Source organism: Eupeodes corollae, chromosome 3 (assembly GCF_945859685.1).
Source record: "Eupeodes corollae chromosome 3, idEupCoro1.1, whole genome shotgun sequence".
In the NCBI taxonomy this organism is placed as follows: domain Eukaryota; kingdom Metazoa; phylum Arthropoda; class Insecta; order Diptera; family Syrphidae; genus Eupeodes; species Eupeodes corollae.
The window spans coordinates 63,443,774-63,515,862 of record NC_079149.1 but is presented as its reverse complement, the minus strand read 5'-3'; the positions used below and the strand labels follow the sequence as shown (position 1 = coordinate 63,515,862).

At 34.1% G+C, this 72,089-nt stretch overlaps 2 protein-coding genes across 8 annotated transcripts in view; both read left to right on the top strand.

The window, feature by feature from the left end:
* The window catches only part of LOC129949759 (zinc finger protein 135), a 22,866-nt gene extending 4,695 nt beyond the window's left edge, over positions 1 to 18,171 (top strand). Inside the window, exons 2-13 of one of the 4 annotated variants that reach the window (XM_056061398.1) lie at positions 3,641 to 3,771; positions 3,837 to 3,919; positions 8,856 to 9,092; positions 9,159 to 9,304; positions 9,370 to 9,481; positions 9,913 to 10,237; positions 10,326 to 10,490; positions 10,561 to 10,753; positions 15,489 to 15,796; positions 15,885 to 16,030; positions 16,103 to 16,485; positions 16,558 to 18,171. In XM_056061398.1, coding sequence (XP_055917373.1) covers positions 3,641 to 3,771; positions 3,837 to 3,919; positions 8,856 to 9,092; positions 9,159 to 9,304; positions 9,370 to 9,481; positions 9,913 to 10,237; positions 10,326 to 10,490; positions 10,561 to 10,753; positions 15,489 to 15,796; positions 15,885 to 16,030; positions 16,103 to 16,485; positions 16,558 to 16,770 — 2,442 coding nt within the window. In that variant the 3' untranslated portion in view covers positions 16,771 to 18,171. The remainder of the gene's footprint in view (positions 1 to 3,640; positions 3,772 to 3,836; positions 3,920 to 8,855; positions 9,093 to 9,158; positions 9,305 to 9,369; positions 9,482 to 9,912; positions 10,238 to 10,325; positions 10,491 to 10,560; positions 10,754 to 15,488; positions 15,797 to 15,884; positions 16,031 to 16,102; positions 16,486 to 16,557) is intronic. The other 3 variants (XM_056061401.1, XM_056061399.1, XM_056061400.1) reach the window with 3 other exon arrangements.
* Positions 18,172 to 28,850: 10,679 nt separating this feature from the next.
* LOC129950223 (zinc finger protein ztf-16) lies at positions 28,851 to 52,763 on the top strand. Of its 4 annotated transcripts, none has more exons than XM_056062078.1 (7): positions 28,851 to 29,181; positions 41,760 to 42,188; positions 42,257 to 42,475; positions 42,557 to 42,794; positions 42,869 to 43,108; positions 43,172 to 43,303; positions 50,602 to 52,763. In XM_056062078.1, exons 1-7 carry the CDS (start codon positions 29,075 to 29,077, stop codon positions 50,983 to 50,985), a joined length of 1,749 nt encoding a protein of 582 aa, XP_055918053.1. In that variant the 5' UTR covers positions 28,851 to 29,074; the 3' UTR covers positions 50,986 to 52,763. The 4 variants fall into 4 exon arrangements, with proteins under 4 accessions (XP_055918053.1, XP_055918054.1, XP_055918056.1 ...); XM_056062079.1 differs by lacking the exon at positions 28,851 to 29,181 and adding an exon at positions 30,866 to 31,026; XM_056062081.1 differs by lacking the exon at positions 28,851 to 29,181 and adding an exon at positions 31,316 to 31,754.
* Positions 52,764 to 72,089: the final 19,326 nt, after the last annotated feature.

Below are 72,089 nucleotides of genomic sequence, written 5' to 3'. Positions count from 1 at the left end.
CCTGAATCTTACTTAATAACTAAAGGTGGCGCCACAGTCCGGGTGGACCTGGGCCTCAACCAACATGCGTCTCCAGCCAGCTTGGCCCCTAGCTAGCTGTCTCCAGTTTCGCACGCCAAGTTGGTTGAGGTCTTCATTGGACATTAATTCTGTTAACTAGGTCAGTGTCGTTGTACAGCCCGTACAGTTCGTCGTTATATCTTTTCCTCCATTCTCCATCTATGCGTACGGGACCAAAAATCACCCGAAGAATTTTTTTCTCGAAGCATCCTAAGACGTTCTCATCTTTCTTTGACAGGGTCCAAGCCTCAGCACCATAAATGAGAACCGGGATGATGAGTGTTTTAAAGATAGTGAATTTAGATGGTTGAGAGAAGATTTTACTTCTCAATTGCCTTCTAAGTCTAAAGAAGCACCGATTTGCAAGAGTTATTCTGCGTTTGATTTCAGCGCTGGTTTCGTTGTCTGTATGAATAGCGATGCCTAGGTGGACATAGTCCTTAGTCCAATTATGTCAATATCATCTGCGTATCCGAGTAATTGGATGGACCTTAGGAAGATTGTGCCTCTAGTGTTGACGCTTGAGTTTTGCACAATTCTTTCCAGAACGATGTTGAAGAAGTCGCATGAAAGTGCATCGCCTCGTCTAAAACCTTTTTTGAAGTTAAAAGCATCGGTGAGATCTTTTCCGACCTTGACTGGCAGCGTGCATTCTCCATCGTCCTTCTGCACAAACGGATAAGTTTGACAGGGGTTCCAAAACTAGACATTGCTCTGTACAGCTCTTCCCTATGGATGCTATCGTACGTGGCTTTAAAATCTGCCCATCAAGCATTTTAACTTACAATATTACATGCCTCAGTTTCATCTACACAATTCTGTTGATAGTAATGCTCACATGTCTTGTATTTTTATAGGGTTTTTATTATTATTCATTTTGAAATAAAATAAGGGACTTCATTTGCAGACAACTGCTTTCTTTATAAGAATAAGACCAAGGCAGCTATACTTGATTTTCCGAAGTCAATCATTTCAAACTAGGACCTTTACTTGACTATCTCTGACTTGCCCAACGAACCAACAACATTGGGCAGGTTCAGACAAAGTAAGGAAAATTTCTAGGATTTGATAGCCGAAAAATTGCTTTACAATTAATGCAACAGCAGGTAAATGCTCGCAAGTCAATCCTAAAGATCTACGACCCTTAAGTCTATCATAATTTCTTCTTAAGGCCTTGAAAAGATTGATTGATATCCATTTAAGGGCAAGTATTGATGCAAGACTTCTGTCTTCGTCTCAACATGTTTACTGTAAAGGTAAATCGGTGGAAACAGCGTTACACACCTTAGTACGCACCGTCGAATATTCCCTCCATCATAAAGAGTTTACTATAGTTGCTTTGCTTGACATCGAAGGTGCCTTTAACAACGTGGACACATCTGCAATCACATCTGCACTGACATCTCTAAATGTAGAGAGTTCGCTTCGGGAGTTAATTCATTTAATGCTTACTAGCAGAATAATTAACTCAAAACTGGGCAACTCTTCTGGCAGACGATTCGTTAGTGGATGGACACCGCCAGGTGGTGTTTTTAATCCTCTCCTCTGGAACCTTATGGTGAATGAAATCCTAACTAGTCTGGATGCGGAGAGCTTCAGAGTGATAGCCTATGCGGACGACGTTGCTATAGCAGTTTCAGGAAAGCATCTTAACATCCTAAAAGAACTCTTACAAAATGCCTTGGACAGACTAATACTTTGGGCTGATCGGTGTGGACTGGGTGTTAACCCACACAAAACCGAATTGGTCTTATTTTTGAGGAGATACAAAATTCCATTTGTCAACCCTCCCTATATTAAAGGAATCCAAATAAAATTCTCAGACGAGGCTAAATACCTGGGTCTTGTTTTAGATAAAAAACTAAATTGGAAACGCCACGTACAAGAAAAAAGCTACTATAACTCTCTTTTCTTGCAAAAAAGCTATTGGTAATAAATAGGGCTTACAACGCAGAATGGCTATACACTTGGGTAATCATACCGGTTTTAATGTACGGTGTGGCAGTATGTTGGACTGCTATAGAGAAAGGTATAAACAGGGATAAGCTAAATAAAGTCCAACGTTCAGCTTGCCTATGTATAAGCTGATCTCTTCGCACGACCCCATCTGCGGCACTGGACACCTTACTGTACCTACCACCTCTTGACATATTTAGTAAACAAATAGCTGCAAGCTCTGCTATTCGCCTCAAAGCTTCGTCGCAGTGGACTAACAACAACATTCTTAGGTATTTAGAATCAACTCCAAAGCACACAGACTACACCATCCCCCAACTGCAATTCGACAGAAATTTCCAGATTTCTATACCTCCCAGATCTTTCTGGGAGGAACATTCCTAGAAGATGGGTTAATCACCACGTGTCAGGTCACGAAAAACATCTGGACAACACTAAGTTTAAAACGTTCAAGGTGCTTGCTATCTCTAAGCAGATCGCATATGACTCGATAAATAGGTGTCATAACCGGACACTGTCTAATAGATAAGCATGCCACGTGACCAGGTGTATTCTCAAATGAATTATGCAGAAGCTGTATGGACGAGGATACATGCCCTGCTCTGGCTCAAATACGCAAGAATTATCTACCTAGGAGAATTCTTCTTTAACGATCTAAACGATCTAGATCATATCAGCATAATCAGCCTCTCACGTTTCGTAAGGGACTTAAACTGGTTCCATTTAGCTTAGGAGGAAGCCTCAAGATTCATGTGGTATCAAAATGGGCCATTAAACTGGCCTAAGTGTGTCCGTTTCCATCTTGGATAGCCGCTTTAACCTTACCCTAACCTAAGACAACTTAGCTTGATCATGTTTTTTTTCATTCAACTGAAAGCTGAGCTTTATTACAGTATGATTTATTTATTTTCTACACAACTTCATTTAATGCTCTCTGCAAAAAGGTTCAAATGAAGTCCCTTATTTTGTCTGAACCTACCCAACGATGTTTTTAAATTAAAGTTCCAAGTTTAAAATGAATGACAAAAAATTAATTAGCTACCTTGGTTGAATTTTGCGTCCAAGTATTGCAGTTGACTGCAAACGAAGGCATTATATTGCCTCAACCTGCCCATTATTATTTAGAAAACAAACTCCTTTAAAAAAGTTACAAATCCATCAAAAGTTGTGTTTTGTATTTTAAAGAAAAGGTCCATATGACGAGGAACCTTTTAATACAAAACTTTAAATAAAATTGTGCACTAAATATGTAAATAAATCTCAGAGTTATGAAGTTTAGGTTTCAGTTGTTAGTAAGTAGACTTGACTTGACAGTATGGGAGATTTTTCTGGGCGTACTTTCCAATAAACTTTTGGCAGCAATCTAATACTAGAAACATGCCTTATCTTCAAGTCCCTTAACCTGTGGATAACACTTAAAATCATGTTAACCCATATCAATGTTCAGCAATTAAATTAAAAGAATAGTCTAAATGTTTTGATTGTAAAAATCAACCATCTACAAAAATCCATAGTTTCATCAAAATTACGAAAATCAGTTATATTTATTCTTCAACTCAGTTTAAACTTGAATACTAACTTATTTATTATTTAAATATCTAAAAATATGTTAATCTATTCACAGATGCCATATCTTTTTACTGATGGCTCATTAACGCTTCAAAAAGATATCAAAGGAACTTTAACAACAAACAAAGGAAGTGTTGTCCGCAGAATGTTTGTTGTCAATGAGCCATTCACTGGTGGAACTCAAAGGTAAAATATTTGTTAAAATATAAATATATTTTTTTCTACTTCTAACTACTTTAATTATATTTCAGAGTAATAACAACAGGCGGTGGTTCGACTGTTGTCAAAAAGCAAGAACAGCAACAAGTGTTAAGCATCAATTGTGATAAGAATTGTAAGTTATTTTTTGTTATTAAATTTAATCAAATCAAAACAAATTAATTGGGCTTAAAAAAAGAAATGTTTACATCAATTCATTTTACAAAGCAATATCATCATATAAAATAAATGTATGTAATTATGTGTGCATGTTCTCAGACAGGAGTGAAAAGTTTCTACAAAATAATGCTTCAAACGATAGATTACACTTAAATTACTCTAAAAGGGTAGAGAGGAGATATGGACTTCTTACTTGCTTACTTAATGTGGCGCTACAGTCCTGTGTGAACTAGGGCCTCACCCAACAAACTTCTCCATCTAGCTCGGTCCTTAGCTAGATGTCCCCAGTTTTGCGCTCCAAGTTGGGTGAAGTCACTTTCCACTTGTGCGCGCCACCTGATCGGCGGTCTTCCTCTGCTGCGCTGTCCTGTAGGTGTGGATTCGAAGACTCCAGGCCGAAGCATTGGTTTCCATGCGCTCTACGTGTCCCAGCCATCTTAGTCGTTGGACTTTTACCCTTCTGGCTAAGTCTACGTCGGTGTACAGCCTGTCATTTCATCTTCACTCCCAACTCCCTTCGATGCATACGGGACCGTAGATCATACGAAGAACTTTTCTCTTGAAACGACCCAAGGTACTTTCATCCGCTTTTGTCGTAGTCCTCTGCCTCTGCACCGTATAGCAGGACGGGGATGATAAGAGTCTTATATAGCGACACCTTGGTCCTTTGAGAGAGAATTTTGCCACTCAATTGCTTTCTTTGCCCAAAGAAACAGCGGTTAGCAAGAGTTATTCTGCGTTTGATCTCAGCGCTGGTGTTGTTTTCTGCGTTTACAGCGGAGCCTAGGTAGACGAAGTCCTTAACTACCTCAAAGTTATGTCTATCGATTGTGACGTTTTGACCAAGACGACGGTGCTGTATGTCTTTTCTTGACGACAGCATGTACTTTGTTTTGCCCTCATTAACCGTTAAACCCATTTTTGCCGCCTCTGCCTCAATACTCACAAAAGCCCCATTGACATCACGCTAAGTTCTTCCCATTATGTCAATGTCATAGGCATATGCTAGTAATTGGACATACATTTGAAAGATAGAGTCTTTAGTGTTGACGTGTGAGCTCTGCACTATTCTTTCAAGTACGATGTTAAAAAAATCGCATAACAGCGCATCACCTTGTCTAAAACCTGAAGACATCGAAAGGTTCTGTTAAGTTTTTATCCAACCTTTATGGAGCAGCGTGAATTTTCCATGGTCATTCTGCACAAACGGACGAGTTTGTCAGGGATGCCAAAACTAGACACGGCTCTATACAGCTGGTCCCTGTAGATGCTGTCATACGCGGGCCTTGAAATCGATGAAAAGATGGTGGGTGTCGATTTGGTGTTCTTTGGTTTTTTCCAGGATCTGCCGTAATGTGAATATCTGACTATCAACTTTCCTAGTCTAAAACCACACTGATAAGGACCTATCAGGTTGTTGACGATGGGATTTAGACGTTCACATATTACGGCACAGAAGATTTTGTAAGCGATGTTAAGTAGACCGATTCCTCTATAGTTTATGCAGTTTAGAGAGTGTCCTTTTTCAGGTTTGGGCATACAATACTGAGGTTTCATTCATTGGGCATGCTTTCTTCCGACCATATCCTTCAGATATGTTGGTGCATGCTCCTAAATAACTTATCTCCAGCTGATTTGAAGAGCTTGATATGGACTTCCAGTAGATTCATATTTCCATAAAAACACCGCTTAGAAGTAAATCCACCCATTAAGTTTTTTTTTTTGAAAAATAAAAGGTAATTTTAAAGCGATTCCTCTTGTCTCTAGGTTCTTTTTTTTAAGAAAATCAGGACATTTATTATTATAGAGTTTGAAAAAATTAATAAAAATATGGAGTTCCAAAAGTTTCTCCACATTTCCGCTGAACATGCAAAGAGACATCACCTCGAAGTTGGCTTCTAATGGGTGTTTTTTTAGACGTGTGGTTTACTTTTTCGGAATTTGTTTTTTTTTTTTTACAGTTGCCACTTGAATTACGCTCAGTTCGGTTTGCCATTTAATAATAAATATACTTACTCCTCAAAACAACGCTTTCAAATTGTCTAAATTGGCTAAGTTCAATCTCGTGATTGATAGGGTATCTTGGATAACTGGATTTGTAGATACCTTGTTGAACGAGTTGGACAGCTCTATTGAGATGCTGTCAAAAAATAAAAACAACTTTCAGCTGTTCACAAAAAGCAGAGAAACATTTAAGCTTCGAAGTCAAAATTGTTGTAAGATAAAGCATTCAATGGATAATCCAACTGATTTCGGACGATGATGAAGTGATTGGTGCGTAAGAATTTAATAGATAAGAGATAACCTTAAGCTGTAATCTATGTTAAATTTTCTCTTAGCTCAATTGGAATTCTATAAGATTAATAATTTACTTGCGAAATCTCTGGTTTTAAACGATTTACGTTTAAAAGAAAACTATCCTAACAGGCACTAGGACTTTTATGAAGTGACAATACCTAGGTATAGTTTGAAAGACTTTCGATCTCATTTCCGAATGAACAGAAGTTGCTTTGCGGTAAGATTTTGAGTTGGTTTGTTCACAATAGATAAAGTTTTAGCTTAATGGCGGGACCAACGCAAGACCTTTTGTTGCATTATATATTCGTTTAGTTAACCAACGCTTCTTTAAAAACCATTCAAGGTGCATCATCAACTAGAATAGCCAATAAAATGTGAACAAACTAGTCTTGATGTCTATAATGAATTGCTTATTAACGATTTTAAATTCTTAGGATCTCTTGCACAAAGTGCAGCAAAATAAAAGAACTTTTAACTTGGAGAAAAAACGGTTGTCTTTTGATTGGATCTTGTATGGCCAATTCATTCGCCCTCGACCAGTCGACGTTTTCTTGTTATTGTCTATGATAATGTTGTAGCGCCTTTTTAAATTTTTTAATTTTATTTCTTATTTCCTTCTCATCAAAAAATGGACCCGTATTCTTCAAGGACTTTTGCATTTTCTTGAAAAATGTTCTTAGCGGGGTTTTCGGGTCTAGGAGCTGCTCCTTTCTCTTTGTGCATTCCTCTAAGAAGAGCAGAATTGATTTATGTTCCCAACGTTAAAAAAAGGAATAGGGTGGTTCTTCTTTGAAGTTTGAGATCATCTGAAAGAATAACTTACCTTTAATTTCAGCGACCTTATTTGCTTGTAGCTCCACAAACTGCCTCTGTCAGCTTTTATACATAAATACAAAAAAGTTAGATTTATTTATTTCCACAAGATTAATATATATTTACCTGTATTTTGTTCTACCTCTGCAACAGATGAGGTTCTTCAACTTCTCAATGCTAGACACTAGACTGGAGGTAAGACCTAGTCATCTACAAAACGAGAACAAAATAAGTCAATTTTAAAGTTTAAAAAAAAATCATAATTACCTTCTAAAATTCGGAGGCAAATACCTTCTTCATGGTCTATTATGTACAGAACATCCTCAAATACAACTTCAACTAACATTTTGCATCTTTTTATTTACCAACAAATACAAAAGCTGAAATCAATTTTCAAGTTTCTTGAAATTCAATCATGTGTTGAATCAGCTGTGCTGACTGATACCTAAATACCCCAGAAATTCTTGGATACCTTTGGATTGATTTTTTGACATCTTAGCAGTTTTTGATCAGCTGTTATTTTACGCGTAAAACACTAAAAAAAAAGGTATCCGGATACCCTACCTGTTTGAGATTGAACGCAGCCATTTAATACCAAAATATTGATTGGGTGAGCACGACGCGACGCAACGAAACAATCAATTTATTAAAGAAAACTTAGCTGATTTAATATAATACCACTTGAGTATCTTGTGTCCGGTTTTTTAAAGTATTGGTCTGCGCAGATAAGCCCGAGACGAATCACGCCTTGGCAGAGAATATTCCGAGAGGTATATTGGGAATTTATTCGAACCAGGGGGGTTATTATGAAAAACGATAATCCTTTTAATACAGAGTATTTGTGAAATTGCGATTACGAAAAACGATTGCAGAAGCGCGTATTTGCAAAATTGCGATTACGAGAAACGAGAATTCATAAAAAACGATACTCGTATTTTTATTTACGCGTGCCTTCAAGCACTCGTTCAGCTTTTGTTTTGGCGGGTTACTGTCAAGTGTGTTTTAATGTGCGTACCATCTACACATCCGATAATGCCAGGAAAACTTTCTCATAAAAATGTTGTTTACTTGCAGTTTTTTCGTCTTCCGTCATTGCAAATGATATAAATTTTGGGCTGAGTGACCGATAAAGTTGGTTGTGCCATACTTACAAGGAAATCCTGTCCGGTTCCTCTTTGATATCCACCTACTGCCAGAAACCGAAGTGTTGCAGCTAATTTCAATACATTTGGTATATACATATGTATAATTAAAACTTGGAAGGTGTGGATCAATCTCATCCAATATATATTTAAACGCTTCCTTGTTTAGACGAAAAAGTTGCATGAACCTTGAAAATATTTTAGGAATTTATTTAAATACAGCATGAAAAAAGGATTTTTATTTACTTACGTGGAACTTGAAAGGCTCATTGGGTCGGATGAATCTGTTAAGAGTGCCCTTGTTACACGCATTTCTCTTTCGGATGGCTGGCAACATTTTCTTGATTCCATTTTCGTTTCTCTCAATTAATATTTGTACATTCGTTACTGAACATTACAATTTTTTTGCGAATGCAAGAGTATGTATATCTGGCAGCACAGCTTTTAAAACCATTGAAATGCAATAGTTATAGTGGATGCAGTGCATATTTAATTATTTTCCTGAAGGCTTAGAACCTCTCTAGAAAGAAGCACTCTATATGAAATAAATTGTAACCACACTTTTTTATCTTGGTCCGCAGAAATCGTCATGCCTAAAAAAATCTTACAATGTACAGTTTTCAGTTTGAAGAATTTTAGATGTTTTACTTCCAGATCTCCTTGTAGACCAGTCTGATCAAAATCATTCCATTGGAAATGGAATTGTTGATACAAAAACCCAAACTATTTTGACAACAACAACAGCTGGAAAAACGCATTTCAGTCCAATAGGACCACTCCATCTAACAGCCGAAGAATGTAATGAAATTTTAATGAAGCGTGCGCTAGCAGCATCGCAAAATCACACAACCATTACAACCACAGATGGCCAAACAGGTATGAAATTTAATTTAGAATTTATTTAAACAAATCTAGAATTATTTTTATTTTGTTTGTATTAAGTAGGAGACATTATTCCCGGGATGTCTGTACACGTGCAAAAAGTCATCCAGGGTCTGGAAGATACCGAGGATTCACAAGATAACTCCCCTAATTGCAAATTGGAGCCAAACATGGAAATATCTCCGAAGACAGAGCTTCAGGATTCAGTAAATAAATAAATAACTACAAATTTTAAACTATATTTTTAATTTGTATTTTTTGTTTTTTGAAGAATGACCAGACTATTAATCAAGCAGTAAAAGAAAGGCCTTACAGCTGTGAAGAATGTGGAAAATCATTTCTACTAAAACATCACTTGACCACTCATGCCAGAGTTCACACAGGTAAGGATCTAAAAATTTCTAAATGGTCATTATCTCAATTTGAAACTTAAAAATGTACAATTTAAAGACTTTTGCCCATTTCGTTTGCTAGGCAATTTGAATCAGAGTTTATCTTGCTTCACATTGCCCATAAACTGGCGTTCAGAGTCCAAAAGCTTTAAAAGTTGTTGACAGGATCAAAAGAAATAACATAGATCAAAGTTTGTCCTTTTTGCAATCCAAATCATGGCACATGGTTGAAATACTTTTCAGTTTTCGTTGTCGTAGCATTCGAACAATACTTTCGAACTTAAATTGCCAAATGTGTTTTCGTACAAATAAAAGCTAAACAATATTAACAAGTGCTAAAGAATCCACAAAGTCGAATAAAAATATGATTTGTTTATTATTATTAATACATTATTTTTGTTTTGTTTATTTTATTTTAATAGGAGAACGACCTCATGTGTGCGTTCATTGTGGGAAAAGCTTTGCCCATAAACATTGTCTTAACACGCACTTGCTGTTGCATTCGACCGAACGTCCTTACCAATGTTGTGAGTGTAAAAAGAGCTTTACACTTAAGCATCATCTTCTCACGCATTCGAGAGTTCATAGCAGAGATCGACCATTTGTGTGTCAAGAATGTGGTCGAGCCTTTCCTCTTAAGAGGCATCTAGTAACCCATAGCAAATTCCACGCAGGAGAGCGACCTTATGTGTGTGAAGAATGTGGAGAGAGCTTCGCTCAAGAAAATCATTTAATAATGCATTCACGGTAAAAAACAAAAAAAAAAAAAAACTCAAATAAAATAATAATTATGTAGTTAAAATGTAATAATATTTAAAAATGAATTGTATTTTAGATTTCATGGATCGGTTAATCCCTTTGTTTGTCCCGACTGTGGGGTAACTTTTCCCAGAAAATTTCAATTGGTTAATCACGGAAGGATTCATGGTAAAGTGCCACACGCTTGCACTGTCTGTGGCAAGGAATTCCTTCAAAAACGCACATTGGTTTCTCATATGAGGTTAATTAAATTTATTAGAATTATAGAAAGACAAAAAGATACTAATATTACAATTTTTTTTGGAAAACAGAATACACACTGGAGACCAACCCTATCCATGCACTGGTTGTGGAGATGGATTCCAAACGAAAGCGGAACTTAATCAACATATTCGTGTTGCTCATGGTGGAGTGAATCCAAATTCCGCCCATACGACCATTGTTCCAACTAATACCGTAGTGACGACAACAAATCACAATACAAATCAAATTCAGGTATCTTATGTAATAACTTTTTATATCAATTTTTATTCAGGAACTGGCTTTGCTTTGTGTCTTAAGACAAAAATATTATGTATTTTTTTAATTAGTAATTTAAGTAAAGTTGAAATATTGAGATGTTACGCACTTTATACATACATATCTACCTCTTGCATCGCTTGATTCATCCTTTATTTCTGCTGGTGTTTTTGACAAGCCAAAGGTATTTGTATCTTCTCCTCCATCGTTGAAAAATTCCATGTCCCCGTATCATATAAACTGAATGATTATAATTTTATGAATATATTATTATGTTTCTCAAAAGAAATCGGGAAAATTAAACAAAAAAGCTGCTGTTGGTGATAGTTTTGATCAGCTCAAAAAATATCTCGAAAATCGAAACCTTCTTAATGACCGGAAGGAAGTTCGGCTTTTGCAGCATATGTCTACTACTACTAGAGCAAATCTTTAGATCGTTTTGGAGAAAATAAGATTATTTTACTTAATATTTCAAAACATTTGGCTCTGGCGTCGGGCTCTATTGTCGAAAATGTATGCCTTCGGTTTTCATGAATCCCTCCTTCATTGGATTAGTCCTTTCGGATCTTCAAGTCTAAAAACTATATTATAAAAGCTGGTGTACCCCAAGATCTGTTTATTGTCCAACAATTTTTAATTTTTATTATTGATCTCCTGGCTGCAGCTTCTAATCCAATACATTGTTTCGCTTTACGATATTACTCTAAGCTTTTCCTATTCGTTTTTAGACTCGCATCCGTCTTCTTTCTAAACTTAAACAGCATTGTTCAATGGGGCATACAAAACCGTGTGGAATTTAATTCTCCATCTATGCGTAAAAATCTCTCGAAGCATCCTAAGACGTTCCCATCTTTCTTTTGACTGGTCCAGGACGCAGCCTTGTATAGTTAAAGCGTGAAAATACCGCCCTTGCCATTCTCTATGGATGGCACTTGCATCAATGATAATGAACATCTTGATATTTTCGGTACGATAGATAAATAGATAGATTTTTATTGCTCATCTTGAATATTTTACATTGTTTACGAAAATACAAAAATAGATAGATTTTTATTCTCGTTATGTACATCACCAACCACCTATTGTGGAACGATCATATATTCCATGTCGCCAAAAATGCCGCAAGACGTTTTTCTTTTCTAATGCGATCCAAGACGTTTTTCTCCCCTTACGTCCAAAGCTATTGTAAACCTCCCATCTCTTAGCTGGTGCTCCTGCAACTTACTTAAGCCACTTGGATAGTATTGAAAGTAGAGCATTTAAATTGATTGGTGATAATATTGCTTCATTTGCGTCACTCAAACATCGTCGTTAAGTTTCTTGTCTCACCCTTTTTTACCGTTGTTTTAACGGTTTATACTCTTGAGAAATAGACAGCTGCATTCCTTCTGTTAAACAGTTCAAACATAATACTTGCGGAATGCTCATCAGTATACCCTAGAGCCCAACTTCGGACGTACTGTCAAGTACAGAAATTTTCCAATAAGGTCTTTACAACTAAATAAAAAGCAGAAGATTTGAAAAAAAATATTATCAGATTGAAGTACAATCAATTTGTAAACGGAATTTGACTTCTTTCATATGCCCACCGCGGACACGTTTCTAGCGGGCAATTGGTTGGACCCAATTTTCGATGACTCGGCCGCTTGTTGGCATAAACCAAAAACGAAGTTGAAATTAGCATGTGAGCAATGACGGAGCTCATGTTTAGAACATTAGGGGGCTTAACGTAGACCCAACAAAAAAAATAGTTAAGAAGAGAAGTATTTTCGATACTTTGACATGGCAACATCACAAAACAAATGTGTAGACTCAAATGATTGCTCTTAACTTGTTATTAACCGTCTACTAGATCTAGAATTAAAGTTGCTGTCACCGAATGCGAATTTCAGTTCGTTTTTTATTATAATGTAGAGGTGTTGCTCGTTCGTGTACTATATCATGACAAAAAGGTTGACAGAAACATTTCTATGAATAATAAAAAGGTGCATTCACAAATTAAATTCAAAGTTATTAAGTCCCTATTGGAAAACCTAAAACCCCTAATTATGAAAATTCATTCAAAGCTATGGTAATAAATCGATGCACATCGATTTTTAATAAGTTTTGTAATTTTGCATGAATGCCTGTTCTGCACAGTAGGCCCGAAATAAAGCTCAAGGTTAAAGTGTTCAAAGGGAAGAATGGAACTGGTTATTACACTAAAACGCAGTCGGTTAGAATAACGTTAAAAAAGGGTGATTCAAGAAAAAACACGTTGATTTTTAAGTGACGTAAATCATTCAATACTGTTATCGTCATCAATCATTTTAAAGGCACTTTTATAAATATTGTCCGAAAGGCTTAAGTAAGTTTCCGAAGTACCAGCCCAGAGACGGGCTCAAAATAACCCAAATGTTTCAAATGTCTTCTTTTTAGAAGACATCTTTTATGTGATCGTTCTGCAAAAAGTTTTTGTTTATGGACATACCCAGAGTATCTAATCCACGATAGTGCGTTGGACTGTCATGCGAGAGGTCTTGGGTTTGACACCGCCCGTGCAACCTACAGTTTTATTCACGGGTACTGCCTCTTGCAAGGAATTGACAAATTGTCCAAGAGTAATTCATGAAAAAGTGCTTTCTCAAATTAGCTGTTCGGATTTGGCATATAAACTGTAGGACCCCTCCATCCCTGCAATTTTTCGCATACAGGAATGGTTGAAAGTGGTAAGTCACTAGCCCCTGATTCTCTACCGCCTGTTGCGTCACCAATTTATTTATTTATAATATTTTGTCTTTGTAATTCCACTTCTGACAAAAAGGAATTTGAGCCTGGAAACGAATTTTAGTATTATCATTAGTAAAACAATTATTAAATATATAAAAAGGAGGCCCATCGTTATTTATATTTTGGTTTTCAGACTAACCCATCGAAATAAATTTTCTTATCCAACAAAGGGAGGGCTTCGTTGACACGAGTGCACGTATTTTCGGTTAAAGAGAAAATTCCTAGTTAAACTGAACATCGTTTTGGAGAAAGTAAGATGTGTTTCACTGTTTTTTTTGGTGAAATAAATCATGAGACCACCAGTAAACCTTTTGCTACGAAAGTCGTAATGCCAGTAATTAAAAATTGTATGGCTTTTATTATAAAAGCTATGTACAGATGTGGACATTAAAATAAAACACTAAACAGAGTTTTAAAAATTAAATTTTTTATTGACTTAAAAAGATTTTTTTTTCAAGTTTGGTCTCCATTTTATTATTTTTTTTCTTTCAATCTAAAATTACCCATTATTTGCATTAAAATTATAACTTAAAATATTCAAATTTAATTTAATTGTAAAAAAGAAACAAATTTCGTGGACATTAAAATAGATACACAGCTTTAAAAAAAATTAAATTAAATGCAAAGCTATTCTGGATTTTAAAATTATTTTAATATCTGGTAGCTGGCTTTAATTACAGTGTGATATCTGTTGTACATTCAGTCAAATTATCGGCGGCATCTTTCAATTGAAATATTGTTGCACTCCTGTTGAAACATCCTCCAAAGTGCGGTTTAATTTTTTGTTAAATGGTTACCAACCGCGCATGTTCTATGGAATTTAAGTTAGACGATTGGGTTGGCCATCTAATACGCTGATTTTTTTGCCTTTAAAATACTTTCGAGTAGATTAGGATGTGTGCTAAGGTTCGTTGTCCTGCTGTAGAACACATTTGAGAGGCATGTTCTGGTCCGCATGAGGCAGCATCGTATCCTTCATGATATTTACTTTCATATTTTGATCCATTTACCCTCAATCAAATGTATTGGTCCAACGCCATGCCAAGAAAATTTACCCCAAAGTATGATACTGCCGCCACAATTCTTGGATGTATTTGGAATTTAGTTCTTTCAAAGGAAGCCTTCTAACGGTTTGTCTGCCATCACTTTCGAACAAATGTATCTTTGTTTCGTCCATGCACAAAACATTCATGCACTCTTTGCATCCTTTTGGCTCACTCCAATCAAAATGATCGTAGGCGAATTTAAACCGCGTTGTTATATTTTGTTTTCCTTAGAAAGGGCACCATTCGTGCGATCCTTCTAAGCATGTTTGCTTAAACAAGTCTTCAACGAACAGTTCTGGAAGTTATTTGAAGCTGTAGTTTGTTATTTATTTCCCTTGAAGACTTGTAAGGAATCATTTTTTTTTTAGGCTCAAATGATCTTCGGTCTTCTCTTGGGGTTGTTTCGCTTAATTTTCCCTTCTGTTTTTTTGGCTCTCGGCGGTCAAATTGCTTTTGCAATCAACTTGAGAGATCTGCTCATTATTCTTACTATTTCCTTTCAACTGTCTCTGAGTCTATTTTAATGTCCATGTCTGTATATCGGAGGGAGTACAAGTTCGCTGGAATTCGGTAGCTGTCCTTTAATGATTCACAACAGTTCTCTAATTAAAAAATGCAATAATAAAAAAACGCAGCACTGAAATTGCCATTTTAAGACTTTTTTTGTGTCTTCAAAGTGGCCTTTGGTTAAGTTAAGTTGAGCTTTATGTTCTAGTTCTATTCTGAGTCTCAGTTATAAGTCTTAATGATTATCCTTAATATCTAACGTTTTGTAATATCGTTTTAACAAATAAGACATCAAGAAATGAATTCGATTAAAGAAATTCATAAGCAGAAGCAAAGCTATTTTCTGAACACATACTTTGAAAGTTGTGGAACTTGTTGTTACTTAAATATATTTATAGATTCATCAGACGCAACAACAACATCATCATCAGCAACAACAGCAGCAGCAGCAGCAACAACAACAACAGCAGCAACAACAGCAACAACAACAGCAGCAGCAACAGCAGCAACAACAGCAACAGCAGCAGCAACAGCAACAACAGCAGCAGCAACAACAACAGCAACAACAACAACAGCAACAACAGCAGCAGCAACAACCAGCACAACCTCAAACGATTACAGTAGTTAGCAACCCAAACAATTCCGCATTGTTAACTGTAACATCGAATGATAATAACTCAGGGAACAGACCACAATTTGCATGTCGGTAAGTTAAAATTTGATGCTCAAGCCTCGATTAATTTGGGAAAATGAAGGAATTTTGTATAATATCATTAATATTTTTTTTCCTACAGAGAGTGCGGATGTGCCTTTAATAGTAAAGAAGCATTGGCACTTCATTTACGGTTACACACAGGTGACAAGAACCTGATGACAGATTTGTGTGCCTTAACAGCTGCTTTACCAGGTCATTATTTAAATACAACCAATCTAAATCAAGGTAACTAAAATATTCAATAAAAAGTTTATTTGAAATCTCTAATAAATTTAATTTCACTTAATTCTTTACTAGCAACCGTAGTAGCTGCAAATCCGAATATTGTAACTCAAACAGCTGTTCCAGTCCAAATAATATCATCAACCGGTCAAGTTGTTAGTCAAACAACAATGGTGCAAAGTGCCCCCCAACCACAGACTATTGTAACTGCAGTGCAGGCGGCTGCTCCCCAGCAGCACAACACTTCCAAGCCAAAAAGCCACTTTTGCAACAGTTGCGGGAAAGGATTTGCCGCTAAACATGGTCTTTTACAGCACAACAGAAGGCATCCTAATGGAGGTTGTACTGTTCGTACACACGTATGTGATTGTGGTAAGGCTTTCTTCCAGAAGAACCATTTAATGCTTCATCAGCGTCAGCATCTGGAAACAAAGCCAACCATTATTTCCCAACAACAGGTTTGTTTCACTAATAAATTGAATAATTGACGCAGTTATTTTTATGTTTTTTTTTTGTGTGTTTGTTCTCAGGATGTTATTCAACAAAATCAAGCACAACAACAGCAGATATCCCAGCAACAGTCCCAGCAACAACAACAACAAAACCAGCAACATCAAACGATGACAAGAGAAGTTTTAATTGGTAATCAAGCACTTCACGTGCAAGTCTTGCAGGGTTCAAACACAGCTCAAGTGATTAAATATGAAATAAACATACCGCAGGAGGGTCAAACAATTGAGTAATGTTTAGATAATAACATTCTAAATGTATCGGGTTATAATTTAAGTTAAGTTAGGACAAAAAATGCATAATAGCAATCAATTAACCATCAAAATCTATGCAAATAAATAGAAGATTATAAATCTTCGCTGTAGGTTTTTATGTAGTTGATTTATCGAGAAACAAAAAATATACATATATAAATACCGTATTATTAAGTTGTACCATACAATTAAACTATTTGTATTAAAAAAAAAAAACAAAAACAAGAAAAAAAAACTAATATTAATTATTATAAATGGACGGATGTAAATATACGTGTACGGTGAAAAAACTTAATTCAAAATCAATATCATATTCAGAATCGGAATAGGAATCGGAGGGATAGCTTACAATCCGAATACATTGAAGGTACATTATTTGCTATGTGACGTTTTAATTTTAAATAACTACCTACTAATAAAATAAAATCTACAAATGCTTATTTTTGTAGAAAAGTATCTAACCAAACTTTTGTTGGGTTTGGTGTAACTTGATGTTTTTGTCTTAATACTTCACTTATATACTTTATATTTTCAATTCAATTACTGATACTGATTTTATAGCCTTTATTTTCATTTTGCAAACGTTTTTGAAAATATACATCCATAATTTTTTATCAGGAAAACTTACACTGTAGTTTATTTTGTAGTTTTTTGAGTTTTTTTTTAATAGGCAGACTTTTAAACTTTGGTTGAGTCATATCTTTCTGTTATTTTGCATCATCGAGAAGTAATTTAAGCTGGGGTAAAAGTAAGAAGATAAGACATGAACGGCGAGTTAGCTAAACCCTTTTCTTTTTAAAAAAAGGTCTTCATGCAATTGAGAAAAATAAGTAGCAAACTTAATCAAAGATTTACACACTAATGGTGTTGCATGAATGCTCCTAAATAAAATTGGTTTTCCTTTTTACTTTTCCGACCATTCAAAAATTTTCAGCTTAAGCTATAAGTTTGCAGGAATTTTCCACAAAGTAAATACATGCATAAATATTACTTTATGAAATATAATATTTTTTTATGTCAACATTTTAATAAGTTAGTGGTAAAATTTTAGAATTAAGAACTTAAAGTTTTAAAACTTAAACACACACACCAACCAACATAAATATATTTGTATGTATATAGAGAAACATATTTATATAAAAGTACACATGTTCTACACATGCATCTACGTATACCTTTTAAGAAAACGACATTTTAAATTTGATATACATAAAATTAGATATAATCCGACAAAAAAAAAACAAAAATAATTGACCAAAATATAAGATTGTGTTAATTTTTGGTTGGTCAGATATTTTTATTTAGTACATTTAAGTTGAAATTATTATCAAAAAGTCGATCTGGCGATATTAGAATAAAGCTGTTGATTTTGCAAAAATATTTTACAGTTTATTATTTTGTTTAAAGTTGATGACATAGAATTTTGGGTATAGAATTATTTTCATAAAATAAATAAGTGGACTAAGAACTTTTGACAAAAGCAATTGTTTTCTTGACTTTTTTAAAATTTAGATTCTATGGGTTGAGTATTCTATCTGGCTTTGGATTAAAATGGCAGTTGCACTTCACCTTCTTTTAGTCAAACTCTTAACCTCATCCCACACAAAATCGTACACTTTAAAATATATATCGTGAATGTAGGGAGGTATTGTGGATAAAAAGTTCCTCGTCATTTTTCCCATCCTATGAAATTTAGAAATGTTAATGGGCCCTATTCGCTGGGAAGAGATTCATGTCTATTTCGGTAATATAAATGTCGTCTCGTTTTTTCGACGACTCTCGTTTTCTTTGTCGTGTGGTTATTTAAGTGGTATTCCATAACTTTTTCGATTCGGTTTTTTTGTAACAAATTTTTAAACGATGAAAATGTATCGGAGATCTGTCAAACTGAAATCAAATTCTAAATCATTTCATTACTCGATATTTAACAAATGTGTTTTTATTTAATTATTACCAAATTAATAAATTATTAAAATGATAAGTGTTAAAATGTATTACAACACAAGCAGCGATAGTGATAATGATGAAGAAGGTAGAGAGCGAAATATTGCAAAGGCAGAATTAACTGTACAAATAGGACTGTGAAGCGTCGGCAATTCCATAAAATAAATTATTTAACAAGGAAACTTACAGAATAAAGGGCATTATCGGGAATCTCCCGGGGAGTTTTATTTCCCACGTAAAGTTTCATTCTCAAGAAACATTTCGAGTTATCGTGAATTTACCTCGGAATAAATTTTTCCCAGGGAAAAAACTACCAACATCAACTCAATTTCGAATTGTGTGCAGTGTTATCATAGGATCTTAATTAAAAAAAATTTAATTGTTAGTTGAAATTCCTTAAAATTCCCTGTACAATAAAACAATATCCCAAACAAATTTCCCCTATTATGAATTTGTAAAATCTTTTGAAACATCAACTTTGTTTCTTTATTCATTAAGAATATTTGGAATCATCATTTTACGTTTCTTTATTCAGCAGAATATTCCGTATAAATCATTTAGCTGTTTTTCTTTATTCGTTCCGGAATATTTAAAATGCATTGTTTTTTTCATGTGAAGAAAGAAATATATGGTACTTTTGTTTCCTCAAAATTGGCATAAAATATCATAAAATTGTCCTCTTTGACTCTTGAAGAATTTGAAGAAGAAAAAGTCTCTCCATCTGAAAACACTGTTTTGACAGTAACATTTTTCGATTCAATTTCTTTGAGTCTCAAGTTTTCCATTTTGTTGTGGCGTTTAATTTCTTCAATTTGTTGTTGTTTTTGCTGTTCCAATTGGATGTTATGGCGACACATCTCTTTCGACATAAGTTTTTGCTGATCATAGAGCCTATCTATAGATCGGTAAATTTTTTGTACTTTTTGAGAAAATTCCTCTTGATGACTTTCCAGAAAATCGGATTTGATTGGTGGACCAAGGCTATTGAGCTCAGTCTCCGTTTTCTTCCAAAACTTTGCCAAATCTTCTTTTTCTCTGTAGGTGGTAAATCCAGTCGCTATATCCGTAATCTTTTCCATAATACTAACCAGAAGTTCTAATTGGTTTTGATTTGTTGAGTTCGTCCTATAATAAAATTAAAAAATTGTTTTTATTTATAAAAAAAGTTTCAAATGCACTTAATAAATGCGGAAAAATTCCAGAGAAATTACATCAAATTTCCCAGCAAATATTGTTCACGATAGCAATAAATTCCGAGGGGAATTTCGAACATCATTTACGATTCGAATTTTTCGAACGTGGGAAATATTTCCCGGGAAATCTCGTTCACGATAGGGCCCAATGTAATTTGTTTTCATTAAATAAATTTCTCTTTTTTCTTAACAAAACTAAATAAATAAATTGGGTGGCGCAACAGTCCGTTTAAGAACTAGGGCCTAGTTACTGACAACTCTCAACCATTCCTGTGTGCGAGTACTGTTGTCAGGAATGGAAGGAACCTACAGTTTTAAGCCGAATCCGAACGGCAAATTTGAGAAAGCACTTTTCATGACAAGAATTACTCTTGGAGAATTTGTCAATTCCTCGCAAGAGGCAGTATCCGTGAAAAAAATAATAATATTTTGTTTATTTAGGAGTAGAATAGTTAGCAACAAAAAACAAAGATAATGGCTTGTAGAACTAATGGAGTAAAATCCTGAGGTTGCAAAAATCATTTGTGCTAAGCTAGTCTTAACCAAAAAATGGGAAGACATCTCTCTAGAACTGAATAGCTTGGGACCTCCAGAACGGGACTCAGCTAAGTGGCAAAGAGCGAGTGTTTTAATTTATTAATTTATAATTTGTCTAATTTTATTCATAACCTTTTAGGTATTCGCTGATCTAAAAATGTAAAATTAAAAAAAAAATCGCCAAATAAAATTGAACTCAATGCGCCCGGTAGAAGGTCCTATAAGGCTAGGCGCGTACATGCAACTTTTTCGAATCCAAACAGTTCGATCGTTAGTTGCCCAAACATCGAGCACATAAGTAACTCCGAAAGTAATCAACGAAATAAACCAATACACAGGAAGAATTTATTAATCTGGATTAAATTTCTCTCTTTCTTGCATTTACAGAAAATTATTCAACGATTTAGTTGAATGTCCGTGTAGTTATCTATAATTCCTTGTGGCACAAACTAAGGAATTGGTTCGAGGTGATCTTTTAAAGTTGCTCGAATGGGCGACAGAATGATTTCTGCAGCGCGGCCTCTCATATAAGTCTACAGTGCTCAGTTTAGAAACCAAACAGTTTCGAAACTAAAAGTTGCATGTGCGCGCCTAGCCTAAATTGCATCGATTTACTGACACCGAAGAAGCAGTTAGTCGCCTTATGAATTTTCCAGTCTGTGTTGATCCACAAGGAGTTGAATTTGGGTTGAAATCACCAAGTTTTCTCATTGAAGCCCTTTCTATTGTAATACACATGCTGAAGGTCCTTATTCGGTCCAATTATTTGTATGTGCGTTCCATCGATAGCCTCGATCACATTTGGAATTCTACTTTTTCCAAGAAGTATGTTTTTGCCCGACGTTCTTCTTCCTGAGTATTGTTAAATTGAATCCATTTCGGACAAATGTGTCTTTCCAAAATACTTAGCAGTTCACTAAGAATGACAGACACCGTTGGTTGTGCCATACCAATATTAAAGTCATTCCCAACGCTCAATTGGTAGCTTCCTTGAGCAAAGAATTTTAAAATTGCTGCTAGCTTGAGTATATTGCCTATACTGCGTATCTTGGCGTAAAAATCATCACTTTCATAAATCTCTGAGCCCTCAGTTGATGGTATATGCCTATTTATCAACGAAGAATTTGTTGCTGATAGAAAATTGTATGGGTATCATATTTTTTGTCAGCCGCAAAACCAAGTTTAATTTGCTTATTTTAATTCCTGAATTTATAATTTCTCCAGTGGGTTTGAAGCATCTCGTAATACTCAGCCTTATTACGGTTGTCAAAGATCAATTAATTGATAATTGAACAATTTTGTCAATTAAATGATAAATTGGTATTATGAACGCGAGTTGATCATTTTTTGATCCATTGTGAACAAAGATCAAAAATCTATTGTGAATAGTGCCTATTTACTTTTGACGTTTCAATTTCATTTACAATTTTTAACGGACTAGGAATGGATTTTGATTTGTGTGATTTTTAACGGACTAGGAATGGATTTTGTTTTGTGTGACGAATTTTGGTTGATTTGGATTAAAAATGTAAGTAGTTTGCAATAAATTAATGGTGCTATTCAATTTTAAGTGTTTTCTTAACGTAGGAGTAAAATTGAAAGCAACAAAAATCAGCTCGCCAGATTGGTAGAACGGATGGAAGAGAACCCAGACTTCGCTAAAGGTGTTTATTCAAAGCCACTTATGAGTAAGAAGTGGGCAGAGATTGCGGTGGAACTAAACAGCTTAGGCTTACCAGAATGAGACTCAACCAAGTGGCAGAGGGTTAGTATTGTGTTGCTTATATAAATAAATTTATTAAAAATTCTTCTTAACGCAGGTATGACCTTAAATGCAAAACCAACAAAAAAAAAAACTCAAAATGAAATTGAAATTGTGGCGACTGGTGGAGGCCCTAACAAACTTCACCGACTCACAGACGCAGAGGAAGCGGTTAGTGCATTAACGCACTTCGACTCCTGTGTCGATCCACTGGGCACAGAATTTGGCCTTGAATTGCCAAGTTTCAGTGCAGATGATATCGAAATCATAGACTTGCAGCAAGATGTCGAGGTGTCGCCAGCGCAACAAAAAGTTCCAACACGTAGGACCCTGAAAGAAAAAAATGATATCGATCGCTTAAAGCTATTGGAAAATCGAACTACTGCACAGGACAAATTTTATAGTTGAAATCATGAGCAGTGTGCAACAAAATATTTCTGAAATGAAAACGAGTTTGAGCAACATATACTACTACACTAAGAAAAACTATAATTTAAAAAAGAAAAAAAGAGATACTTAAACTTAAAAAAGAAAAACTGCATCTTCAAAAAGAAAAATTTGAATTTAAAAAAGAATAAAAAACAACGAAAATTACAGAAAAACGAAATTGAAGCTAAAATTACAAATACTTGAAATTGAAAAAAAGAAACAGGAACTGAAAAATAACTTTTAACCAAAATTGGTACTTATGTATATACACCTTCATTGAATGATGTGTCTGCAGAATCTATAGCAATATCAATGGTTTCAACAATACTATCGGGTTCTTCTGCTACCAATTAAGGGTTTTCCACTCTATACTTGATACAAATATTGTGCAGAGCTGCACATACATTTATGATTTGCGTTGCCTTTTTGGAAGTATAGTGTAGTTCTCGTGCTAGAAGGGTGCATCTAAATCTGCTTTTTAATCGTTCGTTTTTTGTTGAAATTTGCCCGAACTGAACTTTCTTCGGCATTGCGGTACGGTGATAGAGGATACTCTCCGTCTCCTATAGCATGTGCGTAGAGATACAATGTTATTACAAATTAATATGAATCATAATTTTTACCAAGAATCCGAAAGTCAGTACGGCCACTACGGTAGTCCTCCTCTAATTTTGCTTTCAACGAGGACATATTCCATATATTGGCATCGTGTGACGATCCTGGATTTTTCGCATTATTATACCTAATGCACATTAAGTGGTCACACACCTTTAAAACAGAACTGGAATGAAGGAAAACTTACAAGTATAGCTGCTATAGAATCCTTTCCTGTTGTAGTATACATGTCTAAGATCTTTATTCGGACCAATAATTTTGATATGAGTCCCGTCGATAGCACCAATAACATTTGGAATACTGCTCTTTTGAAAAAAGTATATCTTGGCCTCGCGTTCTTCTTCTTGTGAATAGTTAAATTTTATCCATTTAGGACAAATATTTGTTTCCAAGACATTTAAAACTTCTTTCAAAACAACTGAAGCCCTATACGAATGTTAAAATCGTTCCCAACACTCAACTGGTAGCTTCCTTGCCCAAGGAATCTTAAGACAGCTGCAAATTTTAGTATGTTTGGGATGAATTGTTGTCTTTTCGTTGGTTTTAACTTGTCGTTGATATCTAAAAATACATTAAGGAAGGCTTCTTTCAAAAGTCTAAAGTTTTGAATGAATATAAAAGTGAGCCAAATTAGATTTTGTAATGTAACTAAAAAAGATCTTTTATCTACATACATACATATGTTCAGCCAAATCCATCGGATTTGAAGCATCGCGTAGTTTTCTTCGAATCTTTGCTTGCTCCAAAGTATTTTCTTCTTCAATTTCATTTTCACCGAAAAATAGTTCAATAGGAGACATGCTTTTGGCTTTCGCGATCCGTAAAATATTTTATCAACAAGGAATTTGTGATTGACTGAAAATTTGATAATTAACAAATATTTTGACAACCATAATACCAAAACTGTCAATTTGAATCATTCACAATAGGTCTAATTTCTGAAGAGCGTTCACAGTTTATCAAAAATTTTGATTGCTGACAACGATAATACCAATTCATCAATTTCATTGAAAAATGTCAACTAGCGTATTGATAATTGACAACCGTAATAGGGCTGACTATTTATTTAAGCTTGCACGATAAACCTTCGTTCCTCAGTACAAATTCCTTCAAAAAACAATTCTAGTGAAGGTATTTCGTTCTTCAATTTGTATGTTCAATAAAAAATACAAAAAAAAACTTTTATAAATCGTATTTAAATTACAAATCTTGACCATTTACGAATATTTGATACATTTGTCAAAGAAGATTTTGGAGCTGATAGAATATTTGATAGCCGTAATACCGAGTTTATCAATAAATCTATTCACAATAGATCTTTTAATTCACTATTTATCAAAAATATTGATAATTGATCACCATAATACGGATTCATTAATTTTGTTGATAATTATCAACTATTATCAAATATCGTGTTGATATTTGATAACCATAATAGGGCTGTTAGTTCATATGTATATTTCATTTCTTTTATAAAATAACATGAATCAATGCATTTTTATTTAGCTGCAAGAGAACTAATACAAATTTTGGTTCTTAAAAAAAACCAAAAGGAATATTGGGACCAATTTGTTACAACCCTCAACTCACTTGGGCCATCTACCGCGATGGAAGAGAAAAATTATTGAACAACGAAATAAAAATATAAGTTCTACCAAGGAACATTTAACGGTCTCCTCTTTTGTACCATGTTTCAAGAACTCACTTAAGATTACTGCAGTTTCATACAAAGGAATCATGGGTCGCTCCAGGATATCTTGCGTCAACATAACGAATACACATTTTATGGCCACACGCCTTAAAAACTTGCATTAAAAACCAAAAGCTACTCTCAAGGAAAAAAACTTACTATCATTGGTCTAAACTGTAATATCCTTTTCTCCTAAGATGCTGATGACGCAACTCAATCTACTATGGGTTCCGTCAACACATCCTATTACTCCAGGTTACCTGGCCGTTAAAAAAAGTAGTCTCGTGCGTTTTGTTTCTCATCGGATGACATGTGGAGACTGATCCACTTTTGATGATTGATGATTTTGGTTGGATTTAATTTGTCTTCAATTGCACACACAACTTCTTTAATTCTAAGAAAACCGAGGATTGTGACAGCCTTAAGTCAAACTCTTTTTCTACGCTGCTCTGATAACTCCCAATAGCAAAAAATCTAAGGGCAGAAGCTAGTTAGGGTTTGAGGAGGTGCTTGCATTTTTAAATTGGTCTTCAAACTTATTTAATCCGAATATAATTGCGTCGAAAATATGATCTGAAACTTTAGAAATTAATTAGAATTAAAAGAACTTCCAGTAGCTACAAAATATTTGTTCTTCTTAAGTAAGTAGTACATTAGGGAGTTTTTTTTTTGAAATTTCATGAGTTGACGTTTATTTATGCCCGTTATTTTGTTTTTGTATGGTAGCACTGAATTTCGAACTCGGATAGTAAAGTTCGCCAACCGTTGTATGTGGAATGTGTTAGTTCGCTAATGAAAATATCTCACTTCGAACGTTCCATTCGCCAACCATAATAGGGGTACACGTTCACAGTTTTTGAAGAAATTTTACTTTTTATATTCAAATTTCTGACCAAGATAATAAAGCGAATATTATTTGTTTTATAACGTAAGTCTTGAAATGCAATCAGACAATTGAGTGTACAGATTTAAACTACAGGAGCCAGTTATGAAGAGTTTTAATATAAACTATTTCTATATATTTCTGTAGGGCAAGGCATGCTACGGATTTCTGATTTTTTTTGTCCAATTGCCAGGAGCCTGATTATGGGATTCGCGGTGAATCGTTTTGTTAGCGAGTTTGCCATTTTTCAATTATCGCTTTAGCTTTCGCGTTCTTCTTTTTGAATTCGACCAATTAACGAATTCGAAAGCGAATTTGAAATCATAATGTTTGTTGGCGAGTTAAAATCGGATAGCTTTTTTTGACGGATTCACAGGCGAAAGAGTGTTCATTACTGTTCACTGTTCGATTTCGTGGGTTCTTCCTTGATTGTAATTATATAAAAATGTGAGTTAGCTTTAATTTAATTTATATTAAATATAAAATTTCGCATAAATCACAAATTCAATCGAAACAAATTTTGTTTGGAAAGGTGTCAAATCACTTGACTATAGAAGCAAAAGTCAAACCAATAGTGTCAAATGACTGGAATATAGCAAGAACTATGTTCGCTTCGCCGCGAATTCGTTAATAAGGAAATACGGCGCGAGTTGAATTTGAAAGCTCGAATTGAAAACCAGTTTAGCTTCACTTGGGTAGCAATTCAGAATTTCTGACACTTTTAACAACTTCACAACTTTTGTTATATTTTGAATAGGTTGTTCATTGTACGTCATCCTTAATCGATGATTATTTCAAGATTTTGATAAGAAATTAAATTTATTTTTTGTAGTAAATAATAATAGTACCCTTAGCATGATGGTTAGTGAGTTGGACTGTCATGCCAGAGGTTTTGGGTTCAATCCCTGCCTATGCCATTTAATGTTTCTTTCACGGGTACTGCCTCTTGGGAAGAATTGACAAATTCTCCAAGAGTAATTCTTGTCATGAAAAGTGCTTTTCAAATTAGCCGTTCGTATTCGGCTTTAAAAAACGTAGGTCCCTCCATCAATGACAACAGTACTCTCACACAGGAATGGTTGAGAGTTGTAAGTCACTAGGCTCTAGTTCTCAACGGACTGTTGTGCCACCTAATAAAAAAAATAATATATTGATACTAAAAACAAAATATTAATTTTTTTAAACTTACACTCCGGAAATATTATAGCACTATCATGGGGGAGACTATACAAGGCGGAACTAGTCACTAAGACTACGTCAAAAAATTAGCTCCTGTAGACTTTTTTGATACAACCTTTGTATTTAAAACCTCCAAGGCTACGGTGATCGACTGCAAATTTCTGCATGAAGTGTGGTTTTCAATCTGGAAATCATTTTTAGACAGCTGTCACTTGATTTATGCTCACTTTGATTTGCTATTTCATAAACAATAGACTTCCTCCTGAACAACGTTTATAGATCGTTCAAATAAATTAATAAAATATTGATCAGGTTCAGACGACATAAGGACTTGAAAGTAAGGCAAGTTTCAAGTATCTGATTGGCCAGCTGCAAAAAATTTGGCTTCCAATTAAGGCAATTTTATTGGAAAGTTGACTGGAAAGTTAGTCAACAAAAATCTCCCTAAGTATCAAGTCAAGCCCACTCATGTATGTCAAAATGACAGCTAATCATTATTTTTGACTTAACTGAAAGCTGAACTTATCTATGAAATATTTATTTTATGCACATATTGCGTTTAATGTTTTGTGTGAAAAAGTTAGCTCTTAAATTGGAAGATGACCAACTTATATTTTTTACAATAAAATACAAATCGTGTTGCCTTGCCTGATGAGTGTGTGGTTGACAATAATGCTTTTCTTAGTTTTTCATAATCAAAGTAGGACTTAAGAAGCAAAGTTTCCGAGTTTGAAATGTATGACACTTAAAAAAGTAACTAATTGCCTTGGCCAAAATGTACGTTCAAAGAATACAGTTGACAGCAAATGAAGTCCCTTATGTTGTTTGAACCTGCCCCATGTAAACAATCAATTAACTAAAGGAAACTTTTAGTGATCGCAACTTCTCACAACGTGAGCTGTTGTGGTTCCCTGTTGAAGACCATTTTTAATTAAGAATGTTGTGGTAGAAGTTACATTGCCACTTTTGGCAACATACTTTCTACCGTTAAGCATATAAGTATATACAACAATGGCTTGCTTATGCCAAGCCTGCTCAGTTTTGGGTAAAGACCCTCTAACTATACGGTGTCAAAGGCCTTTTCCAAATCAACCAGAACAGCACCTGTGCATTGTTGTTTTGATTTATTCCATTGGATTTTAGAAACGAGTTTAGACGCAGCATGAACTGTTTCATGACCCGCCTTGAACCCGAACTGCTTATCCGGAATTATTTTGTTGTCCGCAGCCCACTTAGTCAGAGCTCTATTGATGATTATTTTTTTCGAAAACTTTGCTATTGCTCGAAAGTAGACTTTTCGACCGAAGATTTGACGGGTTGGAGTTGTCCTTTCCTTTTCAGGAGAGGATGAACCACAGAGATCTTCCAATGCACTGGATAATACGCATTATTTAGTGCACTATTGAAGAGTGTGGTGTAAATGTCAATTGCCTCCACAGTCCAACAGTCCACTAACCATCACCCTACGGGTACTACTAGCTACTAAATAGCTAGATAGATAACATGATGCCCTAAAATTTGAAACTACCCGATACACATTTTTAAAATGTGAGAATATTTTTAGTTTCCAAAATGTAAAATCCGATTTGTTTCGAAATTTGTTTGTATATTTAAAAAAAATCAAACTGCTAAAAGAAAACGTCTGGCAATGCATTTTAAAAACCGCAACGGCAACACCAAAACCGAATTGACACTTGAATCCGATTTCGATAACATGTCTGCATCATATGTTTTCGATATCACATCGATTTTCTTTTGCACCACTGAATGCAGTACCCAGCTCACAGCTGTCAAATTGAAAGAAGAAGAAAAAAACATATCGAACGTCGCGTTGGTTGGAAGGGAACAGTTTCCCTCATACAAGACAAGGTACAAAAGCTAAACTAGGAAAGGCTTAAAGTTTATCGTCACGTCAATATAGACATAGAGAAAGGCCTTGAGTGTTTTCGTTTTGATTTTTCTGTCCGATTTAGTGCGCTCTAATTAGAAAATAAACTTTTTTTATTTTATCTTAAAAATAATGTCAAACGTCGTCGCGGCTGCCATCTTCTATGAATCGAAGCAGTGATACAACTTTCCGCACTCGCGTTAATCGTTACACTCGTCTCCAATCACAAATTCGGGATCAGGACCTACATCCTAGTTCTTTAATTGGAAGGTGATTTGTGTTCATAATATTTTGATTTGTTATACATTTTTGTATGTAGGCTATTTGCATAAAATTATTTATAAACTTATGTCTTGAGATTATCAAAATAGTAGAAGAATTATAAAAGCAACTCTTTGCCAAGTACGAGGTGCGATTGTGAAAGGAATGGTTCGAGTGGCCTCCCGCTCTCTTGAATTCGTTTTCGTATCACACACATTAAAACGCTTGTGACTTGTACCTCAATATAATTCCATTCCATAGGTACGAGCTATGAGCAACGAGCAGAACCACATCATGTTCATAGTTTCAAACAGAAACACAAACCAAAACCTAAACCAAAACCAAAAGCATTGCAATCGAATCGAAGGAGGATGTCGAAATGCCCCCCAACTCGAGGCAGCAAAATTATCAAGTTTGACGTTTAAAACTACAAGTACAACAAACAGAAACAGAAACAGCACGCAGGCTTTTGGCTCGCTTCGCTTTTGCCTATAATTCGGATTCGGTTGACGGTTCGGCTGGCTGACTGGCTGGCTGGCTGAATGCTGCTACTGCTTCTGCTGGCTCCAAACCTGTTGACCTAATTTCACACGCAGCTAACAGTCGAAAGTGATGTTGATGTATGATTTTGATTTTATGTGCACATAGCACACTAATACACTACTACAGATGCGCGCGTGTTCATGCTAATAACAGCGTTGTTATAAAATTTTCATTTTATTGTGATACGAATTTTCAATGTTTATACGTGCGCAGAACTGAAAACGCTTATGAATTACATTACTAAGTGTTGTGTTTTGAAGCACTGAGCCAAAAGCCTTATTTTTATCAAAAATGATTGTATTCCGTACGGTTAAGGTATCAAAAATCAGTATTTTAACTTTCTGAAATTTTCTATTGGTAAAAATGAATCAAATTATATTTTGTTATGTCAAAAGGTTGCGTTGGTTCTCGGCTTCCTAGATAAAAATAAATTGATTCCTATGCAGGTTTAAAGTTTACAAGATGGCTATTACCTTTTCTTGCAGCAACAATATTACAATTTCAAACTGTCATTCAGTTTGATAAGTTTGTGAATAAAACGTGAAATAAATGCTTCTTCATTTTAAAAGGTTCATGTACTTGTTCTAAAATGAAGCGAGCAAACACAAATTTCAATGAAAAACCGATGATAAGAACATGAATCCATCCGATTCGAAAAAAAGCTCATTTCATTTTATTGAAAACCAAATTTACCAATGAAAAATCTATGAGAAACCTAATGATTCATTTGACCTAATTTGATATTCAATGGTTTAAAAGGTTCTGTCTATGTGCTTCACTTTATTCTATTAAAAATATATAAGTTCAAAAGCAGTGCAACTAAACATTTAGCAAAGTGTCAATATTACTTGTGAAATATTAAAATGCATGAGTGAGTTTCTTCAAGTTTTCAAAAGCCTTACTATTTGACAATGTATTGAAAGTGTAGTTTGTTTGTTTTGTTCACTCTCCAAAAAACATTTAGTACAATTTTCGAAGTGGAAATGTTAAATTTCTAAGCCATCTAATTATTTCTTCTTCACCTAATTTATTTTGTGCCTACAAGAAAATCATAAGAAAATAACGAATCGGTATAAATACAAATAACAACACTGTTCAAATTCACACACCCAATCGTAGGTATTGGCAAATGGCAACATAAGTCCGCCTGCTGGTTGCCCTGCTGCCTTGCTTTGCTGCCCACTGCATTAAATTTTGATTTGATTTTTATTTAGAAGAAGTTCAAAATAATTTGTGTTTCCGCGAGTTATTTTGTTCCCAATTAATTAACAAATTTCCATTCGTATAAGTGTGAACGTGAAGCTGTGACAAGTGAGTTTGTGAATTTGTAAAATGAAAAACTAAAAAAAAAAACCAACAACGAAACAGTGTGCCCCCGTCTGAGCATACACTTGCTCAGATATCCAAAATTGGGTCACGATATTTATCTACATCTATAGCAGCTTACAAGTTGCAACTCGCTCGAACCCACCATCCAACTTGAAATATTGCGAATAGCTATGTAGTTTTTTTTTTTTGGCCATTAGTTGGTACGCAAGGTGTGAGTGAGATAAGGGGGAAGGGAAAGTAAGGAAATCCCAATCCCAAATAAAAGTCTCAGTTTGAGGACCTAGTTCGATTCCATTCCTATGGGGAGCTCCTAATTTTCCACAAGCTTCATCGCTATCGATTGTATTTAACTTTCTTCTTCTTCTTTTGTGTTGCTCCTTCTTCTTCTTCTCCTTGCTCCCAATGTGTGATTTCTAAACTACATATCAAATAGATGACATTAATTCCCCGCCGTCATCGTCACCACCGTCAAGAAAAAATCGTACTCAACGTCGTCGTCGTTGTCGTTGTCGTCGTCGTTGTCGTTGTCGTCTTCGTCTCCGTTGTCGAAACGACGAACAACATGAAGTAAAGATACAATCGATTTAAAAATTAGACAAAATATCTAACTAGAAATAAAATAGGTATTCTATAATATTGGGAGAATGTGAAAAGGCATAATATAGGAGACAAAGTCACTAAAAAAAGCCAAACAGCCAAAGAACGGGAAAGTGTGTTAATAAGAACGGAATTTATTTATTTAAAAAAAAAAAAAAACAAAAAGAAAAAAAGTGTTCTCTGAATTTGTGTTCTGCGTTCTGCGTTCTGGGTTGTACTTTTCGCGTCCTATTTTCTGGTTTGCTTTCGGTTTGGTTTGGTTCGGTTCGGCTGCTGGTCTGGTCTGTAGACTCTAGTCTCTGGTGTTGTTTCTCATTTGCTTTAGCTTTTGCTTTGGTTTCTTCGGTTGCTTCACCAATTGCAATGTTGTGTAGTAGAAGTGACCTAGTTTGGGTAAAAACTTGACCCAATGACTTAATTATGCTACTGATGATTCAAATGCCACACTGCTATATTCGTCGTGTAGTGGTGGTATTGGTATTGGATTTGCAGTAAAAGTAAATTTTGTTTGGGTATGCTGCGCTGGTTTCTTTTTTTTTTTTTTTCATTTTTTCGTTTTTTCTTCTTTCTTATTTTTTAATCAAAAACCTTATGTGATTCGTTACCTGACCTGGCATACCAGATGCATATTCATTTTAATCCATGAATGAGGTTTCGTTTTAAATTTAAAAAAAGAGAATAACCTATGAAAACCTTAAATTTCAAAATGCAATATTTATTAGTTTATGTAAACAGATACACCTGAGTTTTTCAAAACTGAAATTAATTAAGCTTAATATGTAGAGACATCTATACATTTATACAAAGACAGGTTCATATGTAGGTATCTCAAACTGTTTAATAGATTGATACATATCTAAGCTCTTATAAAAGAGTTAGTAACAAATGCCATAACATGTAATAACCTTGTTTTTTTTTTTAAACATTCTTCGTCCCATGTGCAGAATGGCTTAGATACCAAAATATGATAGAACCTTATTTTTCACCCAAAGCTATGTTATAATTTTGGCACAATTCAATGATCATCCTATAATTTACGTCTTTTCCGTTTTATTTTTTGAATTAAATTTGTTCGTGTTTGAATTATTTTGATGGTAGTCCCGTTGTTTACAAACAAAAGATTATTTCAAAAATAATTATATTTCAAATGGTATTTTGTATCAATAAAAATGAGGGGAAATCTGTTAAAAAATTATTTAAATTTAAAAAAAGTGCGTATACGCCTAAGTGTACATCCAAAACTATTTGTTTCTACGTACGTGAAAAGACTCAAACAACTTTTGTTTGGTTTATAACTTTATCAATTAATTTATATAATTCTTTCTTCAAAATTGTGTCTCACTTTTCAATTCTTTTATGATTTTGATTTAATTTTATAAAATATTTTAGCACATATACAAGTTGGGACATCTAATTGTTGGTTTTATCACTGACAGAAGTTTCCCGCTTGAAATCTTAACAGAATGTCAGTAGTGTACTTCCGTGAAACAAACTAAATTACCTCCTTTACGCTTTACCAACTTTTGAAAATATCAAAAACTTGTGAGTGATGTGTAGTTCAAAGAAAGTTTTTTGAGGAAGAGTTAACTCCTGCTGTACTTAAATCTGTAGACCCCCGTCGACGTACGGTGCGCCCAAACGGGATTGTGATTGATTTACGGCCATCAACTCCCCTTAAGTATCTTGCATCCGCTTATACAAACTGTTTGGGAAAACGAAACCTATCCCAGGGAATAGAAGGATGGAGTAATTTTTAAGGTGCCAAAAAAGGTGATCTCAAGAACTGGAACAATTGGCGTGGTATTACCGTTTTGTCCGTTTTCCCAAAGCTATTGGCAAATTTAATCCTCGAACGGATAAAGGCTAGAATTGAGACTACACTCAAAAGGAATCAGGATGGCTTCCGCAGCGGTCGGTCGTAAGTTGACCATATCAACACGTTACGCATTGTTCTTGAGCAGTCTGCACAATTTCAAACACCGCTAAACTTCATGTTTGTAGATTTTGAGAAGGCCTTTGACCGAGTTAACCGAGAATGTATATGAAGATCACTTCTTGGGAGAGGGATTCCGCCAAAAATTGGGGCCATTATAGAGGAGTTCTACTACAATGCAAGGTGTTTCGTATTGCATAATGGGCAGCTATCCGACTCTTTCGAAGTGAGTCAGGGTGTGAGACAAGGGGATGTTTTATCGCTAATTCTTTTTTTGCTGGCGATAGATGATGTTCTGACGGCCAGCGTCGGTACAACTGAGAGGCAAGGTATTCAATATAGAACGTTTGAAAGGCTTAGCCATTTAGACTATGCTGACGATATATGTCTCATGGAAAATAAGATCAGTGGGTTGAACGAGATGTGTCAAACTTAACGGGTGAAAGGAGAATCGTGTGGTCTTAAAATAAATAGCAAAAAGACAAAAATAAAACTAACAGGCCTCCCAACACAACATCGTATTATTCTGCATGACACGCCTGTTAAAAAGGTCGAACAATTTAATTACATCGGAAGTATTGTATCAGCAAATGGTGGTACGGAACTGGACGTAAAAAGTCACACGTCACACCCTTTAAATTCGCTGGCCACAAACAATATCTAATCAGAAATGTGGCTCTTGGACATCGACATCAGAAAGCGCAAATGGCAATGGATTGGTCACAAACTGAGTAAACCAAACGATGATATTTCAAAGCAGTCTTTTGAATGGAATCCTCAGGGTCATGGCGGGTTGGAAGTCCAAAAACAACATGGAAATCTACAGTGCTATCGGAAGGTAACTCCCAGAAAAAGACGTGGTCACAGTTAAGGTATCTAGCTGCAGATTGAGAACGATGGAGACGTTTTGTTCACGCCCTATGCTCCGTACGGGGTTAAAGGGACCTGATGATGATGCTGAACTCTACTTTAATAACAACATTCCACTCACTAAACTGAAGGGAATTATCGGATTATTCGCTTTGAAGGTCCAACTAACTCAGAAATTGAAGTTTCATGATCATCTGGTTCATTGCCGCTCCGCAATGTCTATTGACCGCCACGGAGTTGCAATTTGCCTTTTTTGTGAGCAAGAGTGTTAGACCGTTGTTATGCGTATAACCTGCAAATAATTCAAGTCCACAAGTATGTAAAGGAATAAAGTACTTGTTTGCATAAATTTACGAAATAAAAGAGTTATACTTTAAACCAGTGTTTTTCAACGTGTGGGTCGCGACCCCCTATGCTCTTTAAAGGGGTTGCGTCGCGTTCTTACGGAAATTCCAAAAACGGTTGAGAAAATACTGCAGTTAAACAAACCAATAACGTTAAAGGTTTATTAAGAAAAAGAATAATTAAAGGAAATATTCATTTGTGTCAAACAAAAAATAAAAATAACCTTGGCAACGGCTTAGTCATTGATAAAGCTTCGGTTCCCATCGATCACCGAAATCAATCATCCGTGAGCGTGGTTAGTAGACAGATGGTTGACCGTCTCGAAACCTGCAACGGGCTGTTTGCATATGTTCTTTCTGTCTGTTATACTTTCTCTTGTTTGTATTAATCAGGCTTATTCCGATATGCGTTTTTTTTAAACGCCAGTGTCGTTTGTCGTGGCGTCTCGTTTTTTCTTTGGTATTCCGTAACTCAAACGCCAGAGTTTCTTTCGCTCTCACATTCCACATACGATCTACTACAACAGCTGACATTTGAAACTTCAAAATTGTTTTTAAATTGAATAATTTCTTTTCTGAAATTTAATTTGTAAAATTTGGGATTAGCGCAGCCTACTCTCAGCAAAATTTTTAAGGAAATGTTTAACATTCTCGAGGAAAAAGTTTGCCCCGTTTGGATTAGGATGGATCTCTTAGATGAATAAAAATCAGAAGCGAAAATATCTTTTTTTGGACAAGTTGGAATTCCAGGTGTTGTTGGGTGCAACGATGGAACACATGTTAAAATTTTCGCTCCAGTTTACATTCCTCGAGTTCGAGCTGCTTATTTCTAATTTCCAAGTCCTTTTTTTTTAATTATTCGATTGCACTTTTTTCCTGACATTTTACCCTAACCATTTTAAGATTCTCTTCTCGGAGATGAAAGTTTTTCCTTTCATATCTCGCGCATTCATTGAGATGCTTTTCGATGCCAGAAAACGATGTCACATTTTCTCCTGAGATTTTTATTTATGTCTCTCAAGGTTTCTTCCATCTTAGAAAATAATTTTTCCTGAACCTCAGTTTGTTTTTTTAGCATAATTTACTTACATTTTTACTTCTAGCGTCAACAAATTTTCCAACGACAAGTTTTGACGTTTTTTAGTGTTTTTTTTTATATATATGTACGCCTAACGGAATAACCAAAAAAGAAACGTGAACGCGTTCCACAAGAGAGAGTCGATAAATTGACGTTTAATTGGCGTTGAACGCTTTACGTAACACCAAGTTCATACTGTCATTTTTTTGGCGTTCAACGCCTTACGGAATAAGCCTGAATGTCTTGCGTTGTATTCACGTTACATAGTCTAGTCGCTCAATGTGCTGTGTTATCTACTCTGTACATTTAAATGCTGAGTAGTGTGTAAAGTAATGTAATGTAAAAATAACCTATTAGAGATATAACCTGGGAGTTTCTTTCTTAACTTATAATTTTGGCTATTGATGTAAATGTCAACTCGCACAGGTACGAGGTGTCAAATGGAATCAAACACTTCAAAGCTTCTAATTTCCCTTTTAACCAAAAATCATCCAAATTGAAAGACTTAAATTCCAATTGCAGCATTCCATCGGCAGATAGATCCAGCAGACTTTCCTTGAGCTTGATTGCCAATTTTGCCTCATTTACAGTTGCATTTAAAAACAGATTAAAGATCACCTTGGTCCAATATTCTTTGATATCTCTTTCATTGAAAAGTAATGACACATTTCTTCTTTCAACTTTTCTAACACCATTTTCATACCAGGTATAAATTCCTTGATATTTATCTCACATCCGACTTCTTTACTAAAAGATTGTGTCGAGGAAAATGAATTTTGATTAAGAGACGATGAGCAAAATTCAATTTAGTTTGTAAAGTCATGTATTTTATCTTTAGCAGTGATGACATTTTCATCCCGAACTTGAAGAATTTTATTCAAGATATTCAAGCAAAAAAGTTCGAGATGTCAAAGTTAAAATATTAGACTTTACTCATTTGGCACACATTTTAATTTGATGTTCTCCACAGACGAGTGTTTTGCATTTGTTGCATAATGTTTGCTTGCTTTTTCGGTCCTTCGAGTACGGACTTATCCTATACCTTGCTTGTCTTGGTACGTCAAGTGCTGTTGGTTCTGGCATATCAGGTTTCTTCACAATAGCATCAATCATTTGGCGGAGACTTATCTGTAAATTGGGCCAATTTTTTCGATCTTCAAAAACACGGTGTTATAAGTCCCATTGCTAAAGTCTTCAAATAAGTTCTTCTGTTATGAATTTTGTCTTTCTTCTCAGCCGAGGTAAACTCCAGTAGTATCATAGAATTTATACCCACTGCATTCAGCAGGCCATAAAACATGCATAATGGCCAGCGCCGAGTTTTTCGGGATACTGAGTGACAAAGTTGGTCAAATGCATCGACTCCGCTTTTTGTTTCATTGTAGAATTCCACCACCTGTGGTTAAGTTACGGTTTTATCCTTATCAGGTGAAATGTGCATTGTTGATAATGTATCGACTATCTTTTGTACGCCTTTAGATGGCCAGTATGATAAAAAAGTCAGGGGCCTACTAAAAGCAAACATCTCAGAATTGTTTTTTCAAAACTCGATTAGTCTTTGAATGGATTTCTTTTTTAGTCTGTCTTGGGGTTCCAACAAGAGTTATACTTTTCTCTTACAGAACAGTTATTGACGATGTTAACCAGATGTAAACCAGTTGTCACATTGAGGTTCCTGTTTTATCCATGAATAGGTTGGGTCAATGTTTGAAGATAGTAATCTGCAACTGGTTTGTTCCTAATCGTTGATTTTTTCCCAAATAAACTTTACACTTATCATGTAATATTTTGGCGTCGCATAGTAATACAATCTTTGTATCGTGTTTGTCAGGCTTGTTTGGTATGTACATGCGAAATGGACAACGCTTACAAAACCTAAGCAGTTGCTTATCCATAGTAGAGATACCGGCTGGAGCATATTATTCTTTAGACTTTTGAATTACGTGATCAAACAGTTCTCGAATTGGAGCAAGTCGGTCATCTTTGCGGCAATTCTCTCTTGTATTTCTATCGTCAAATCGTAAGCAATTTGTAAGGAACTCAAATCTTGAACCACACATTTTAGCTAACTCCTGTATCTTTGTCAAAAAATTCCTTAGTTGTTACACCATTCATATTCAAAACACCAGATAAGTAGTAAAAACTAATCAAAGATTGTAATTCCTTTCCCGTTGTAGCACGTGATGGTAGTATATTGCCCGGATCCTGATCTTCTTCGAAGTTGTGTCCATCATCTTTATATTTTTGCCTCTGGACGCTAGATTCTTTGTAAGTATACGATGGTATACGTTCCATCATCGTTGTTTCAAAAAGTAGTGAAAAAGCCTCCATTACGGTACAAATAGACTTAGCGGATCCCTTGCAACCAGGTGGAACCCGTGATGACTGTTACTTTATTCCACTCCATTTGTATTTGTTTGTTCCATATAATCGTGTGGGTACTTTCAACACTTTCAGTAAGTTCTGTATATTACCACGCAGACGAAAAAAAGAATACCCCAATGAATAAACACTTGGAAAAAAAAACTTTAAATAAATTTCTAAATTCTACCGATTATACTACCCAAGGGTGCTACAGCATCCTTCATTAACTATTTATATAACTTACCGCCAGGAGACAACTAACTAATGAGGGATAGAAACTTAAAAGAGACTAGACAAAATAATGAACTTGTTTTGCCAATTGCTTAAAAAATATTATCAATTAAATTAAGCTGGGTAGGTTTCTAGGGTTAAGGGCTTTGCACATGACAGCGAAAAACGAATAAACGAATGGACGATCAAACGTGATTGTACACATTTCAAAAAGTCAATTTCAAAGAAAAACACATTTAAACCAATTGACACTAATGTTAGGATAATAAAATTTGCATTTTGTTCTTTAAAACAAGAAAATTTTGTAAAAACAATTTGGTAGTACGAATTACAGTGTGGTTCCACGAACTGTCAAACACTATTCGCGTTCCACATACCATCCACACTGCAACGAATAAATTGTTAGCGCTCAACTTAACCTCAAAATTAACCACTCTTGCTTTGTTTGTTGAAAGGGGTAATTATAAATTGACAATTTGTTGCGATAGAAATAAAGCTCATGTGAAGGAAAAGTCAAAATATGTGAACATCCACAGTGCGCAGTTCGTAGCTCATGTGCAAGATGCTTTACCACACACATGAGATGCGTTGTTTCCAAAGTAAAAATGTCCGTAATTGAATATTTTTTACTCTTTATTTCTAAAGCGAAATTAAATCTACTACTTTCAAAATGTCTGTTCCAAATGCTCAATTTTTGTACCTAGCAACTAATTTTCGATTTTCTGAATGCCTAACGCTTTCTAAAATTCACACAATTCCATAAAGTTTGATTTGTCCGGCATAATTGTTCGTTCAATTCGTTCTTCCTGCCAAAAAATCTCCTGGGAATCGCCTGATGGTCGAACCAAAAATCAAATCGGTTGATGCTTTTTGGGGCCAAATTAAGAGCGCTTACATGGAAGCTGGCACTGAAACTTTACCCAAACATACAAGAGCTAGAGACTCCTGGATATCCCAAGACACCTGGGACAAAATCACATATCGAAAAACACTTAAAATAAGTATCAATTCACAAAGTGATGCTCAGCGGAAATTGATTCTACGAAATGAGTATAGAACATTTTATAAGACAGTGCAGCGGTGTGTGAGACGTGACAAGAGGGCAAAGGTTTTAGATTTAAACGGCAACCTTTTAGTGACAATAGAAGATCAGCTATAAAGCTAGAAGGAGCGCTTTTGTGTGCTGCTAAATGATGACCACAATGCAGAATTGAATCCACAATTGAACAACATGGGCAGATCTTTTAAGGGTATTGACACCAGTCCCCCAACAAGTAAAGAGAAAAGTAATGCAATACATCTTCTAAAGAAAAACAAAGCAGCTGGAATTGATGGTATCCCCGCAGAATTCCTAAAAGCAGACCCTCAGGCAGCTTCCCGTATTTTGCTAAAACTTGTGCAGGCTGTCTGGGAGAGTGAAACTTACCCAAGGGACTGCAAGGATGGATGATTTACAATAAAGTTACCAAAGAAAGTAAACCTCAAAAACTGTGATGCCTGCCGCGGTATAACAGTTCTGTCCGTTTTTCCGAAGTTAATGGCAACTATTATTCTCGAGAGGATTAAGTCCAGGATCGAGCCTACCCTTAATAGGCACCAAGCGGGATTTCGCAGTGGCCGATCGTGCGATTACTGTTCTCAGGAATGGAAGGGACCTACAATTTTAGGCCGAATCCAAACGGCTAATTTGAGAAAGCACTTTTTCATGACAAGAATTACTCTTGAAGGATTTGTCAATTCCTCGCAAGAGGCAGTACCCGCGAAAATTATTTTTTCAATTAAGGTGACACAGGCAGGGATTGAACCCAAGACCCCTTGCATGACAGTCCAACGCACTAACCATCATACCACGGGTACTACTATGCATCTGGAGATCGTTTATTATGCGAGGAATCCCTGAGAAAATTGTCGCTGTTATTAAAGAATCGTACAACAACGCAAGGTGTTTTGTGTTGCAAAATGGACAGCTTTCTGACTCCTTCGATGTGCGTCAAGGAGTGAGACAAGGAGATGTCGTGTCACCAATTCTGTTTTTGCTGGCGATTGACGATGTGATGACTGCCACGATGAAAGACACGGTATCCAATAAGTCGGTTTGACAAGCTTAGCCACATAGATTATGCTGACAATGTATGTGTCATAACAAACAACACGGCAGGCTTAAATCAGCTGGGTCATTCGCTGCAATTGAATGGAGAGGTGGCTGGCTTAAGTATTAACACAAATAAGACCAAAGTAATGACCACGGACCAAAGCACACAAGTTATTCTTAGACACGGGACCATAGAGCAGGTCGAGCAGTTTAATTATCTAGGAAGTTTTATAGCTCTCGATGGCCGAACGGACCTGGATGTTAACAGTAGAATAAACAACGCACCAAGTTGAAACTCTTTGAATCCAACGTCAAATCAGTGCTGTTATATGCTTCTGAAACATGGAAATGGTCTGCCAATATTTCGAGCAGACTACAAGCTTTCGTTAACCGTTGTCTGCGCTCTATTCTGAAGATCCGGTGGCCGCAAACATATCTAACGTTTAGCTGTGGAATAGGACCGGACAAAAAAACGTAGACATCATGCAACGGAAATGGGGTTGGATAGGCCATACACTGAGGAAACCTGACGACAATATAGCAAAACAATCCGTCCAATGGAATCCCCAGGGTAATAAACGCGTTGGAAGACCAAAGACAACTTGGAGGTCATCAGTTTTGAAGGAGGCTCGGTCTCAAGGTATCGTGACTACAGCTGAGGGCAGTTGTGGTAAATCGGGATAGGTGGAAGAATCTTATTGCTGCCCTTTGCTTCAGAAGGAGTTAAAGCGCTGCTGTACTTGATGCCGTACAACATATATATTAATTGAAAGTGAAACTGATCCATTTAACATAATTTGTGATTATGTGCTCAGTTTATACGAAATACAGTGTAAAGCGCCCGATTCTTCAGATTTCGATCGATATATTTGAACTACTCTAGCTTTGATGGTACTTGTGGTTTAACATTGGCTTCAGATTTAGTCAATTTAGACTTTAAAGAAGCAACAATCTTCATAGATGTGTTTTATTCTTGTTTTACAATTATTCCGAGACTGGGTAGTTCATTGTCCTCCCAAAAACAAATAATTTGTTTTGTGATCACTTTCGATTTGTCAATTTTCTCCACCAATAGTTTTTTTCCCTAAAGACTTGGAGAATTTCTTCAGGATTTATTTTAAATAAGTTCAGTTTTTTTAAATTTTAATTTAACAATTATTTATATGAAATATTTTACTAAAAAATAAATAAAATGTTTACTTTTAGTCGAATGGCTGACTCGGGCACTGTGGAAAAAAGTGTTTTAATAAAACCAGAAGAACACAGTTTTGACGGACACGAAAAGGTCCTTTCTTCAACAATCGCAACTGAAGGAACAAGTGCCTCAACAAATTTTCGATGTGAACGATGTGATACCTTTGAAACAAATTCACGTCCATCTCTTCTGCTGCACATGGTGCAATGCCTGTCTAGCTCTTCTAGGCTGGCTGTGCCAGAAGAGCAAGATCAGGACAGCTCAAATGGGGTAACAGATGCTAGCCAGCCGGGAGAGCCGGTTAAACAACAAAGTTCATCAAGAAAAGTGTTCGAGTGCGATGTTTGTAACATGAAATTTTCGAACGGTGCCAATATGAGGAGGCACAAAATGAGACACACGGGAGTCAAACCTTACGAATGTCGAGTATGCCAAAAAAGGTAAGCTTAAAATACAACATTCAAAAATTCAAGAATTAATTACATTAAAATTTATTTAATTTTTTTAGGTTCTTCAGGAAGGACCACTTAGCTGAACATTTTACAACACACACTAAAACGTTGCCTTACCACTGTCCCATTTGCAATAGAGGATTTCAGCGGCAGATTGCAATGCGGGCACATTTTCAAAACGAGCATGTTGGACAACACGATTTGGTTAAAACATGTCCATTGTGTAGCTACCGGGCAGGTTCAATGAAATCCTTACGGATTCATTTCTTTAATCGGTATTTTATTCTATTCTATTTGATTTATTATTTCCCTAAGTCATTGCTTTAAAAATTATAAAAATGTTCTTCAATTTATAGGCACGGAATTGACCTAGACAATCCTGGTCCCGGAGGTCCATCGTCATTATTACTTGCATTAGAGTCTCAAGGATCAGCGGCGGCATTTGTGCAGAATTTGAGTGTTTCGCAAACTCCTGCTCCAACACATAGTGATAGCGGCGAATCGTTGCGCTCAACGGACAATGCAACGCCACCAATGCATTTTCTGACGCCTCATGTTGAAATTTCAATGACGGAAAATGGGGAAATATTCAACGTAGGCGTTGTTCCATTTGTCTTACATCTCTTATTTATTAATTTTACATTTTTTCTTTAAAACAAAAATCATAGAATAACCAGACGGAGGTTTATGTGGACCCGTTGACCAAGATAAAAATGAGCAATGAAGCAGCATCGAATGCGGCAACACCACCGCCACAGGGGGATCAGCATTTACCAACAGCAGAATGCATTGCAAAAACTCCAACAAGTACTAGCAATTCTAATAATGTGATGGTAGCGTCACCCAAGAGCAATAATCATCATGAAAACCACATCACACCCTCAATTAGCCTGATACCTATAAAACAAGTAATTGAGTATTTATTTAAAACAATGGAACGTATTTTTATTAACGTACGTATATTTTTTAAGGAGCCTTCAAACGATGAAACGGTTGATATAAAAAACCTTATAACAACCAAAAACAATATAGCCGATTCAAATAACGGAGATAATGAATCTGAAATGGTGTCGCCAAACAGTAGGCTATCTTCATTGATAAAGGTAAATCTGGGATAAGATATTGATATTTTTTTGTGGTGGAAATATTCCATATTATAAATTAGTTAATTTTATTGCATGCCCTAAAAAAATTGTATTGTGGTCATCAAAACGAACGCAAGCGAAATGCTTCTTAAATTAGAACCGACAAAATGTTTTTTTTTTTTAACAGAACGGCATTCGGTGCTCGAAGAACAGAACAAAATACAAAAAGGGACTAGGATACGACCCAATCTGATAATTTCCCATCCGAGCCTCTCTGTCGATTTTTCTAAAAGTTTAACAAAATATTTTGTGCGAGATACAAAAATTTGAAGTCCATATTCCTCTCTGTGCTCATAAAACTTGAGTCTAAATCCATTTCTTATCAGCTTTTTGTAGCTTTTGTAGCCTTCGTGTTTCGTAAAAAAAAATGTGTTTATTCATTTTTCCTAAAGCATTAGTAAGGATATTTTGCAATTATTGAATATGGTTTAATTTCAATATCTCTGTTTTTGTTCCCGACATTTTTAGTCGAAAACCATTTTTAGCAATTATACCTACATTTATTGAAAGTTTGTATTTCTTATAAGAAAATACAATCATATTAAGTTAAGAACACGATTTTGTAAAGAACGAAGTTATTTTGAGATATTACCAACTTTGTGTAGTATTTTTTTTTTGATTCTTTTTTTTTTTCTATAAAAAACTGATTGTTGTCTGTTCTAAAGATTGTAACAAATTTTAAACAAAAAAAAAAAACAATATTTTGTATTAGATACAATTGGATTTTTCTTAAAGTTTTATCAGACGTCAAAAACGTTATTTTTAATGCATATATTCATTTCGGACGTAATATTATTCTTGTTCGCAAAATAGTCAAGAAGACAAATATTGATCAGAGGCTCATCATAGGTGCATGTGTTAGTTGTTAGTAAATATAATACAATGCCTTACGCAAGCACAAAATACAAAACATAATTAACATTTTACTATTACAGAACAAAAAATAAAATGAGAACGTTTACGACTGTTTCTAAACAATGATTTTAATCCCACCTTATTTAAATTTAAATCTATCGATGGACAGTTTAAGTTATATAAAATGTTCATTCGACTTAAAGCTTCATTCTTCGTATACTTAGTTCTATGGAAGTCAATATGTATAAGATCAAATGTACGCAGGTGATGAGTTCCGCCTCGGTAAGTCATTATACACGCCTTTGATGGAGAGAATTGAAGAAGCAGAATACGATGTTCATAGGGAGGCAGATCATAAGGATCGTCCCAAGGAAGACCCTTTAGGGCAAAGCGAATGAAATTATGTTGAATTGATTCAATACGTTTTTTATGAATCTCATAATAGGGAGTCCATACCTGCGAAGCATATTCAAGACGAGGACGAACATGACAATTGTACAAAGAAAGATTAACATAGGGACCATTGAACTCCTTTGGTTTTATAAAACCAAGCATTGAACTTGCTTTATTAACAATAAAATTAATGTGATGTTCAAATTCTAATTTGGAACAGAAATGAACACCTAAATCTTTAAATGTGGAGACGCGACAGAGTTTTTGCTGTGATATTCAGTAGTCAAATACGTTACTGATTAGTTTTTTAGTAAAATGTATCGTCTGGCATTTTAAAGGGTTAAGCCAAAATGTGTCAATGTCGGCTTGTAAAAGAATACATAGGTGGACTTTATTATTTTGAAGATCTTCATATCGTCAGCAAAAATGAGAAGCTCACTTGAGCGTAGGCATGACGATACATCGTTAATAAACAGGATGAACAGAAAAAGGCCAGTAAATCATAACATTTCACTCACATTTTTGAAAAGGAAGCTTTGTCTGTTTGATCGAAAAACACTTTTATACATGGAAAACCTCCGTTCAACGACAACAGAAGTGATCGAGGGTATTTGAATGCTTAAACTTCGGCAATTGTATAGTCTTCAACTGCTATTAATTTCTTTCCTGACAAAGCCATTGCAATTACTTTAAGCCAGCATTATTTTCTATTACATTTTCTATTTTTTTTTTCACTGATTTTATAGCCTTGCTGTTATTGCTGCAGATCATCTTCACCGCAGCACTTATAATTTGTGTGCTGGAATTGGAACTGTGCGATAAACGACGTGATTCATAATTTGAAATTAATGTTACTAGAAACCCATAGCTTGATGCCAAAAAAATGAATTCGGCTTTCAAGTCTGTTTTTTTTAAGAAGATCTTGGCAAATTATTACTGATGCAGCATCCTCGTTGTCAAAAACCCTCTTCGAGCCATGTCCCCATCGTGTTGGATTGGTTGTGGAGGAAATTCCAGTCCAGATTCTGTCTATAAAAGTTTATAATCTGGATGGAGCTTAAATTTTTTTGTTTCGTCCTTTTGTTCTTATTAATGCTTTGTTTTTATTGCTTGCCTTTACAAAAAAAGGAAAAATATGCAATAATATGAATTCTGATTGCAAAAATGCAAAGATATGCATTTTTAGTGAAATATGCATAAATATGCCATAACAGATGACGTTTAAAAGACGAAGATTTCAATTAAACGCATTTCTTTCACGGTCTCGTGTTAAAAGTGATGTTAACAAAAAATATGTTCGAACATATTTTTGGGTGCCCTTTTTTTTAATTTGATATAATAAAAAACAAAAAACAGATCTGTTCCAGCACATCTTGATATTATTATCTGTTAAACAAAATTTATTTGAAGGCTTCACAGTTCGTGGAGGACGAAAGAAGGTATTCCGATCGTACGAACGTATTTATACAGGCACATACATCAAGTTATCGAACAATCATTATCTTTCGTTAAGTTCATTTAGACATTTCAGTTATCTTATACGAGAAGATAGTAACAAAGTGACGTGAAGCAAATTATTGACGATATCGTAAATGATAATCGTTTTGGAAATTACAGAATGACTCCCCAGATTTAATTCAAACATAATTTTTCTCATACATATGCTTTTAATTGTTCTGCAAATAAATCTGACACAATTATAAATTTGCGCATTTTTATCTGGTTTAGATGCGTACTAATTCTTAAACATTTTAATAATTCAGAAGTGCAACATATCCACCGTGTTAGAAATTCTTTAAGATTGGGGAAGATAAGTTACAGACAAGTACTCAAACTTCCCAATCTAAAAAAATTCCATATTTCAAGAAACTACTTTAGATTTTTCCCCATTCCATTTGGCTCAGTTAAAGGCACAAGTGCTTGTTGCTTATTTGACTGATATGAAGTTTGAATAAAAAAATAGACTGAAGATAACCTTAAATTAGCACCAAACAATGATTTTATTGGGACTATGAAATTTTAAGCTATTTCAAAACTAGGTCACTTCACTCACTTAAAATGAGTTTACACAAGTGTGATTGCAAGAAACCAATTTTAATAAAATGGGTTGCACTTCACGATATGATTATCATTTGCAGATTTTTAGATAGCCAAAGTAGAATGGCGGTAAATAGTTCCGACAATTACTCAGTGTTTCAAGATCTAATATTGTTCATGTTTTGAAAAGTATTCGATTCTTGTCACTACTAAGGCCTAACACTAGTAGTGGCGTGTATCGAATAGCATTCTTTGGTTCAACTCAGTAATATTTTTCTTATAGTCTTTGTCTTTGTCTGTTTTTGTTTTTGTTATTCTTTTATTTACAATGGCTGGAAATTTCAGGGTAGATTAGTGTAATATTCGTCGGCTTAGAGCGAATTTTCTTTCTGTGTTCTTCCATACTGCTTTAAACAGGCCAGCTGTATTGGCACTAAGTGAAACCCAAGTGGGTGAGGATTCCGATCCCACGAATTTTGAATTCAATGGTATAACTTGGTGCCATTATTCTTTTCCCACCATGGTCTTGCCATATACATAAGGAATGATGTCGCTTATCAGTTTTTGCCACAATATGGTATCTGCACCAATTCTTTTTTCAATTTTATGTGGTTTAAATTTTCCGTGAATAAGCAATTCATTCACTATTGCTTCCTTTGTCGAAGCCCCAATCTAGACAGAGTGTCAACTTCTTGTGAATTGGATGCTTTGTCTGATTCCATTCAAGGAATTGTTTCGTCCTATGCTCGCACTGAAATCGTTACGATTTCAATGTATACAATTCTTCATGGCTTCAACATTCGGGCCAGACAATACCAGAAGGAGTGTGTGCTGAGATCTTCGCTGAGTTAAACCACCTAATTCAGCTGGTCAAACATTCTTGACTTGTTTCTTACCTCTGACCCTGGTAAGTACACTATTACACACTAGGCACATCAGACCATTGTGTCATATCAGCAAATTTCTCGTGTAAAAACTCTCCAGTTAAAGAAAGAGCTCCTAAGAGAAAGCCAATTGGGACGGTCTCAATAATTATTTTAGGATCTTTAACTGGTCACTATGCTTCCTCGATAGTGACGTTGACCCAGCGCTGATTTGATCACAAGTTTGATTCTCCTGGGAATGAGAACTTTTATCCCGAATAGGGTTAAAAGAATCAGACCTAAGGAAAACGCATGGTTCGATGCGAGCTGTAAAGAGGTTATTAGGGTCAAGAAAGTAAGTTTCCGTTGTTTTAAAGCCAATCTAACTGAGGAAAACCGGAATAAGTTCAAGCAAGCCAGGAAGGCCAGAAACGCCCATATTCGACTGACCAAATTTTTACGTGACCCAAAATTACGGCAAAAAATACTGCAATGTCCAAAAGGCAGTCAAAATTGTTGGTCATTTGTTAAAAATATGAGGAATTCTTCCTCGGTTCGGCTCTCTTATTGAAAATGCACGCTTTCGGTTTTCAAGAATCCCTCCTTCATTGGATTAGTAATTACCTTTCGAATCGTTCAATACAAGTTGTATTGGGTGGATTCAAGTCTGAAACCCACAAAATAAATGCTGGTGTGCCCCAGGGCTCTGTTTTATCTCCAACACTCTCTCTCATTTTTATTAATGATCTCATGTCTGCAACTTCTACTAATCCAATACATTGTTTCGCTGACGATAGTACCCTTAGCCTCTTCTTCGGATGTGGAACTGCGACGACAAATTATGATAAGCTCATTAAATTCCGACCTAAACAGCATTGTAAAATGGGGAATAAGAAACCGCGTGGTATTTAATGCTTCGAAAACGCAATGCTGTCTTGTATCCTTAAAGCTAAATATACCCCCTTGCCATTAGCCATATTTGGCACTTGCATCGATTAAACTGAACATCTCGATATGTGTATCACCAACCACCTTTTGTGGAACGAATACACACGCGATGTCGCCAAAATGCCGCAAGATGTTTCTGATCTGGCTGTTATTTACAAGACTTATATACGTCTAAAGCTTGAGTATAACTCCCATAGCTGGACTTGTTCTTTTGCAATTTACTTAATCCTCTTGGATAGTAAAGAATGTAGAGCATTTAGATTGATTGGTGATATTACCATCATAAGTTAATTTACGTCAATTGAACATCGTCGAAATGTTTCTTGTCTCACCCTCTTTCACCGTTATTTTAATGGTTTATGCTCTAGAGAAATAGCCAGTTGCATTCCTCCCCTTAAACAGGTCAACCGTAATACTCGCGCTTCTATGAATGCTCATCAGTATACCCTCGATCCCAACTTCGGTGGTACTGTCAAGTAAAGAGATTCGTTCTTTACCCATACTATGCGAATGTGGAATGCCTTGCCACACTCTGTCTTTCCCAGCTATTGCAATATTCAGGAATTCAAAACTAATGTGCACCGACACCTCCTTTCAACCCCTCTCTCCCTTTCCTAGTGCTCACACTGTGTCTACATAATAGTATTATCCCTTTGAGTATGCGCTTATTATAAAAAAAAGTATACATATCATCAAAAAGATGATACTTTCCCCACTTCTTATGCATACATATCATTAATGGTAGTAACTTTGCCTCGTTTATTAAATTGGCTCTAACTTTCCTAAGTTGCATTTTTTTTTTGTTTGGCCAAAACTGAAGCAACTTCTTAAGAAAAAATTATATTGTAATAATGCTCGGCATTTAACTATAAATATTTCGCGACGGAATTTTTGGTACGTATCAACAGATTGGATATCTAAAATTATTGCAGTTTTTTTTGACTCGGTCTATTACTGCAGTTGCTTGAGACTTTCATTTGGATCTAGAATCTTCAACAAATTCTGCGAGTGGTTCAATTCAAAAGACTACGCTGGTCATTTGAAAACATCGATACTTTTCACCTAACATTTTATTTAACTATTAATGAAGTACGCAACATGCCAAAACTTTGCTGTCAAACTATTTTTAGAAGGTATAATCCCCTAATTGTTTTAAAAATACAACTGTCCTTGGGTAAAATTTTATATGTTGTTTGACCTCTGACATGCAAACAAATAACCCCCTGTTCATTTTCCTATGAGTTATTGAAAATTCATACCTTTGGTACCTGTGAGGTACGTCGAATGAATCTTTTTAATTGACTATGAAATTAGGAAATAGCTTATTTTTACATAAGGTGATAGTCAAATTGATACCTAAAAAGCTATCACAAAAAAAAGTGATAGCAGTTTTAAAACAAATTTGTTTATTCCGAATAGAGCTACCAGACGCTTACACAAACGACTGGAAAATTTTCTTAGCTCACTTTGTTTCTTTTAAAAAACACATTCCTGTGACCGACAAAACTTACGACATTCGAAAAAAAGCAAGAAAAATAAGAATTTTATTCAAAATCAGCCAATTTGAAACTTTTATTTAGATATTTTATAAGAATCAATTTAAAATTTTACCAAGGCAACAACGAATTTTGACAATTTGAATCTGAAATTGTTCAATCGAATTGAATTGAGTTGAATCATCTTACACAGGCCGAATGAAAATGATAATCAATTTGACTATCAAAAAATTGATAGTCAACAATCACCTTAGCCGATTCCACCCCTGAATTTTGAAGCTATTACAAGACCAAATCATTTCACTCACCTAATAAAAATGTTAAAACATACCCAAAATAGTAATTTTAAACATTTCTGGACCCTATTTTTTATATTTTAAAACCTGCTCTATAACACAGATTACCATTGATTTCGTGTGTAAAAAATAGTTTTGTGTTCGAAAAATAATAAATTTAAACTATATGTCAAGAACATGCCAGTCGTCAGGCTTTTAAGTCCTTAGATCTTTTTTCTATATGGACCCATGTTAAATCTGAACGTTAGTTGTTAAAAACTCTTTAAAAAATATGTAATATCTATTTGAATGATAATGATGATTAAGATTTCATAAGAATCAAACCAAACACACAATTTACTTAAATTTTTTTTTTCAAATTCTTCTAGGTTTCGCCGCTTAAATCATTGCTGCGTGAGGATCTTAAACGCCGTATTTGTGCCAGAGCTAACAACAGGATCAACCGAAGTGCACTTCTCGATAATAACAATGTAATGCCAAATGGTGCAGCACAAATAGGAAGCTGCAACTCTTCGAGCATTTGCAACGGCACCATAACATCAAGCGGTCAGGACACCGACTCATCTATGAATAACAGAAAACAAATTTTACCATGTCTCTTCTGCGGAATCGAATTCCCAGATGAAACTTTATATTTTTTACACAAAGGATGCCACAGCGAAAGCAACCCTTGGAAGTGCAATATTTGCGGCGAGCAATGCAACAATGTCTATGAATTTAATTCACATTTGCTGAGCAAAAGCCATCAGTAGTAGTAACGGTACTAATTTGAAGATGGCCTAGTAGTGAAAACAACAAAAACAAAACTCTTTGATTTATTTTAGGAAATTGCAAATCACATGTGATAATTAAGCTTTCCTTTACACAAATCATATCTTTTATTTTTGTTTGTTCTGTAGAACAACACTACCCTCTGCAGCAATAGAAGCATAATTTTGCAGTACAACTACCAAATGCTACACCTATTGCTATGGTGAACTCTGGTACAAATAATTTCAATAAACCGCACTAGAAATCTTCAAATAGATGTATGGTATGTGATCATAAACATGCAGGCATATACATATGTATATAATATTATTTTGATAGCAAAATATAGGAGTAGGAAATCAAAATTTTCAAAAAAAAAACAAAAAACAAAAATGTGTTAAAAGTTATTAGAATTATAGTGTATAAACACATTTTATTACTTAGTACGTTTTAGGCTGAATACTAAGATAGAACCCCATGGTGAAGGTTATAAAATACTTAGATATATAAGAAACACCCTGCGATATATTCGTTTAGCTCTATAAAGGTAATAGAGAACAACAAAAAAAATAATATTTATATTGTTGCAAACAATTTTATTTATATTTGTCAAAAAACAAAAAAAAAAGTTTTAAAGCAGTAGAAAAGTACCTTACAAATTGTCAAAACAAAAAAATACAACCTTAGAAGGATATTACACAATGTCTACAAAATATAGTGAAATCGAAAATCGAAGGAGAACAAAAATTATTACAATATAATATTTTTATATTTGGAGCTACGTAGATACCTACCTTCCATGCATTGTTATTTAAACTGGCAATAATGATATATACATTCAGATATAGATACGTATATGTATATATCTGGTAGATTTTAATATAGAAAACAAGATAAAACATTATTTAATAGAATATTTATCATGTTATGAATTGTAATATAATTACCGTTAAATTGCCTTAAAGGCATAAAATTGTTATGTTTTCAGAGTTTAACAAACAATTAAAAATACTTATACATATAATAATAATGTAGAGAAAAAAAAATTTCCAGAACGAGAAAAGTAAAAATTTATAAAAATCCGTCCAAAAGTTCACAATTTTTTGTGTACAACAAGAAGAGAAATTGAGATTTTTTTGTTTCAATTTAATATTGTTGATTGTTTTATTATTTTAGCATTCGCCTTTTTAATTATTGACCCATTCAATAAATTCTTTTTAAATCCAATGCAAAATAAATGTTATCTTAACACAATAATTTATTTATTAAAAAAACATGTACAAACCAATACTAAATCATTGTGATTAAAGCACAAATTTACATAATTAATTATCAGAATTTAAAAGTTAATATAAAGTTGAAAAAGCACTATCAGTACTTGCATGTTATTTCCCGGTACAGAACATGTAAAATTCACACTTCCCGGTACCATTTCTAGTTGCCCTGCGATTTGTAGAGGTTATTTGTATGGCTTTAAAATGTGATTGATCAAAAATGACTTTTTATTGGTTTGCCGTGAATCAGATAAATAAATTATAAACATTGGATTTTGGTTAAATTTATTTTTGCTACTGGATTAAATTGATTTGCTGATGGAGAAAATTACCTTGCGAATGCTATTATAATTATAAATATATATATATATGTATGTTAAGAACTATTTAAATTTTTTTTGTTGTGTTTTCTTTTTTAAACCTAGACAAATTTATTATTGAAGATTAAATTATTTTAATTGTTATAATTTCGTTGAATTGTTTTAAATAAACTTGGTTTAGCTAAATGCAGTGTGTGTTATTTATTATAAAAAGATGTGATACGTGTGTATACATTAACCATCGTTTCTTCTGTGAAGGTTTGTTTAAAGCTTAGTTCGAAGAATGACCTACACATATTCTTTCAGTCAAAATTAAGTATTCATAGTTTATCATCGAGTTGCCTTGAAATTTGGTCGTTGAGAAAAATATCGTTTGGTAATTAATATGCTAGATTCTTATTATCACTTTCACTCGAAATGAAATCGAAATCAACCTAAAATTAAATTTGGTGTTCTAGATTTAATTTTTATCATCTACTTCGATTTCACTTTTTGTTTTCTTTTTTTGGGAAAGTATTGGTTTCATGGTATTAATCAAAATGTTTTTAATCATCTGTTTGTGCATTCGAGTGTCTGTACATGCGTCTATGCATTTGCTTCTACAATAATTCGAGCTGGTCGATTGCATAGAAGTAATTTTTTAAATGTATCTATAAATTCTCGAGAACTATTTAACTCACTGTTATAAAATAATGTATGCTTCATAAATTTGCTAGTTCAAGAAACCGACATATTGCGGGTGCTATACACTATTAATGTTACTCCGAAATTATCTCTAAGAGAGACACATTATTTACGAATTCTACCGTAAAAAAGTTAAATTTGCAAGCACTATGTCAGTAATCGAAATCTGCTCCATGGTGCATTCACTTTGAGACTGAAACTATCAATCATTTCCAAGACTGACTGAGTTGATTTTAGAAAAGCTTGAATTACATGCAATTTTTATAACTAACCGTGGAAGCCAAAGTTATGATAATAGTTCGTAGATGAAAGGAATAGAAGTGGGTGTTCGAAATCGAATTCGAACCCTGGAGCCAAGAGCATTTTTCGTTCCATGTTGCTCGCATTACTTAAATTTAGTGGTTAATGATGCTGCTCGGTGCTCATTACATGCAGTTAAATTTTTCTATACAATTCCATAGGTTAGGTTAGGTTAGGTTAACGTGGCTGCGGATTAAAATCCACACACTTAGGCCAAGAGAAAGGCCCATTGTGATACCACTAGATTCACTAGAGAATTACTTCTTACTAGTCGAACCATTTTGAGCTTTTTATAAAGCGAATAAGATATTTGATATCCTTGTTAGCTAGTTCACTGGGATTATGAAAAGAGTAGTCCCCCAGATGAAGTTTGCGTCTGAGTGAAAGAGCAGGGCAAGTGCAGAGGAGATAAGAGATTGTTTCCTTATTCCTTTCTTCTCCCTTTCAGGTGAAATAGGTATGACGATTCCATTTTTAGCGAGTTCATCGGCTCTACAATTTCCTGTGATGTCTCTGTGGCCCGGCACCCAACAGAGGTGAATGTTAAATTGCTGCGCCATCTCCATAAGAGACGATCGACAATCGAGGGCCGTTAAAGATTTGGTTGAGACACCGTCAAGGGATTTGATAGCAGCCTGACTGTCAGAGAAGATGCGGATATCAGAAGTTGATATGACGTTTTCTTTTAGCCAGGAGAGAACCTCTTTGATCGCTAAATTTTCCGCTTGAAAGACGCTACAATGATTAGGGAGGCGGAATGAGATGCTTAGATTAAGCTTTTCTGAGTACACACCACTACCAACTCCCTCATTTTTCTTGGATCCATCGGTATAAAAATGAATACTTTTGTTATCCAGGAGTTTTTTGTCTTCCCATTCATCTCTGGATGGAATGGATACGTGGAAGTTTTTTCCAAATAGGGGTTTAGGAATAGTCTAGTTTATGTACTTTGGTATAGAACCAAAGAGGTTCAAAATGATGGAGTGGCCCACATTGTTGTTGGTCCATTGAGATGAGGCGTTGAGTCTTATAGCTGTACTTGCTGCCACTTGTTTGCTGAATATTGCGAGGAGTGTCAGATGGAGGAGAGTGTCTAACGCTGCTGAGGGTGTGGTTCTCAATGCCCCGCTTATGCAGAGACATGCAGTGCACTGGACTCTGCTGAGTTTGTCGCAGTATGTGACTTTCTCCAGTGCAGCCCACCATACTGCTACCCCGTACATAAGTATTGGTCGGATGACCGATGTGTATAGCCAGTAGGTTATGCGAGGTTGAAAACCCCATTTGCTTCCTATAGCTTTCTTGCAAAGGAAAAGAGCTGCTGTAGCTTTTTTAACTCTTTCCTGTATATTAGATTTCCAACTTAATTTTGTGTCCAATATCAGACCAAGGTATTTGGCTTCATTTTAAAAAATTAGTGGTATACTTTTTATTGAAGGAGGTACAATCACTGGGATCTTGTATTTCCGTGTGAAAATGACGAGGTCTGTTTTTTGAGGATTAAAACTAAGTCCGCAGTGATCAGCCCATCTAGTGAGCATATTGAGTGTGTTTTGGAGGAGATCTCTCAGTGTATTGGGATGTTCCCCTGTGACGGCGATAGCAACATCATCGGCATACGCAACCACTCTATAGCCTTCCCTCTCAAGGGATATATTCCACAGGAGAGGGGACAGAACACCACCTTGCGGAGTGCCTCTACTGACAGACCTTTTTGTGCAAAAATCTCCCAAACTAGAGTTGATGATGCTGCTTTTTAGCATAACATTAATCAACTCACAGATTGAGTATTCGACGTTTAAGGTCGTCATAGCAGAAGTGATAGCGGATGTGTCAACGTTGTTGAAAGCGCCCTCAATATCCAAGAAGGTCACCATAGTATATTCCTTTTTCTCTAGGGAGTATTCGATAGTTCTTACCAGAGTGTGCAAGGTTGTTTCTACCGATTTCCCTTTGCAGTAAGCATGCTGAGACATTGATAGTCTCTTCTCAATGTTGTTACATATATGGATATCGATCAATCGTTCCAGAATTTTGAGAATGAAAGATGATAGGCTAATAGGTATTAGGTCTTTAGGGTTGACATGTGAGCATTGGGAATGAAAACTACCCTTACACCTCTCAATCACTGAGGTATATAGACCAGATTTATACAACTTTTGAAGATCATCTCAATGATGGGCGAAGTTATATCAAATTATATTGTAGCTCAGCTGGTACGATCAGGGCCGGCCCCAGCCAAGATTAGTAGAAAGCGACCCTTTTTTATTTTTTCACATATAAACTGATACACAAGCATAAGCCTTGCCCACATTACCCAGGGGGTAGACTTTCAATGCGTTTTTTGTTATTGAGGTATCCCAAGTACCCCTTAACCATGAACTAAAACGCAACGATGAAATGAGCAGAAGGGAAACGTTTAAACTTGAAAGCTTACTTTTCTGGCCTTACATTTTGCAAATTCATAATTAAGATCATCAAAGTCTAAAGAATTCAATAATTTCTTTTCAATGGACATTATAGATAAGCCTACCAATCTCTTGTCTTGAGTCATGGTTGTCCTAAGATATTTTATAATAATTTTAAGTTTAGAAAAACTAAGTTCTCCTGAAGCTACCGTGGCCGGGATTGTATTAAGGATTTGGAGAGCAATTACTAAATTCGGAGCAAAATCTTCAAGGTTTGTACTAAAAATAAAATTTAACACATCTAAACTTGAGCTTTGTGGTGTAACAAGCGGGGATATAACGGTTAACTCTTGAAACAATTCTTCTCCATCTAAATCTTTAAAACTACCTAATGTTATAACATTCTGAAAAATAAGGCATGAAGCACGTACATTTTTATTTTTTAAACATTCGCTTATGTTAATAAAAAATGAAAAATTGATGTTATATGTATCAAGCTGTTCAAACCATTCTACAATTGATTGAATAGCTTGATTAAGTATTTTGAAAAAACAAAATCGACTTTAAATCTTCGTTTCTGGTATAATATAGTTTCAGCACATTCATCAGCAATGTTTGAAACCTTATATAATATAGTAAGAATTCGCAACACGTTTTTGTGTTAAGAGCCGTTTTAGCATAAATGCTTAAGCCTCGTTTTAAGGTTTATGTAGGGTAGGTGAAGACTTGCAACTAATGAGGATTGTTTGTTAAGTAAATAAAATACTGAAAATATTTAAATGGAATATTGAAATAGGGGATTAGACATTTTGAAAATCATCATGAGTTTTATTCAAAAAAAAATTTCTTCATGAATTAACATAGCCTCAAAAAGCCTAATATACATAAGTGCTTTTTTCGAATTATTAAAGTTGTTTCTAAAAAATTTGACGGTAAACGATTTACTTCGAAGTCGGTTAGATAGTAAGAAACTAATCCTTAGAAAACGTATAGTTTCATTGACACCTACAAAACATTGTTGGGCGGTATTATTTGGCATTATTATTTATGGCTACAAGTTAATAATTTTTAGCCTATTGGGAATATTCCTGTTACTGTGTTATATTTCAGTTGTAACGTTTTTTTTCTTTTTTGACTGTGCGGTCGAAAATCCTTTATACAAAACATAAGTAGTTTATATAAGACCAAAGGACCTAGTATATTTTCAGAATTATTTTTCGTCATCTTGGAGTAAAATCGTTAGCTATAGATAACGATTGGTAGTTGACAAAGTAAGATCTGGCAAACAAGTGGAAACAGCTAACTGTAGTTGAAGTTGAACAGCTTCTCTACAACGCGACTCAACCAAATGACAAGCAATGAGTAAAATTTAGCTTTGATTGTATTCATCTGTCTATGTATTAATTATTCTTTTAGGTAAATTTAGTTAAAAAAAAAAAACAGAAATTAAAAAAGGAGAATTGAATTAAGTCGCCTCATGAACTTTGCTCAGTGTGTTGATCTGACGGCCATCGGAAATGGAATTCGATAAGGAAAAACCCAATTTTGAAGAAGAAAAAGACGAAGAAACAGTAGCATATAAAACTGATTTAGAGAAGTCGCCAAAAATTGGCAGACAAGTAGCAAAAGATTTATAGGTTTAAGCATATTTTATATTTTGTTTTAACATTTCTTAAGTTATTATTTTGTTTTTAATTTATCCTAATCCGTAACATTGGAAATTAAGTTACAATAATTTGTTCTGATTTATTTGAAGATCTTGTTACTGTTCGTAAGTTATTTATGTTGTGTAACCTTCATTATAAATAAAGACACTGAATAACATAATATGTATGCAATAGATTTTATTCGTTTGTTAGTATATAAAGCAGATCTCCATAGCTTTTCCGAACAAAGAAATTAATATGGTTATCTCAATAAATTCTATAGCAACGGTAATCATAGGAAAGTATGATAGGTCAATAGAAGTTCGTGATATAACCAAGCACTTACTTTTTGTTGGGTTAAGAAAAAGTCCATTTTTATGCATACTGTACAATGTGCAATATGACCGAGTGGACAGCAGGGCTGCAGTTTTAAAAATTCAGAAGGGAGCATTTCAGAGGATTAGGAGGGAGTATTTCGTGTTTCTGGGGAGTACGCAAAAAAAGAAATACTCTGAATATTAACAATTATTAATTCCTTTTTTTTTAATTTGTACTTAATTTCAAATACTCTTACAAAAGTTCATGAATTAATGTTTAATTTAACAAAAAAAAACTTAATAATATATAAATGACTTTAACTAATAAGAAATAACATTTATTAAATAAAAGTAACTTTACTCATGTTCAATGTGAAAAATAAAATACATATAATCAGACTTTCGATGTTTTACAGTGACATTTTTTTTATTAATATAAACTATTGGCAATAATTACATAAGAGATCTTTTGAAGGAACCAATTGCAATGCATGGCCATTTTGAATAAGTCACTTTGCCATTAAAATGCCATTGACTGTGGCAATAGACAAACAGTTTCTGTTTCTGCGTCACCGCCAGCCGCGCTGACGTTGATGATGCACATGAACTTTCCACTATAGAAATCGTCGCAGGAGAATTCTTTTTATATTTAATTAGGTACCTTTATTTTGACAAATAGAATTTGTTTAATAAAATAATGAAAATACTTTATTTTGTATTGTTTACTAACTTTTCATTCTTGAATCATCTTAGATCTTACGTTTTGTGAAATAATTTTGATTGTAAATTTCCCAGACAACAACAGTCAATTTATTTCTTTTATGCAACACTGACAAGGAGTTTAAGCTACTACAAAATCAAAACCAAAAAGAGAGATTCAGTGTTTTTTAAGCTTTGAACGAATCAGTTGCAATCGTTGATACCACTTAATTTTTTTATTAACACAATTATTAATGAATTTTTGAAAAAGTTTTGAACATTTTCGAGGGGAGTACAATCAAGATTAGGGGAGTACGGGAGTACAGTGAATGCTAGGGGAGTACAAATACTCCCTTAGTTCTCACTTCGGCAGCCCTGCTACTGGACAGCTTAAATACAGTTGCACATCATAAGCGTAAATAGCTAAAGAGGAGTATTTTATAAAAGTAGGGAGAGAGTTTATATACAAAAAAACAGCCACGGACCAAAGATCGATTCTTGTGGAACACCTTTTAAGATTTGGAGGAAAATTAGACATAGATCCATTGACTTTTTCAGCTTAAAATCTGCCTAAAAGATAAGAAGCCAGACTGCAGGAAGAAATTAGTTCATTATAATTAAGAAATTTATTTATTGTTTCTGAATAATTTGTATGCATTGCATAGGGAGAATTTTCGCAAAGAAAATTATTGTCGAAGTCTCTACATTACAATTATATGCTGAAGACAAATCTTCTAAAATGGTAGGAAATGTATGCTACTATTTGGCCTGACGATGCACCTATTTTGCTAATTTCAGATTGTCTTCGGAATGGGTCAAAAGTTTTTTTTTTTTGAAACGCTAAAGTTTTAAATGGATTTACTTACAACAGAATGTCCAAATGATAAAAATCACTTCTGAATTATTTTCGTGCAATGGATTTAAAGAATCACATTAGACCCTTGAAATCATTTTTTGTTCCACCAATCGAGTTTTTCTTAGAATTTAAATACATACATTTTTGTTTTATATGCTCAAAAAGAATTATAACGGTAGACAAAATGTTTTCTCACGAAAAAATGGTTTAACTTGAAAGCACATAATCGAAATTATAAACATCTAACCACTTTTTTATCAGAAGGAACTACTTTCTAATTCTAACTATCCCTTTAACATAATCGTTTTTGAGCATTGCATGTCGTACGCTCTATGACGAAATATAAGCGCGAGTGGACCCGGACTTTCATACATACTTTGCAAAAATAGATTTTTGGACATCGATCAAATATGTTCTTTAGTGTTCTGTAAAAAGGCTGACAACATTAAAATAACATATTATGTATGTTATACTCACATATTTCGGCTTAGTTATTAGATCTTTTTAAGGGATTGCACCAAACAGAAATAAAAAGCAAGCAAAAGTTTATACAAAAAATAAACAGCTCTATCGGAAATTCCTTGAGAAATATTTCGCTCACGGAATTTTACTATTCTCGAGAATACATTCCTCCTATCGGTAATTCCTTGCGAAATGCTTTTCCTGGTAATAAGTTTTACCAACATTCAAATGAAAAAAAATATTCGAACATAGCATTCAAATATTTTGACATTTCATTTTAAAGAAAAAAACAAAGAAGTTAATTTGTGTAAAAAGTTTTAATTAATACAAATGTAAAGATTATCAGTCTTATTGTTATTTGAAGAAGAGGAAGGCGAAATGAAACGACAGCCAAACGACTTGGTTTTAGAGATCATTCAAATCCTTTGGAGTTACCACAAGCACTGTATGTCGAAATAGTTATTAGTTTGAATCGTCAAATTTGTATTATTATATACAGAGTTAGCAAGCCGTTGTTTAAATATTTGGTTAAAAGTCTTTCTAGTTTCTTACTTTATGCAAATTTTTTGAGATTTTCTTCATGACGTATTTTGTTTTTTATCTTGCCAAACGTTAAAAAAAACATTTTTTTTAATCGATAACATCATTGATATTATTAACCGCTTACTTCTTTCCACTCGACAATTGATTTAATAAGGGGCATTAGAGTTCAGGTTTTGCTCTAGCTGTTTCCAAATTTGTTGAACATCATCCTTGCTTTTATTTGTGACAAAACCATTTCCAATGTACAATGTCACTGAATTTTTCCATTAAGGAAACCAAATTTTCGATTTGTTTGGAATTTGAAGAATTAAACCTTAAAAAATCAACCATTTTAGTTAGGCAGTTTTAATATCTACGTTTATTTATTTTTGTTCTAGAGATAACTTACATTGTTGATAAGTTTTGGGAAAAGAAAATTTCAAATACAAAAATTGTTCACGATAGGTAAATATTTCTCGAGGTATTTTTCCCTAATTTCGAAATTAGTTCACGATAGCTATTTTTCGAATAAGGGTATCCTAGTGTGCCGAAACAGAGAGTGTTCATAGTTACCAAAAACACTCTCACAGGAGGTTTATGATCCCTACGGACCTCCCTTTAGAAACTCCATTGAACATAATCAATATTTCTTCCAGACATCATAAAGAAGCGGTTTTTCTTAAAATCAGGCGCTTCAAATGTTCAGAAGTCAGTCTAGTTTAGAGAAGAATTTATGTTTTGCTTCCGGTAAGTTGATGGATTTCTTAAAAAATTTCTTACCACATGATCACTATTCTTGGTTTTTCGAGCTAAAGAGGTGTTCGAAAAATCTTTGTCATAATAAACATTGATTTTTGGCATCTATTTTGATTTAAAACAGATTGTAAAATGATACACCAAAAGCAAATAAGTTCTTACCACTTAACATACAACATTGATCCTGCTTTCTTCTATCAATATATTTGACAGCCATAATAGCGGTATAAGCCTTACAAACATAATCGAACAGGTCAACGAAAAATTATAATATTCAATTTGATTAAATTTAAATTTTCAAAAGTCGATAATACAACTATATATGCTTTGGTAACTAAAATTAATTTTTATAGAAAATTGGAATTTGAAAATAATATTAAATAATTAAAGTTTTGTAAATTCAATAATAATATAACACAAGGAAGTATTTCATTCGATATACATAAGTCTTTATTTTAAAACCAACAAAACCGCACAATAATGTTTAATTCAGCAAGAAGTAGTATTTGATTCGATTCCCATCGTATTATAACTTACAACTCAGCAAGCCTAATGCACAGAGAGCATTACTAAAAATTTGAATTGTAAAATAATTCCTATTAACCCAAGGAATATGTTATTCGCTCTTAATTCCGGTTGGCATTAATACAAAACCAACAAACCCACAAATGTAATCCAAAATCCATTAACTTGGTTGCGGATTAAGCAGCTGATATTTTACCTTTCAATGTCTGTATACTTCACTTTAGGGAGTTTTGTTAATTTTACCCTTGTGCATATAAGTGTAATATATATGTATATATATTTTCTTTTATATAATCTATAGATATGCTAAGATATAAAATGTGAATCACGGCAAGATTTAAAGCTTATTTGTTTTTAGTTTATTAAACAAAGTTACATTTAGACAAAGGTACCTATACAATATGTCTACAAGACCTATACCTATACATAAGACTCTTTTTTTGGTCACCATTATATTGATTTATATTGAAAAAAAAAATTATTCAGGATAAATAGTAAAACATAGGTATATAACATAATCAAGTCAAATCAAGAGAAATGGAGAACTTTCGGATACTTTTCTTTTTCACCTAAAGTTTTTCTAAGATGAGGTTCTTACAGATTTTTAGAAAAAGTGTAAACTTTGTCCTTCGGTGGACAGAATAGAATATAGTCAGACCTCAGTGTTTCCGACTCCTTGCCAAATTTGGTACAATTTAAATTGAATTCTTTCGTTGAGTGGTTAAGAAAAAGGAAATAGGTTCTGAGTTTAATGTTACATATGTATATCGAAGGTTTGCGTGGAGAATTTAATGTAAACTTTCTACATAAATGGTTTAAAGTTCTAGTTTATAGTTCCTTTGTATGCATTTTTTTAAATGAACAACCTTTAAATAAAAATGTATGTATGCTGTTTCAAAAAGTACAAATCTTTAAATGTTTTCCACCCGAAATGTTGACTACAAAAAAGTAACTAGTAACTCAAATCCCACAGTGATGGTTTGGTCACTAACAGTTTGGTTTAACTACTATGCCGTACCCAGGATTTTTTTTCAAGGAGGGCTTGCTTCCAAATTTTAAGAGCAATTATTTAAACAAAAATAAAAAAAAATGTATATTATATTAATTGATTTATACTAGTTTTCAATTATATGTGTGCACCTACTCAAATAAAGATCCAAATACTTAAAAGGCTCTTGATTTTCTTTTTGATCCACATTACTAATATTAATGGACAAATATCAATTCAAGTGAGTTTAATTTGAGATTCTCCATAAGCTTCGATAAAATATTATAATCCTTTTTATTGTTAAAAAAGTTCTTTCAACACTGTGGTCACTGAAGTGAGGTTAAAATCGGTAAAAAACCTCTTAATTAAAGCTTGTCACATAAATCAAGCAATTTCAAAACTTATGTAGAAGGATTAATCAATGATAAATGTTGGGGATCGGAGTCGAGTCAAAATTTGTGAAGAAAAACCTGTGTGGAAGATTTGGTTTTACAGATAATGACTTATGGTCTGTTTATTTGCATGTTTGTGTACAAAAAAACTATAGTTTATTTTATATTTAAGATTTATTTAATCTAAACTGGATAAACCTTTGGTGGAAACAAAGCAAAACTTTATTATCTTTTTATTGTTTTCTCTTGCAAAATAATCCCAGTTAGTTCAATTGTTTTAACAAAACCAAATAATATCTACAGTAATAGATTGATTTTTTCCAAAATGGAAAACACATGATTCCAAATGCACAACTGCTCTACGAACACAACCATCGAGATATAAATTCAATATCAATCGCACCAACATTTGAGAACGAAGTCACATAAGATCCATTCGAGACTCGTATAAATGTCAAAAACCCATCCATAGTAAAATTGTACTTAAACTTCTATCGGTAGTATTCATAATGCGGATATTGTTTTGGTTATTTGTGTAAGATCCTACTGTACTATGGATATATTTGTTAACAAAACACGGGTAATAGAGTTGCATTACCAAAGTAACATGTTAACTCTTCTTGCTCAATTGTTACGAAACCTGAAAGAAGAACTTGAAACGATGGTAGAACGTCTTAGTTGTACTTGCAATTTGAGAGGCAGATTAAAAGGCGTCTCTGAAAAAATCTTCTGCATTTTCTTCTATGTTTATAAGAGAATTCAGAACTTCTTTCGTGCGGTAGATTGCAGAAACGAAATCTATGGATTTGCTCTGTTGCAGCTTTTTTTCATAAAATTATAGTTGCTAGGAAATCTCTTTTTTATGTTGTGGTTTCTATTATTCTGAGATCATATACATATAGTGCCTTGCATAAGGATAACCGCACGTTTTATAGAAAACCAACAATAGGAATGATTCCTTACTATTTTTTTTTTATTGAATTGCATCACTTATCAAGCAAATTGAGTAGAAAACAAAGTACCATTATTTCCTCTCCTGGTGTTTAAAAATTAAAAACTGATTTTATGTATTGCAAAAATATAATCGCATTTTTTTTAATTTTAAGTTCATTTTTAACAAAAACCAATATGCAATTTTGTTGCCTCTATTATTATCTATTGTTGGTGGAAACCAAGCTAAAAATTCTTTTCGGCATCCTATTCAAGTTCCATTGTGTCACAACTACCTCTCGCAGCTCAGTAACACTAGCGAATTGCCTATTATGGGCAGGTAAAAATTAACCAAAGATTTTCGATGGGGTTGCAATCTGGAGAACGTGACGGCCACTACATCAAATTAATGTTGTTCGATCCGAACCAATAAAAACTTTGACGACTTACATGAATTGGGGCATTATCTTTCTGGAAGACATGTTCAACTCGTCGCAATCTTCTTGAATAAGGTACCAAATTCTCCTCAAGGCCGAAATGTAGCCAGAACTGTTCATTCTAGTAAAGGTGAAGGCAAGTGCAACCTTACCACGCTCGCAGAAGGCCCCCCAAATCATACAGCTGCCACCACCAACGTTCCTCTTGGAAAAAAAAACTTTTTTTCTTTGATGAAATCGGGCCAATATCCGCTTAAACCATCTGGTCTGTCAAGATTAATCTTTTACACTGAAAATAACCAAATAAAAAACATTAATTCGACTATTCTAGTATTCCATAGTAAGGCTTCACTACTATTTTAAATTTTCTAGAAAACGCATTTTTCAGGTGCGGTAATACTAATGCAAGGCACTATATATAATTTATTGTTACTTTTATTTTGTAATAACTAAAGTTTTTAATACAGAATTTTTGCTTAGATCTAACAATTTGAAATACAATTTTGTTACTATTATCTACAGAACCATTTTCTAAAAAAAGTAACAAATTGTTGTGATGCAAACTTAATTTTTCTTAAGAAATGAGGTTTTTTTGATCAAACATTAAAAAAAAACAACCAACCAGAAAACTTCTAGTAGCTCTTTATTATTGCAACAGAATTGTGATATCCTTATGAAAAATTAATTTCACAAATTAAATTTACATTTTTGACAGCTTTCACTCGTCTTACACAGATAAAATTGAGAACTCAATAGTTTTTAAATATAAATGGTCCAGATGAATAAACGCTTGAGTTAATAGAACATTATTATTATTGTGGTTCTTACCAACCATCAACATATATATATTTCATCCTGTCAAGTTCAAATCATACTTAAAAAAGATTCGAATTTTTCCTGAATTTGTTGAAATATTTTCTGCAGAAAAAAAAAGTAGAAACCCTACAAAATTTTAATCCTTTCCATTTAGTCTATAATCCCCACGTTCTAACCTAGAATTTATATATTTTCCTTTATAAAATAATTGTTACAAAGCACTTAAAATTCTCATTTTCATATTTTTTGAACACAGTCATGAATTTCTGATGAATTCGAGAAAAATTGATATTAGCTTTAAAACGTGTGCGGTAATTTAATTAATTGACGTTTCAGTCAGAACATGGAGTGCCTTTGATCGTGATCAGAAAGTGAAGTATTATTTGTTAGCCATAAAAAAAAGATGGCACTACGTTGTGAAATATATAGCATTGGCTTGAAGATATTTATGTATTATTAATGTACTGTTGTAATTATCTTGCTCATGCCTAAACTATGAATAGCTTAAAGTCATAATAAAAGGACATACAATTTTATTTTATAAGGGATGTCCAGCAAAATGTTTTCAACTCTAAAATTAATTTAAAAAAAAACTACGTACGTAAATTTGAGATATTGGCTTTAAAATAATTTTCACTTATAAGAAGTATTGTTTGAGAAAAATCGAATTGAAAGTTTTTTTTTTACCAAAAATTAAAACCTAAAAAAATTAACAAAAAGTTGGTAAAAATTTTCGACTCAAATATCTTTTCAAAACTTTGAGATATTGGTTTTAAACTACTTTTATCTTTTAAAAAAATATTGTTGTCAGCATTCAGTAAAATTTTGGAAAAAATCTAATGGACATTTTTCTTACAAAAAATAAAAACCTTAAAAAAAAAAACAATACTAAAACTTGGTAAAAATTTACTTTCGACTCAAATAGCTTTTAAAAAAAGAAAAATAGTTTCTTCAAACTTTTTTATTTCACAGAAAATAGTGTTTTCGATATTAAATAGTTTTTTTTTATAAAAATCGAACAGTCCGTTTTTTAGTCTAGTTGCTCAAGGTGCTGTGATCTCTACTCTGTACATTTATGTGCTGAGTAGAATGTAATGAAAAAATAAAATCTACAAAAAATAGTACGAAAATTTGGTAAAAATTGATGTTCGGTTCTTGATATCTCTCAAATTAATTTCATTAATCCAATTTGTAAAAATTTAAGAAATGTTACTAGAATTAGAAAGAAAATTGTTTTCGACTAAAATTATATTAAGTAAAATTAGATTTTCAGAATAAACTATTTCTTTATATGAAAAATATTGTTTATAATTTAAAAATGTTTAAGAATAATTCAACTGACAACTTTTTTAACCCAACACGAATACCTACAAGTTTTAAGTAAGAAAAATCGACAGACGGGATGGGAAGTTATCAGCGTGGGTCACACCCAGCCTCTTTTTTGTATCCTAATTTAATACAAAATAACAATGCGGATTCTATTTTTTTAAATGTACACTTTCAGTCGGACCCTAACATTTGCGATGGCAAAGATGGATGCAATATTATTGGCAATTTTAAGTGAATAAAGAAAGCTGAATTCAGGAGAAAAAATAAGAAGATGAATCAAATATATTGGATTTACCTGACACAATGTATCTTAGTGTGTAAAATTTATGTAGTATTGTTCAATTGAAAACAAACATTCGAATTTTCTTGACAGGTCGCTTATAACTACCATCAAAAATTTCTGTCATTGAACAATATTTCCTGATTGAAATTCACATTGGTATTATGTGAAATTGGAACACAAATCAGTGGAAAGATTCGTTTCATTTTTGAACATAAAAGTGTTGGCTGTTCAGGAAAATGAATGTCTGTCCGGAAAATAGAAAAATGCATTTTTAGAGAAAAGCAACTGCGCAATTACACTTTTTTTCAAAAAAATTGTTTGGGTGATTTCCGATCGATCAGTAGGTATATAATTTTCATTTCTAATAGAGAGTAAACTTAGTCAAATATCGATTCAAAAATTTTCCCGGATCAGTTTCAATGATAGCTATAACTGGTGCCTTATAATACCTTCATCAATTCCTTCAATTCAAAAACTTGCTGCAACCCTCTTAGCAGAAGGAAGCTAAATGCGTTAAAAAATGGAACAAACCGAAACACAGAAAATCCATTTGCATGTTAGATATCGAATTGTGGAACACTCAAATGCACTTTTGCAAAGTATATTCACAATAAGTGAAATTCTGAATTTGGGCAAATGTCAGTGAATAAAATGTTTCCAAGCGTAAGTGTTATCCGAAAACGCTCCAACATTGGTCTTAAGAAGGATTCTATTAAACTATTCGTTGAGGTAGTGAACAATTTCCATTTTGTAAGTTTGGAGCTTTAATTTATTTTTCAAAATCAATCTTCGATTTACGTTTATTTCGAATAATTTAATTTGGAACTTCAGTCACATGTTTTGGCATTGTTGATGACGTTAATCATCCAGGAACAGGTCAATTGACAATTGTGTCTTGTTGCCTAAATCATTATAGGTACCCATAAAACGACCAGACAAGTTAGGTAAAAATCCAAAATGAGTAACTTGCTTGGATTTTTCGAATTTTACTGTATTAGGTTTTATTTAAGCAACAAATATACGAGTCATACCAGAAAAAGGTGCAGAAATAATGAAACAACGTCATCTATAAGATCCAAGCTTTTTGCTTAAAAAATACTTATTGTAAATGTCAAATTTTTAACCCATCGCTAGTTTATTTGCAGCCAGATTTCAAACACAAAATATGATTTTTAAAATTTGTCTCAATGTTACAAAGCGTTAAATTTTCGAAAGGATTATATAGGTCGTCCATTTGGATACTTTATAAAGTACAAAAGACTTCAATTGCATTTATGAACAATTTTTAAACTTTACTAGCCGTAAAGTTATTTCTGATTATTCAGAAAGTAACAGGCTATAACATAAGTAATGTTTTTCAAAAACTCTACACCTGCTACAAATTTTTCATTGTGAATATTGTAATAATGAACAACCTAGTTTTTCTATTCTATAGTTTGTTTCTGTCACAAAAATTTGAAAATACAAATCAATAAAATCAATAAATCGGAGCTACATACATACATACCTTATGAAAGTCAACCTTAAAATTGAATGAAAAAGAAAATATTATTAGCTCATACCCGACTACACTTTTACTAGCGAATTATAGGAACTATTTAGGCAAGTTTTGCATTCATAAAAGATTTCGAATTCGAGATTTTTTTTTAAAATGTAATGTTTTCATTCTAACTGTCGCCTTGACTGCGCCTCAAATGGTCCCGAACGTGAAATAAAATGTTCACGAACTCGCCTCTCAATAAGTCCATTGTTACGCGTTCTGTGTGTCATGTGGCACCGTCTTGTTGAAACACATGTCAAGCTCTAGCCTTTTTGGCATCTCACGGTAGTGCAGGTGAATAGTGATCACAGTTACGTTACGATTCGCATCATCTTTTAAGAAGAACGGTACAATGATGCCACCAGCCCATAAACCGCACCAAACTGTGACTTTTTCCAAATGCATTGGTAGCCCTTGCAATGCTTCTGGCTGATATTCCCTCCAAAATTGACAATTCTGCTTATTTACGTACCCATTGAGCCAAAATGGAAATGGAAGAAGCGCGTGATGAACTTTTTTAACAGAGCATGCATTTTGATAACAAAATTCAATAATTTTTAAGCGTTGTTCGTTTGTAAGACGATTTATGGTTAAATTATAGGCCAAATTAAAGATGTTTGACAGTGAAATAAAACAGGAAAGGTGCGTCAGCTGTTTAAACCAAAGTGTTGCCAAAAAGATAATAGCTAAAAAATCACCCTTTACGTACATAATGTCTGTCAAAATGACGTTCTTTCTAGTACATCTTCATCTCCAGACAACGATCGTCCTAAAAACAATATTTTCTGATTTTTTTAACTTAATTTTAAAATTCGAGGGACCCACAATTACGCTGAATCTCGTCAAAGAGCCACAAATGAATTTTTTGCCGAAACTCTTCTACAAGTCAATCAGACAAGTTCTCTTACACTGCTTTTTAAATGTATTTCTTTAAATATCAGAAACGAGCTTAGACATAGCAGGTATTAAGTCCAGCCGGACTTATAATGCGGCATGATATTAGGAAGAGAATTGTCAAAAAGCGTATGTTAAATGGTGTCTAAATGGTCTATTGCTTCCTATAGTCATAACACAATGTTAAATAAATGTTCATCTGCTGACTTCTTAATTGATTCGGAGATGATAACTAAACTCTCATAACTAGAATGGAACTTTGCTAATTTTTCTCGACAAGTGAACTTGGTGAAACCAATATTGTACAATCGCCTTTTCGTGATATCGTTTCAAAAGCATATAAGTGATAAATCAATTCTGTGAAATCCAGGGCACTGTTCAAACATTCCCCTTGTAAATTTTCTAAAAAGTAGCCACTACTGCTTTACTCTTTTCGACCTTGTTGGGCCACATACATATATGTTACACCGAAAGTTCAAACTGCTCTGAAATTTAAAAAAACTCCTGATTTGTGTGAAATATGTCCCAGTCCGGAGATTTACTATTTCTACCGGTTTTTTCTAACTGGAGGTGCAGTTGTGGCATATTCTAAGTAGTATTTGTGAATAAAAAGTAAAAAACAGTATTGTGTTGTATTACAAGTTTTTGTCATCATTATTGTGAAATGGGTTGAATATGTCCCGCTCGTATTTTTCCATCATATATGTCGGACAAATATATCCCGTTAGTTATTTTGTAGCTAGTTTTCTATCAAAAAATGAAAAAATGATTTACAGCAAATAAAATGGCCACAAGAGCTGCGTCAAATCAATCTGTTCTGACATAACGTTTTCCGATAATGAGGATGATGGAGATTTTAGTGGTAGTGACAGCGTTTTTGAACCACCAGACGAGGATTCTAATTCAGAAGACGGTAATGACACTTTTTCAGAATACTGTGAAAAAAAGCAAAATGTTCTAATACACCGTCTTTTGAGCCCCGCCTGAAGGTTAGTTCTCACTGCGATTCAATCGTAAATGACGACTTCAATCGTGTTGACACCTCACTGGTAATTTAAAAAAAAAATCTTCCCTAAAAGCCTCTTCAATAACATTGCTCAATGCACTAATGAGCGCATTCAGTTTATGCAAAAGAAAAAACATGCAACAAAAATAGAAATAGAAATAAAAAATGTGGCTTCTACCATAGATTATTGGTCTGAAAATGTCTCTCTTAGAAATGAGGTAATACAAAATGCCATTTCACGGGATCAGTTTGTTATGCTTATTTCCAAAATGTATTTCAACCCCCGAGAAAAGCCTGATGGAGCAGGAAAAACGTATTACATCGATGATATAGTCGAATGCTTGAAACATCGGTTCTTGAGAGCAAGACAACACAACCCCTTCCAGAGCATTGATGAGTATATGACCAAGTTTAAAGGCCGTTCATCTCTGAAGCCTACTAAACTATGCTTTGAGTGGTTATATGTACGACTTCAACATTTACAGCAGTCGTGAAGAACGAGTATTAAAAGGAACCTTAGGGGCAAGTGTTGTCAATACGCTGGCAAAGAAAGACGTTACACTTTGTTTCGATCGCTTTTTTACAAGTGTAGATTTGCTTGAAAGCCTGAAACAAGCTGCTCTTGGTACTATCATGACTAACCGCAAGGTTAGATTATTGATCAAAATTAAAAAAAAATGTGAATCAGCTTTCAAGGAAAGCAATACAAGACTAATGTTTGTAAAATGGCACGACTGTCATAATGCAAATGTCGTCCAAATCAATGAAAAGCAAAAGAACGAAGAACAAATAACCATACCATGTCCTGAAGTTATCAAACTCTATTGAGAGATAATGGATGGCGTTGATCGGGTCGACCACTAGCAGGGTTGTACGAGGTAGACAGGAAATCTACGAAATGATTTTTTATATTTTTAATTTCTTTTACATGAATTCATATTTATTTTTTATTCCCTTTTTTTCTGCTATTTATAAACTAACTAATAAAAAAACATTACTTAGAAAATTATTTTTCTGAATCTGGGTTTATAAAAGCCTAATGGGGTCTGAAGCTTAAGACAAGATTTAATCAATATTCTTAATGGTTTTAGAATAAATTTCAAGAAATTGGTTCACTTACTTATTTGAATTTGTAATATTGACACAATGATTCCTTCTTCTTATACTTCAATAAAAGCTGATAAAAAGTTCAAATTGCTTTAAATACCAGGATTTCAAATAAAATTTGCATTCATTCGTTCAATATAATTTGGTTGTGTAAGGGAGTGATTGTGATATAATAATAATTGAAGCTTAAAACACTTTCCCAGAGTGAAATATGCCTTTAAACAAGATAGATAGAAAATGTTTAAGGTTGTTGTTTTAAACACAGATAGGTACCAAATATAGATACTTTTACCTTATAAATCGAATTTCAGATCAAATTTAAAGCTCTGCATCTAGAAGGAACGTACATAGATACCATTTTTTTTAAATGAAATATCTGAAATAAGTTTATATGACAAAATTTTGGTATACCCATAAATACATAATGTATTTATATGTATGTAATGACATCAATAAAAATAAAACTCAATACGGAAAAAACTCACTCAAATTTATGCGCATGACTCTACCTAATGCTTCCATAACCTTTGAGCAATATCTTGACAGGAACCTCCCCTTTTTTATAGATACACAAACACAACTTGTATTCATGCGCACACTCTAGCTCTACTACTT

What these genes read in the sequence shown, in the direction of transcription:
- LOC129950223 (XM_056062078.1), top strand. Translation starts at nt 29,075, where the DNA reads ATGAATCGAAGCAGTGATACAACTTTCCGCACTCGCGTTAATCGTTAC. An exon ending in CGGATTCATTTCTTTAATCG is followed by an intron (nt 42,476 to 42,556) that starts GTATTTTATTCT and finishes TTCAATTTATAG; the next exon opens with GCACGGAATTGACCTAGACA. An exon ending in GCCTGATACCTATAAAACAA is followed by an intron (nt 43,109 to 43,171) that starts GTAATTGAGTAT and finishes ATATTTTTTAAG; the next exon opens with GAGCCTTCAAACGATGAAAC.